At 51.6% G+C, this 56656-nt stretch overlaps 4 protein-coding genes and 1 non-coding gene across 12 annotated transcripts; 2 read left to right on the forward strand and 3 right to left on the reverse strand.

Moving 5' to 3' along the window:
- Window positions 1-2906: 2906 nt before the first annotated feature.
- Window positions 2907-9511, reverse strand: Ptges2 (prostaglandin E synthase 2). The gene is made up of 7 exons (XM_085681364.2): window positions 8645-9511; window positions 7648-7845; window positions 5370-5428; window positions 4934-5083; window positions 4417-4617; window positions 3906-4023; window positions 2907-3470 (listed from the first exon to the last, which is right to left on the reverse strand). The coding sequence occupies exons 1-7, from the start codon at window positions 8918-8920 to the stop codon at window positions 3342-3344; spliced, it is 1131 nt and encodes a 376-aa protein (XP_085537490.2). The 5' UTR covers window positions 8921-9511; the 3' UTR covers window positions 2907-3341.
- Window positions 9512-20173: 10662 nt separating this feature from the next.
- Window positions 20174-24825, forward strand: Lcn2 (lipocalin 2). The gene is made up of 7 exons (XM_048432095.3): window positions 20174-20450; window positions 20957-21096; window positions 23108-23187; window positions 23334-23456; window positions 23643-23744; window positions 24433-24459; window positions 24646-24825. The coding sequence occupies exons 1-6, from the start codon at window positions 20313-20315 to the stop codon at window positions 24450-24452; spliced, it is 603 nt and encodes a 200-aa protein (XP_048288052.1). The 5' UTR covers window positions 20174-20312; the 3' UTR covers window positions 24453-24459; window positions 24646-24825.
- Window positions 24826-26910: 2085 nt separating this feature from the next.
- Window positions 26911-29987, forward strand: Bbln (bublin coiled coil protein). The gene is made up of 2 exons (XM_048432094.3): window positions 26911-27109; window positions 29548-29987. The coding sequence occupies exons 1-2, from the start codon at window positions 27031-27033 to the stop codon at window positions 29718-29720; spliced, it is 252 nt and encodes an 83-aa protein (XP_048288051.1). The 5' UTR covers window positions 26911-27030; the 3' UTR covers window positions 29721-29987.
- An 873-nt stretch (window positions 29988-30860) lies between these two features.
- Window positions 30861-46154, reverse strand: Ciz1 (CDKN1A interacting zinc finger protein 1). 8 transcript variants are annotated; one of them, XM_087899763.1, is made up of 18 exons: window positions 46014-46154; window positions 45184-45346; window positions 44898-45013; window positions 43302-43373; window positions 41692-41918; window positions 38796-38874; window positions 38602-38698; window positions 37865-38108; window positions 37572-37743; window positions 37284-37405; window positions 36182-36379; window positions 34790-34914; window positions 33686-33773; window positions 33133-33246; window positions 32851-33000; window positions 31802-31871; window positions 31531-31652; window positions 30861-31226 (listed from the first exon to the last, which is right to left on the reverse strand). In XM_087899763.1, exons 2-18 carry the CDS (start codon window positions 45339-45341, stop codon window positions 30999-31001), a joined length of 2382 nt encoding a protein of 793 aa, XP_087755889.1. In that variant the 5' UTR covers window positions 45342-45346; window positions 46014-46154; the 3' UTR covers window positions 30861-30998. The 8 variants fall into 8 exon arrangements, with proteins under 8 accessions (XP_087755889.1, XP_087755887.1, XP_087755888.1 ...); XM_087899761.1 differs by having other exon boundaries at window positions 33632-33773; XM_087899762.1 differs by having other exon boundaries at window positions 38796-38889.
- On the reverse strand, window positions 35440-35546 carry LOC125399073 (U6 spliceosomal RNA). The gene has a single exon (XR_007231601.3). It is a non-coding gene; the product is annotated as a U6 spliceosomal RNA (small nuclear RNA).
- Window positions 46155-56656: the final 10502 nt, after the last annotated feature.

Below are 56656 nucleotides of genomic sequence, written 5' to 3' on the forward strand. Positions count from 1 at the left end.
CGGCATTAGGAGCATTGCAGGCTTTGGAGGCCCTCTAGTGCCTCCTGGTGGCTGTGGGAAGCACATTGAAAGAAGTATTGTAGGAAGAAAGCTGGGCCTAGGTGTTGTTTGTGGCAGCTTCAGTCATTCTCCAGGTAGTCACAGGAAGCCAGTTTGGCTAGCACCATCTGTGGAGTGCCTATCACCTGCTCAGTCAGTGTAGACTTCTCTCTACTTACAGCATCCCCTGGGGAAAATCCTCAGGATCACTCCACAGTCCCCAGTGCCTCTGCCAGCCCTGCCGTGCTCTCTGTGGAAGAAAGCATGAACAACATGCCTATGTCTGACAGCTGAGACACAACCTGCCTGTCCCACCTCCTAAGTCAGATGACCTTCAGGGGGCACTAAGGCTAGACACAACCGAGGGGCAGTGCCGGACCAGTGAGAACACAGGCTACCGGCAGCTGGATTCTCTGGGCTATGGTATCCTAGTGAGAAGTATGGGTAGGTAGATCAGTGGCTTCCTTTGGGGAGACAGAGACTGAGAAGTGAGTCCATTTCCTTGGGAGATACCAAGGAAGAACAGTGGGGCATCCTGAGAAGGGAACATGGGAGGTTGGAAGCAGGGATACAGGGTGGAGAGATGAAGGCACAGAGAAATAGATGCTGGGATGGAGAGAGAAAGGCATGAAGAGGTACGAGGCATGCAGGGATAAGGGGATGGAGGGATGAAGGCATAGATGGTTGGGGACCCCTTGCCTGCCGGAGTAAGCAACTTGTTGTGTTTGCAGCTGCTCTGAGCATGAGACAGGGGAGTGGCTTCTGGTGGCTTGCAGTGGCCATTGGTCAAGGAGAGCCTATATAAGCTGCCCTGTAACACAATAAAGTGGGCATTCTTGGGGTTCTCGTTTCAAGGATGACCCATGTCTCCGTCTCTGTGTTTCAATCTCCAGGCCCCTTGCCCAACCGTCCCAGTAAGCTACAGGCATAGTACCGTAGCACACGTAGTACAGGCAGTACAGGACCATAGAACACGTAGTAGCACGGACGTTACAGTAGATGATGGGTCGGAGGATGGAGAGCTGCAGCAATGGGAAGATGGAGGACAGAGGGGTGAAAGACCTTCACATTCCTGTCATCCACGGCAATGTTCGCTAAGTTTCTGTTTGCTGTAGGTGCTCAGGGGTTCTCAAGGTATAATCTGGACCAAGGTCCCTCAGACTTCAGGTGTGTCCAGTAACTGGAAACAGCTGTGGTTCTGGGGTCTCCACCACATTCGGAGATGACCTCCATGTCACCTTGTGCCAGGAACATTGCCTCAAGCCCAAGTCCTCACTTCTTCCCACAGCCCCAAATGCTGAGACCTGATATCCCAAAGGGCAAATGGTAGTAAGTGGGCCGTGGCATATCTGAACAGGTGCCCTGCAGAGGAACCAGTGTGGCAGAGGGCACAGAGGCAGAATAGCCTGGAAGCTCTTCCACACAGCTGGACAGGCCAGTGCCTCACCTCAGGTACTTACCTACACGATGTTGTTGACAGCATGGATTGGGGGACTACAGATGAGAGGCCCCAGGTTCCCAGCACTCACGCTGGGTGCTCACAACCATCTGCAGCTTCACTCCCAGCGGGTCCATTGCCCTCTTCTGGCCTCTGCAAGCACTAGGCATGCATATGGTGCAGACAGCAGGCAAGCAAAACATTCACACACATTAAAAAATACATTAAGCTGGGTGGTAGTAGTACATGCCTTTAATCCCAGCACTTGGGAGGCAGAAGCAGGCAGATTTCTGTTTGAAGCCAGCCTGGTGTACTGAGTGAATTTCAGGACAGCCAGAGCTACACGGAGAAGCCTTGCCTCAAAACAAACAAACAAACAAACAAAATAAATAAAAAAAGGAAACAAACAAAAGCAAACAAATGATGTGATTCCCCTCCGTATGCTGTGATTACCATTAATGAATAAAGAAAACTGGCTTGGCCTGATAGGGTAGAACAGAGCTGGGGGTGGGGGGTACTAAACTGAATGTTGGGAGAAAGAAGGCGGAGTATAGAGAAGTCATGGAGCCATCACTACAGACAGACATGCCAAAACTTTGCTGGTAAGCCACTGCCACGTGGCTGATACACAGATTAATGGGGATGGGTTACATTACTATGTAAGAGTTAGCTAATAAGAAACTAGAGATAATGGGCCAAGCAGTGATTTAATTTAGTTTCTGTGTGATTATTTTGGGGCTGAACAGTCGGGAACCAACAAGTGACCTTCACACAACAAATAAACGAAACAAATTAAAACAAGCAGAAGCCTATAGACTCTGTCCTAGCCTTGTCAAGCTTGGCATCCTGATGTGCGCCTGACTGCTCCAGTCCCCCACCTCCTCATCCCATGGCAACTTCGTTGGCTTTGGTTTTATTTTGAGGCTGTCTCATATAACCCGGGCAGGTCTCAAGCTCGCTGTATATAAACAGACTTTGAACGGACCTCCCGGTCGCCCACCACACCCTGCCTATGTGGTAACACAGATGGAACCCAGGGATCTGTACGTGTTGAGTGAGTATTCTACAAATACAGCTGCATCTCCTCACCCAGCCTTTCTTTCCTTGGAGTCGCCCGGGCCTCACCGCGCAGTCCAGGCTAAACTCTCGGTGCTCCATCCTCAGCCTTTGGTTGGCTGGGATTACAGGTGTGCGCTACCAAACCCAATCTGCCCACAACTTTCTCAGAAGTAGGACTACGAATTTGCCCATCTGATAGGTGGAGGCTTGGAGAGGAGTGTCACCACCCTAAGCTCTGTTCATGTTCAAGATTCTGGTGACATTCAAGGGGAATCACTAGCACAGCAGAGGCACCAGGGTTAAGGCAACCTGCCCTGGCTTTCCTTGATTGACAGCCCCTCCCACACAGACCAGGTCTCAGCACAGTGGCTGCCTGAGCGGAGCTGCAGAATCTCCTTTATTGGAAATACAGTAATAGTCCCAGGGGTACCCGGGAAGAACTGGAACTAGGAAAGGGGCTTTCCCTAATGCGACTGCCCTCCCCTGGTCCAGGGTGGGAGCCAGTCTGATCCTTGCTAACAGGGAGCCAATGAGCCCTGAGAGAGCTGAAAAGGAATCCCTGCTGGGAGAGCAGGCCCCTGGAACTGGGGCTGGAAGGCAGTCCTTTGCAACCCCTGACCTCATGACCCTCAGAATAGCTGTGAGCCTGGGCTTGTCTCCAGCGGCAAGGTCCCTAGTAATGTCCGGTAGAGGGCCAGGGGCTGAATGGACCAGAGACAAAATGACTCTGCTCCCTACAGCATGGCCAGGGGCTGGTCAGGAGATCTTGACTCCTCAGCAGTAGTCTCTGCAGCTAGGGGGGGACTCAGTGCATTGATGGGGCTTCCTCAATGGCCCGCTCCATCCGCAGGTACCAAGGTTGGATGTGTGAGTGTCGCATCAGGTCATCGAAGGCCTCCAGACCCTCCATCACTCGCAGGACACCATACACTGCCTAGGGAAGGAGCAAGAACAGCCATCGCACTGGGCCCACAGAGGCATCCAAATGGCCCGTCTGCTGCTAGCTGTGTAAGATTTGAGGCGCTATCTCAGGACCTGGTCAGACCCAGGCTATCTGGTTACAGGACTGCACAAGGACAGAGCTGAAAGCCAGGGCAGCGAGACTGCCGGGTGGAAACCTGGAGCCATGCAGGCCACAACCGAGCCAGGAAACTAGACGGAGAGCTGAGGCCCTGCCCCTGCCACTCAGGCCCCTGGATCCTGCACAGCCTGCAACGAGCCCCTTCCTGAGCCTTTCAGGTAGGAGGGCAAAAACAGACATAATTACTCCAGGGAGAAGGAAGCTACAAAAGGCAGGCCTTGCCTGAGCTTTCCCTCCCGAGATCCCACTCCAAGGGGAGGTCACTCTATCTACCACCATCATGCTCACCAGGTCAGCAAGATTAGGCTTCTGGCCCCCCATGAATGGCCGGTCTTTGCCCACAGCGGTCACCCACTTGTTGGCTGCCTCGTAGAGGTCTGCACGGACGTCGTCCTGCAGGTGGTGCCTGGGGAGACACAGGGAGGCTGGTCAGGGAACTTCTGCCCATCTATGTGAACACAGCTTCAGGAAGGCTGGGTGACTGGGGTGGTCCTAGGTGAGGGATGGTACCCACATCACGGAGCATCTGCCCCCAGTGAGTGATGCTGTGTGGCTCAAGACGAGGACGGGACCCTGACAAGGAGGCAGAAGTAAAGGGCAGAAGGTAGGACCATGACTTCTGACCCCAAAGCCTGAGATAGGGACTCATCGCACGCGCTGGGTCCCAGGCCTGGCTTGCCTTCTCTAGGCCTCAGTTTCTCTCTTCCCTCCCGAAGGACATTCCATAGACCGCTATGCCCAGACTGGGGGACAGCAGAACCCTGTTCCCTCGTGGGCGTAGACTTGCACGAGCCTTCACCTGCTTTTGAGGCGCTTGCTGATGAGGTACATGGCAGCTGCACCCACATACTTGGCCATGGTGGCCTCCACAGCCCCAAACTTTCCCTCACGGACAATGTAGTCGAAGGAAGCCAGGGCTTCGGTGGGCGTCCGGTAGACGTTGGGGGAGATGAGGTGTACCAGCCAGTCGTCTGCCCACTGCCGCCACTTCATCTCCTCCCTGCAGACACGGGACACACGGGGTGTTGCAACAGCGCGGGCCCCCACACTCATCTCCCACAAGACTCCCCAGAGCAGTGGTCCTCAACACTCCTGATGCTGTGGTGACCCCAACCATAAAATTACTTCATTGCTACTTCCTATCTGTAGTTTTGCTACTGTTACGAATCATAATGCAAATATCTGTATTTGTATTATGTAGGACGTTTGAGCCCCAAAAGGGTCACGACCCACAGGTTGAGAACCCACTGGCCCAGAGCATCGGGCTTAACCTGGTCCTTACCACCCTGCCCCTCCTGCACCACAGGGCCACTCACGTCCTGGCTTCCTTCCCGCTATACATCCGCTGGGCCTCCTTCTCATCCAACATGAGCCAGTACTTGTTGCAGAACTCAGTCACCTCCTTGCCCTGGTCATTCATGGCCTTCATGGGTGGGTAATAGGTGATGACCTCTTCCAGGGACTGCCTTCAGGGGAAGGCCAGAGCGTCAGCCTGACTCAGTCCTCATGTCCCCTTGGCCTACCAACCTGGACCATCCCAGCCTGACTCAGCCACTCAGTGACCCAGCCCTGGGCTAGAGCCATGACCCAACCTAGGAAGGGTCACTTACTTGCAGCAAAAGGGATTAGGTTAGACACGAGGAACGCTTTCCTGATAGGAGGAGGAAAGCAGGCCTTGGTCTATTCTAGAAGTGCCTACTGCAGCCCCACTCTTAGTTAAGGCCCTGCTGGGCGTCCCAGGGAGCGCCTTACCCTGAAACCAGGTGGGTCTTGAGGGCGCTGATGATGACGGAGGAGTCGTTCAGCTGTTGCTGGAAGGGAAGAAACAACTGTCTTGTGTTGTTGTGAATCCAGGGCCTCGGGCGTGAGGGGCAAGAGCTGTGTTACTGAGCCATGCCCCTTGCCCCAGAGACAGGTTTTGATCAGAGGCTCTGGCTGGCAGTTGGCAGGATCGGGCCCCTTAAACAGCAGCATCGTCAAAAACAAGCGACAAAAAATAACAGGAGCGCCCAAGGTCCTTGAAACTGGGCCCTGCTGAGAGCCAGCACAGCTCCCCCCAAAACCCTGGCCCGAGCTCACTGTCACTCACCCTTGGGCCCTCCTTCTGAGTAAGGGTGACCAGATATGGCTGTTGGGGAAATATGACTGGAAGAGCCACAGCTTCTTGGCTCCAGGGGCAGGACAGGACCCAGAGGCTACATACAGGGTACCTGCCTAGTGGCAGGATTTTATCCTTACCGTCCCTACAGCCCAGGGTCTGAGCTCCTGGAGACTAATCAAGAAGTTAGCCCAAAGCCTCGCGTGGTCTCTAGCTCACATCTGTAATTCCAGCACATGGAAAGACGGCTAGTTCTAGGCCAGTCAGCACTACAGAATAAGACCTTGCCTCAAAAACAAAACACTACCACCACCAACAAAAGCCCTCTACAACACCTGCACACACACACTAAATAAGTAAATAAAAAAATGTAATTAAAAAAAAAAATCTGGGGGTTAGAGTCTCACTACACAGCCCAGGATGGCCGGGACTCACAGAGATCTGCCACTTCTGTCATTTGAGAAGCAGAGAGTCAAGGTGTGCACCACCAAGCCTGGCGGGGGTTTGGTTCTCTCTCTCTCTCTCTCTCTCTCTCTCTCTCTCTCTCTCTCTCATTTGTAGACAGGATTTCTCTGTGTAGGTGCCCTGGTCTTGACCTGGAACTAGTGTAGACCAGAACGGCCTCTGATCCAACTCAGAGATCCACCTGCCTCTGCTTCCTGAGTGTGGGGATTAAGGGTGTGTGCAAACACGCCCAGCTGCCGTTTTTGTTTTTTGTTGTTGTTGTTGTTTTGTTTTGTTTTGTTTTTTTGTGACCGCAGCTTGCAGGAATTGTTCTCCCCCTTGAGTTCTGGGGACCAAACTCAGGTTGTCAGGTTTGGCAGCCAGCACCTTTACCTAAAGCCATCTCAACCACCCTTAAGTAAAAAATTTTAACAGGAGCTAGAGAGATGGCTCAGCGGTTCAGAGCACTGCCTGCTCTTCCAGAGGTCCTGAGTTCAACTCCCAGCAACCACATGGTGGCTCACAACCATCTGTAATGAGATCTGGTGCCCTCTCTGGCATTCAAGCATACATGCAGAGAGAACACTATACATCACAAATTTAACAAAATAAAACTTATTTATTTTGTTAAATAAAAAAATTTAACGCCGGGCGGTGGTGGTGCATGCCTTTAATTCCAGCACTCGGGAGGCAGAGGCAGGTGGATCTCTGTGAGTTCATAGGCCAACCAGTTCTACAGCATGAGATCCAGGACAGGCTCCAAAAAGCTACAGAGAAACCATATCTCAAAAAACAAACAAACAAACAAACAAACAAAAAGATCCAGCTGTAAGGCATTTTCTTATTAGTGACTGACGGCGGAGGGTTTAGTCCGTTGTGGGCAGGGCCATCCCTAGGCTCGTGGTGCTGGGTTCTCCAAGAAAACAGGTTGAGCAAGCCATGAGGAACAAGCTAGAAAGCAGCATTCCTCCTTGGCCTCTGCATCCACTCCTGCCTCCAGGTTCCCGTCCTGTTTGAGCTCCTGCCCTCATTGCTTCTGATGGTATGGAACAGTGAGTAACATAACCCTTTCCTTTCCAACTTGCTTTTTGGTCATGGTGGTGTTTCATCGCAGCAATAGAAACCAAGTGGAAGAGCCGCACCTCAGACCCAGACCACCCCAGCTGCAAACCAGTTTGTGCAACTGTAAATGCAGTCCCACCCGGTCCCCCAAGACCTGGCTAACGGGAAAGAAAAGGCTCTACGCTGCCTTGAGTTTTGTTGTTGTGACTACATCCTGCTCTGTTACCCAGACCAGCCTCAAGGACTCAGGGATCTGTCGGAGCAGCCACCACTACAGGCATGCACCACCCAGGCCACACTTACGGACCCTTTCTCTACCCCAGCTCTTTTCCCTATGCTCAGCGGAGACCAGGGAGTTCTTGTAGATTTAGGGAGACTCCTAGACAGCCCGGGACATAAAAGAGGCATGGGATCCCCAAGGCTCACCGAGCAGTCTCCTTCCTGGGCTACCAGGATGGGCACCTTCCTGTAGGAGGAGAACTTGATCTCAGTCCTTCTGACAGGGTTCACCTCCACTACCTGATAGGGCAGGGAGTGGAAGTCGAGGAAGGCACGGACTTTGCTGCAGAAGGGACATGTCTTGTACTGGTACAGGGTCAGCTGCAGGTGGCTGGACGGGGACAGCTGGGGGAGAGAAAAAAGACTGGTAACACCTGGAGTCCCAGAGCTCCGCGTCCCCAAACAAACCTTTCTCCACGGAGTCCCCTTCTAAGGTGACCCTGAAAATACACGAATGGGGAAAGCAGAGAGAATGGACTGCGTGGGCAAGCTCAGGGCCCGACTGGTATACCACAGGGCCAGGACTAAGGTTCACCCCGACTCCTCCAGTCTCTCTAGGTAAGGGGCAGAGCTGACCAAGCAGTTACACTGGCCTGAAGCGAGGTCTACCTCGGATCTACAGAAGTGGAGGGAGACTATATGCGGCTCCTCCACAGTGAAGCCTTTGGGCATACTTGCTACAGTTGCAGCCCACCCGCCTCAATTTCAAATGGAGATCGGATGGACAGAGGAGAGAGCTGCGAGCCAACAAGGACTCCACTCCCTTTCCAGTTCCAGCGTCGAGGAATAGGCCATGGGAGGTAGGATGGAGACTCTGCAACTCAAAATGTCCACAGGGGCGGCTGAGCCACCGCAGCCGGGGACACACCTCCAGTTCTGGGTCTGGAGTCCAGCTCACTCGGTCCACAGAGACTACTCGCGGCACCGCGCACTCAATTAAAACACAGTAGGGACCACATGAGAGACATACAGCTCTAGGTAATGGGCATCAGTACGAACTTCCTCGAACTCCCAGGGCCAAGACACTCGTCCAAGGTCACGAGCGGGCGAAAGAGGCCACTCCTGACCCTGAGGCTTCTCAAGAGTCCCTAGTTCGGGGCTGACCTCGGTTCCCCGTCCGTAGCCCGTGCCAGCCAAGCCTTACCTGTGCGGCCGAGCGCTCGGCGCGGAGGTCCTGGGAGCGCAGGTGCCACCGCACGGTGTGGTACAGCCCCAGCGCGCCGCCCAGGGCCAGCGCCGCCGCCCCCAGCAACCGCGGGCTCCCCTTGCGGACCGCGGGGCCGGGGCTTCCAGCCGCCGCCCTGGTGAAGCCGGCCCACCTCTGCGCCGAGATTGGCGGCCAGGGTCGTGTACGCGACCCCTCCGCTAGGGCGCACCGGCTCAAGCCAAGAACCCACGCAGCGCGCGCTGCCCGGGCCATGGTCGCTCTGCCGGCGCTGCGGGCGGGCGCGCGAAACCAAAACGACTAAGGCTCTAGGGTGTCTTAAAGGGACAGGACTCCTGGCCGGGAGTGTTGCCGATGGTGACGATGACGCCGAGCAGGGACTAGAGGCTGTGCGGGTACTGGGAGCACACTCCCGTCTGAGAGCCAGAAGCACACCCCAGGAGCTTTAGAAGTGGCTCGACATTTCTGTCTTTTGGGAGTGCAGCGGTGACATGAGATTTGCAGTCGGTTGTTTCCACACCGTGCATCTATTCGAAAGAGTCTCACGGGAAACGCCGGTCTTCCGACGCATGCTCGCTCTGGAGGAGGAGGCCAGATGTTGTGGGTGGCTGCAGCATCTAGGATTCTTTCTGCCCTCCCGCAATGCTATACCCTTCTGCTGTGATCCGAACCATAAACTTTTCTCGGTCCCGGCGGGGGCCTTGGAAACCACGTGCCTCGGAAATGGCCCACGCTGCGGGGCCGGTTCACCCACCCGAAGGCCTCCGAGCATTGACTAGGACCGAGTGAAGGTGTCAGGACGCCCCAGGCCTTTGTCGAGCTCGCTGGTTCTAACCGAGCCCCAGATCTCCACCGCCAGGGCTTCTCCGCGGGCAGCCCCGAAGTGGCCCCGCCCCGAGGCCGAAAGAAGGCGGGGCTCCAAAGTGGGTGCGGCATCTGGAGGCGGGGTTCGTTGGTAGGCAGAGTAATGGAGATGCGAGGGCTCCTGGGGCGTCCTTGGTTTGGTCCGGTATCGCCGGAGCCCACGATACCCAGCAGAACCAGGCGAACGAAAAAGGCCCAGTGGCTCCAACGTGCTTTGTCTTTCTGTGACTATCTAGCTGGGAAGAGAATAATGGCCTTAAAAGGCACCGAGGTCCCCGGCTCAAACCCTGCCACTGACTGGGGCTGGAGTTGTCCCGGAGCAGTCCCAGGACCAAACAGAAGGGCATCACTGAACAAATCCCTGGAAACTGCTCTGGAGAACTGTGGCTACCCCTTTTGTTTTACAGTTGGGGAAAATGAGGCAGCTTCAAGGAGTGTTGCCCATGTTGCTTTAGACCCCGAAGGGCAATTTGGGGAAGTTTGAAGGGAGTTTGGTGGTTTAATTGAACAGTAGGGACTGAGGACTGCCCACCACCAATCAACACCATCTGCCTCTGCTGCTGCTACTGTCTTGATGCCACCTGTTTACAATGCAAATCAGGGTCGGGGGCTGGAGAACCAACATCCGTAGGCTCTCCTGTTGCTTTGATGAACCCCAGTTTGCCCACCTGTGATACAAGAGTTAATGATTGGCATCTCCTGCAGACCCTACCACCCCCACACTCTGACTTGTGTTGGAATGAGAGCCTTTAATCCCAGTCCTCAGGAGGCTGAGCTAGGTATGAGTTCAAGGCCAGCCTGGTCGACATAGCAAGCTCCTTATCTCCTTCTCATCATCATAATAAATAAATAAATTGAGATATGAATGGAGAGAGACTGAGAAGTCAATGTGGCTGGTTCCTGGGTGGGCCCCTAATTTTACCTAATAGGCAGCTGTGCCATCATAGCACAACATGATTCAGCCTTTGCCAAGGAAATCCATACTTGGCGCTCTCAGTGGAGACACTTGGCAGGGTTCTTTTATTCTCATGGCATATTGTCCAGTTCTCATCTTGCCATCCCACCCTTGAAGGTACTTCTGTGCTGCCTCTTCATTCTAGCTATAGACTTCAAACTGTAGCCAGCACAGGGCACAGTCCTGCTTGGTGCCAGTGCACATGGGCTGAGGAATCAGCTTTGGACTCACTTGGTGTGGGAAATCCTTCTGTATATGTGTTGCTTTTATTGATTAAAGAATAAAGAAACTGCTTGGGCCTGTGCCAGGGCAGAATAGAGGTAGGCAGAAAACTAAACTGAATGCTGGGAGAAAGTAGGCAGAGTCAGAGAGACACCATGTAGCCACAGAAGGAGGCAGATGCCCAGAAACCTTACCAGTAAACCATGAGCCTCATGGTAAAATATAAAAATAATGGATTGATTTAAGATATAAGAGCTAGCTAGAAATACACCTAAGCAATTGGCCAAGCAGTGTTGTGATCAGTATAGTTTCTGTATCATTATTTCCGGTCCAGGCTGCTGAGAACATACAAGCTGTCTCCACCTGCACTCACTCATTCAGCCAAATGCAGCCTTAGAAGCCCCAAACTGATGAAATTTCAGGACATATTATAGAAAGGGGGTCTTCAGCCTAGGCTTAGAGATACTCTTTCTGTCCACCTCTAGGCCCCAAATGATCTCTGGTAAGAGCCCGGCCCTCCGCTCTCCTCTTTCTCTCTAGTCTCGCCCTGACTTCTGGCCCTAGTGTGATCTCATCTCAGGACTCAGCAAGTAAGCACAGCTTATTCCCTTACGGTCACATGAAACCCATCCCAGATATGGTTTGGATGTCTGTGTCCCTCCCAAGTCTGTAAACTGCTGCTGAAGACAAGTGTGGTCGGAATCGGATCAATCGTTTAGAGAGCGATTAATCAGTTTTCAGGAGTGGATCAGTGCTTTAACTACAGGGCCCCAGAGAACAAGCTAAACCGTTTGCTCTTCTCTGTTTTCTTCCCACACAAGGACACCGGGAGGAGACCAACCCAACATGCAAGGACACCGGGAGGATGCCAACTGGAAGGGACTGGCTGGACACCAAATCTGTTGGCTAGCTTGCCCTTGAACTTTCCAGCCTCCAGAGCTGTAAGAAACAATCTCTTGTCATTTATCTAGCCGTCTGTCCCTGCCGTTATGTTAGGGTAGCAGGAATGGATGAAGTTGTGACTTCAGGCCAGCTCCACCCTGATTCCAGGCCTGGGTTTAAATCTGCCGTTTCCACAATTGAAACATTGCCCAGAGCCTACCACCCACCTCAGTGTAGAAGCCCCCACGGTGCCACCCTCCTTCCTGGTCACTTTCTCATCTTCTCCCTCTGCCTTGGTAGCCAAGTAGGAGCCCAGGAGTCTTGCTGTTCACTCCAGGCTCTCCACCCCCACTCTGTGTCTCCCAAAACTGTCACCCCCAGACTCCATAGGGCCGAACTGATTCTCCCACACAGCACCTGCCTGACAGCAGCTGTGCTACAGAGTGAGGCTGAGAGGAGCCAAGCTATTTCGTCACTCAGGAGGCAGAGACCAATGGATCTGTGAATTTGGATCTAGTCTGGTCTACATAGTGAATTCTATGGTAGCCAGGGCTACATAGTGAGCCCCTGTACTGAGGACCAGCCTCAACAAAATTACCTCTTATCAGGGTACAGTCATGGGTGTAATGGATTAAGCAAAATGCTGCAGGACCCTGAGTGGCTGCAGTGGGCCATGAGACTACTGCCTGTCCCCAAGAGCAACCAGTCCCAGGCAGGGACAACGCACGCACAAGACCACAGGTCTCTGCAAGGTCTCTGAAGGTGACTGGTCCCGGGCAGGGAGCCACATGGTGGGTAAGAGACAGACAGACAGACAGATAGACAGGCCATGCAGAGTGAGGGTGGATATTTATTTCGTGGGTTATGGAGGGGAAAAGGAGAAGGGAAGAAGAGCAGAGAGGCGGGAGGGTGGGGGAGAGAAGGCAGAGATGGAAGCTGCCTCTTTGAGAGGGAGCTGGAAAAGAAAGAGACTCAGGCTGGAAGCTGAAGATCAGCTTGCCTTGGCAAACAGAGGTGGGGGGTGGGGGGGAGGGGGTGGCTTGTCTTTTAAAGAGACAGGACAGATCATTACAGTGGGGATTTAGAAATATAGTAAAGAATATGAAGTTGCAAATGTGAAAATAGTGAAACAGAGAAACATATAGGATAGTATGGGAGGGAATTCCAGTGAGTACTGAAATCTGCCCATGTTTAATTTCCGATTGCTTTAAATACCCCTGACCCCCCCCACCAAAGGTAGGAGTAAGACAAAAGACTGCATTAACATGATACAAGGAAATGAATATACCAGTTGAAGGTTGTGGACTACATCCATTCTGTTGCTAGAATAAGACAAGTCAGCAAGTCACGCTCATGCCCTAGACCAAAACACTCTGTAGGCAAACCACTCCCTGGGTGGAATCCTATATTCTCTCCATAAAGGAATTGGACCCTTAGTCGGATTCCTAAACTTTTGTTTGAGGTAGGAACACACCTGCTTCCCTATTCCTGAAATACAAGGTCTGGATATTAGCTATACCTGTTGACAATAACCTTGAGAGAGCAGAACTCTCTGAGCTAAATCTAGGTGGGATTTTTGAGATAGAAACATAATAACCTTGAAGGAACTAGAGGCAGTTCCAACTCTCTGACCTTTGTTCAACGTGGAAGTAGGCTCACATTTTCCGTCCTACTCACCCCAGCCTAAAAAAAAGAATACAAATAAAGAAAAATAAAGAAAAGAAAGAATCCACGCTATAAAAACTATTTACTGCATGCTTCCATTTCACTAAAGATCTATACATTTTTATTTTGTGTATATGTGTAGTTTTGCCAGCACGAAGGCTGTGTACCATGTATCTGCGGCACCTGCAGAGGCCAGAAGAAGCAATCAGGGAAACTGAGTCACCAGTTGTGAAATGGCTAGCCATCGTGCTGGTGCTAGGAATCCCTCTGGATCCTCTGCAAAAGTAACAAGTGTTCTCAACTACCGAGCCACCTCTCCAGCTCCTATTTTTGTTTAAATCATATGTATGTGTGTGCCTGAGTGTGTTACGTGTACCACGCGCCTGCAGGTGCCCGAGGAGGCCAGAAGAGCCCATCAGATCTCTCGGAACAAACTTACAGACAGTTGCAAACTGCTGTGTGGGTGCTGGGAACCAAATCCAGTCCTTTGCAAGGGTAGCTAGTGACCTTACCCACTGAACCGTCTCTCCAGCCTTTGCTTATTTTGTTTTTGGACAGGATCTCACTTTGTAGCCCAGGGTGGCCTGAATCTGATTTGCAGGCCTTCTGAAGCAAGCTTTTCATATGTACACAGTTAAGATCAAAACTGTCCCTATGGATTGTGAGTCCCACGATCCACCTGGGTTGGTGTGCCCAGGGGACAAAGAGGCCCTAAAAGTGCAGTCTGCTGTTCAGCATGAACTGCTTTTCTTTTCTTTTAAGATTTATTTATTTATTATGTATACAGTATTCTCAGTATTCTGCTGGCATGTGTGCCTGCAGGGCAGAAGAGGGCACCAGATCTCATTACAGATGACTGTGAGCCACCATGCAGTTGCTGGGAATTGAACTCAGGACCTTTGGAAGAGCAGGCAGTGCTCTTAACCGCTGAGCCATCTCTCCAGCCCCCTGAACTGCATTTCAGGTGGATCCTCCTCAAGGTCCACTGGCTGCAGGAGATGGACACCCAACCTAACCAAGGGTCACTGTCTGATTCTGGCCTACACCGCTTAGGCATAAGAGAACTGTAGAGGCAGGTAGGGAGGCCCTCCTCCAGACCCTCCCTGGGAGAGACTAGTTTATAGCTAGCAACTCGGGTGGGGAAAAGAAGGGCCCTTGGAGCTCCAAGTAGCCGGCCAAGCCCTCTGGGTGGCTCCTGTGCTCAGCACAGGACTCCTACTTGAGAAGAGGCTAACCTGTGACATTGGAGCTGTGGGCTAGAGTCAGACAGATACTCAGAAAATGTCCAAGGCAACCCTGGGGAGTTTACACCTAGTCCCTGGTTCCCCTGGTGCTCTCTGCCTCAGACTGCTGTGAATCACACAGCCTCCAGTCCTCATCCTGGTTCCTCTGAGCTATGCAGTCACACCTTCCCTGCCATGGTGGACACGAGGAGCCTTGCCCTCCTCAAGCGGTCAGATATTTTGGTAATAGAAATGGAATATAGCTGGTCTAGGGAGATTGGTTACACCTAGAGAAGATGATGAATGGGGACCCAGGCAATGGCTTGGGGTAATGGAAGGGGAAAGTCCTGGCCACATCTTGAGTCTGCACAGAGTAAATGTAATCTTTTTAAAAGTATTTATATACGGGACTGGAGAGATGGCTCAGCGTTTAAGAGCACTGACTGCTCTTCCAGAGGTTCCTTCCTGAGTTCAATTTCAAGCAACCAAGTTGTGACTCACAACCATCTATAATGAGATCTGGTGCCCTCTTCTGGCCTGCAGGCAGACATGCTGGCAGAACACTGTATATATAATAAATAAATCTGTGTGTGTGTGTGTGTGTGTGTGTGTGTGTGTGTGGTGGTTTTTCGAAACAGGGTTTCTCTGTAGCTTTAGAGCCTGTCCTGGAACTAGCTCTTGTAGACAAGGCTGGCCTCGAACTCACAGAGATCCACCTGCCTCTGTCTCCCGAGTGCTGGGATTAAAGGCATGCGCCACCACCGCCCAGCATAAATAAATCTTAAATTTTTTTAAATTTACTTATTTATTTGGTGTGTGTGTGTGTGTGTGTGTGTGTGTGTGTGTGTGTGTTTGTAACTTTTGGGAGTCAGTTCTCTCCTCTACCACGAAGGTAACTTGGGATATCAGGCTTGGTGGGAAGCAGAAGACCACCTTGTCAGACTTCTCTTTCTTTTTTTTAAAGACAGGGTCTTACGCTATAACCCACACCGTGTTGGAATTTACTGTATACCCCAGGTTGACCTCCAATTCATGGCCATCTTCTTGCCTCAGCCTGCCAAATGCTGAGATTAAAAGTGTGACCTACTAACACTTGGTTACAGAGTGGACTATTATTTTATTTTTGTTTGTGTGCGAATGTGTGTGTGTTTTGGGGGGGGTATGTGTATGAAAATGTCAACAGGGACAACCTGGGGGCAGTCGTCACGTACCATCTTGTTTGAGATGTCCTCTTCTTTGTTGTACATTCCAGGCTAGCTGGCCCATGAGCATTCGAGGTTTCTCCGATGCCCATCTCACCACAGCAGCAGTAAGACTGCAGACATATGATACCACACCTAACTCTTCTGTGGCTTCTAGAGATTCAGATTTGGATCTTCATAATTACACAGACAGCACTTTACTCCCCGAACCATCTCCCTAGCCCCCACGCACAATGCTTTTCTGATTTCGGACTTCTGGATTTTAGAAGACGTGATTCTAAGGCACCAAACGTGGTAACTTGTCGCAATTTGATGATTTGGGAAACTCACCCTTTCCCAATCGCAGAAGCCGTTGGCAGGAAATACACTGTTTTGAAAAGTTTGCTCTTGAGAGAAGGCTGAGTGTGACTAGCATTAGATCCATGGTTGTAGAAAAAGGTGGGCCAACACGGGAGGTCGTAAGAAGTGAGAAGGAAGTGAACTTAATCTACGGGACCCAGAGCATGGAATAGGGAGACACAGTGGTGTCTGGAGGGTGACCTAGGGGTGAAGTAGACACCAAGGAGCCATGCGCTGCCTCCGGATGACGAAGGCCAAGCTCCTTCAGAACAGCACCGGGAACTGTAGTCTCCCATCCCAAGACCTGAGGGACCCTGGGTCCTATGTCCTCTGTCTGCCCATCACACCAACACAGAAAGTTACACCCTGAAACCCGAAGGGGATGGTAGTCGCTCTGGCCTGAGCCCTGTCCCCAGGAACTCACTCGTCACTCCACTCCCCTGGGACGGTTTCCTGAAAAGGACTCCAAGAAGGGCAGTAGCCGGGCCAAGGCCGAGATCTCAGTGGCCATTGTCAGCATGGCTCTTACCTGTTCCTGCTGCCACCTTCCCTGGTCATTGCCCATCTCTCCTGGCTCAGGTCAGCCCCACCCCCTTGTAAAGCAGTCAACACTGACCCTGTGGAGCCCCCCCCCCATCCTTGCTGCCTGTCACAGCCTCACCCATCCCTCTTACTTGGGGGCAAGGCTCAGCCACTGAGACCACGGGACAAACGGGGTGGTACAGAATGGTGTTGCTTGTCTCAGAGAACCCAAGGGTCTCCCAGGAAGGGTGCCCTGGTTCTGGAGTTGGAGACACCCTTGTAGACACCTAGTCTAACCATACCAGCACCCAGGTGGTGCACTTTTCTGACCTGTCCTGGGATCTCGGGGCACAAGAAAAAGGCAGCCTTTTAGGAGGCGCAGCCTGTCCTTTCGCAAAGCATCCTTTGAGTGTATCCATTAGAGACCCAGGTCAGCTAAGGCCTGGGAAGCAGGGAACCAGAGCACGGGGCCGAGGAATGGCTGCCGTGGGCATGTCCCTTCCTTGGGCAACTTGGGGTGCCAGGGGCAGGTGTCTTGTCTAGTACCAGCATCATGCCAGGCAGAATCACCCTGCTCAGGTGAGCCCAGTAGCCACCCACTGCCTCCTGGATAGCTGGTGCCTGCCGCAGAACCTACCCAGAGCTGTGGCCTCCAGTCCCCTGCACCTATGGTCATGTTGGCCCTCTCACCTACATAGGCATCCATGCTCCGGAACAAAACACACGGTTACAGAGGAATGAGCTCATGAGGCCCCACCTCTCCTTAAGGTTCTATGGGCAGTTGATGGTTGTTGAGTTCCTTTTCTTTTTTGACAGGGTCTTGCTATATAGACTAGGCTAGCCTCGAACTCACTGAGTTTAGCTTGCTTCTGTCTCCCAAATACTGGGTTTAAAGGTGTTCATTATTACACCCAGTTTAAGAGGTGTTTATAGACCAGGTGGTGGTGGCACATGCCTTTTTCCCAGCACTCAGGCAGCAGAAACAGGCAGGTCTCTGTGAGTTCAAGGCCAGCCTGGTCTACAGAGTGTGTTCTAATCTAAGGGTGGAGCCCTGGGCGCACTAGGCAAGTGTTCTGCCACTGAGTGGCATCCCTAAGCCCTCTCCAGGCTCTCTTGCCTCAGGTCTTCTCCCAGGCAGCCCTGGCTTCTGAGAAGCTGACTTGGTAGTCCTGCATCCTTCAAGCTGGTCTGCAGTCAGGGCTGGAGGGCAGGGCTGAGTTATCCCCAGCCCCTCATGGACACCATGGTATTCAGTTTCTGGACACCAGATCATGATGTCCCTGAGCTACAACAATCTAGGAACACATCAAGTGGATTAGACCCACTAATCTCAGCACTTGGTGAGCTGGGCAGGGGAATGGGTCACAAACTTGAAGCTAGTCTGGGCTGCCTACTAAAGTTAGTGTCAGCCTAAATTACACTTTGAGTACTGATATCAAACTATATAATTAAAAGAATCAGATGGTGTGGTTGGTGGTGCATGCCAACACTCCAGATAGAGGCAGAGGTGGGAGGAAAACGAGAAAGACAGACTGGGTGAGAGACGGAGGCTGAGGATGAGAAGCTCAAAATCGCCTTTGGCTACATAGGGAATTCGAGGCCAGCCTGAGCTATATGAGATCCTAGCAGAGTCCTGGGGGAATTACACACAGCAGGAACCAACAGACAGGCAGGAGGTGGTTGTGGGTCTTGTACCTGGAGTGGCCAGCCTTTGAAACTGGCCGAGGGTCCTGAGCTAGGCCATCTCCCCTTTACTCTTAATTCTGACCCAGAACTCTGCCCCAGCTCATACTCTAGAGTTCCACTGGTCAGGCAGTACCCTGATTTTCAGAGTCTAGAATATTCTACCTAACTCCTCTGAGATTCTAGGATTAGTCTTTCCTGACTGAAAATTCTTGGGGGCTCTGTCCACACCCGTTTTCCTGACACCCAGTTGTCACCTTGTCACCAAAGACTTTAGGGTACCTTTTTTTACATATATTATAAAAAATATATATGTTTGTTTGTTTTAAGACAAAAGTCTTGAAATGTAGCCTTGTGTAGACTTGGCTTGCTTCAAACTCCTTTGTAGACTAGGCTGACTCAGCCTTGAACTCATAGAAGTCCCACTGCCTCTGCCCCCAATGTTGGGCTTAAAGGCATGAGTCACTACACCTGGCTTTCAAGGATACCTTTTAAACTAAAATGCTTAGTAAATTGAAAAGTTTGTTTGTTTGTTTGTTTTTGTGCTGGGATAGAACCTGGGGCCTCCCTAGGCAAACCCTCCGCCACTGAGCTGCATCCCAGCTCATAGATACCTTTTAAGGTCAAAGAAGCTAGAAGGGGTGGATCCCCTAGGGCTGAGATTGAAGGGACTGGAAGGGTGGGGAGGCCACTGCACCTCAAGAGCAACAGGATCTGATGGCCACATAGTCCCCACAGCTTGGCTCAGCTTCGCTTCCTCCCTTTCACCATCTTGGGACTTGAGGGGACAGACCTAGTGGTGGAGCTCTCTGACATGGGGTCAGGGGTCAGGCTGCACCCTACTTCTCAGTTTAGGATCCCTTCCTAGGGCTCTCCCTTCCCCAAGGGCTAAAGGTTGGGGGTGGAGGCCAGTGGGTGGTCAGTGAGCCCTTTCAGTCCTGTGCAGGGCCAGGGGACTTCAGCCTCAGGTCAGACGTCCAGATGCAGCTCTTAAGTGAGCCATCTCGGGGTAGGGGTGGGGGACAGTACAGCCCCTGAACTTCATCACTGCTGTCCATGGAAGCTGGCCAGTCCTCCCATGAGAACATGGCTTCCCTCAGGACTAGGCCTCAATCAGCTCGGGAGGGGCTAAGACCCCTGACGCCAGGCCACTGGGTTTCATTACTCAGAGGGATCTTCTCAATGCCCTCTCAAGGACAATCTAGCCTTCTCATCCGAAGTAGCCGTTCCTCCCTCCCACACCCACTTTCCCAAGTTCACCTCCCGAGATCTCCTTATCCTCTGAAGCGAGCTGACACTGTGGTTGCAGCCCTCGCTTGGAATACAGCCACATCTAAGGACTGTGTGGCACAGGAAGGGGGCAGCCCCTGAGAGTTCAGCTGCTGCTCTGTCTGATCCCGTAAATGGTGTGGGGTCACATGGGAAAGTGAAGGGTTTCAAGGTATTGGGCACTCCCAGACTAGTCTTTTGGATACCTCACACCATGTGCCAAGGCCAAGTGTGAGCTTGGCAGGCTCAGGACAGGTTTTCCCATTCTTCTCTGTCTAGAGCGTTCACGCTCGGCTGCCCCACTCTTCCCCAAACAAGGAAACTGCACAGGAACTGGCAGCGTGGAGCATTTCTGGTTTTAGCAGGTGTGGGCGCAGGGAGAGGCCTTCCCCACACACACCATCTTGAGTTTCTGATGTCCTAGAGCTCCTGCGGGCTGTGGGGCTGGGAGACTGCCCAGATCTGAGCTGTTGACCCAGTCAGGGCCAGCTAGACAAAGGGGTACAGACAGTGCCCTCCTGCCTGCCAGACTCCAGAGCTCTGTCATTGTCCCTCCTGTCCCCCTCCCCTGCAGTCCTTCCTGTCACTCAACCTTGCACAACCCTGACCTTGGGGAGAAAGAGACAGAAATCTTGCCAAGTATTTCTACAGGACATGCTGGCAATTGCCTCAAGCTTCCTGGACTTGGTAAAGGATGGATTTCCCCAGTGACCTCCCATAACAGGGGGCTGGCAGCCTGGTGGCCCATAAAAAGTGTCCCTGGGGAGTTCTCCTCAATCTCTTCCTGCTCTTACCTACTGGACCCAGAAACTGCTGAAACCATGGCCCTGGGTGTCTTGTGTCTGGGCCTTACCCTGCTTGGGGTTCTGCAGAGCCGGGCCCAGGACTCAACTCAGAACTTGATCCCCGCCCCATCTCTGCTCAAGGTTCCCCTGCAGCCAGGCTTCCAGAAGGATAAGGTAGGGACCTGGTAGGGCAGCTGCAGGAGGGAGCAGGGGGAAACGGGGAGTTGATGGGAAGAGAAGCCAAAGACTTCACGGACAACACTGGGTAGGATGGATAAAACTCTGGGAGACCAGGATCGGGGTTCTCTCACGATCACCCCACCTTCCAGTGGAAGCCACACCTCATTCTGCTCTGACAGTCAGTCTGGCAGAACTTCACTGGTCTATACCTCCTCTTCTGTAACCTCCATTGTCCGTGTAAGATGGGCGATCTTTTTAGTCAGCTTTGCCCGAGGAGGAAGCAGAAGCCCAACAGCCCCTTGCCCAGGACCACCCCATCCTCCAACTCAGGCCAACTCCACCTAGGGTCTTATATAGCCTTGGAGAAGTCCCACTCATGCCTGTGTCTGTAGACAGACCCTGCTACTCTCCAGCCTGCCTGAAGGCACCAGCAGAACCAGTGTAGGAGGAGCAGCCATGTGTGGCCATCCCTGGCTCCATCTGTCATTAACCCCTTGCAGTTTCAGGGGAGGTGGTATGTTGTGGGCCTGGCAGGCAATGCGGTCCAGAAAGAAGACGAAGGCCGCTTTACCATGTACAGCACCATCTATGAGCTGCAAGAGGACGACAAGAGCTACAATGTCACCTCCATCCTGCCCAGGTGAAGCCCTGTCACCCCATGTCACGGCCCATTTCCTGCTCTTTCCTTCCCTTCATTCCTGTCTTCTCTCAGATGAAGATGGACACACAATCCACAGAAGGCAAGAGGGAGAGAGCTGGGGAGACAGCTCTGCCCATAGAGTGCGTGCCACGTAAGCCTGAGATTCTGAGTCCAATCCGCCCAAGTCAACGTAAAGAAGCTGAGTGTGACATCTTAGCCTGGTGTATGTGTGTGTGTGTGTGTGTGTGTGTGTGTGTGTGTGCGTGCGCACAGGATCCCTTAATCCAGTCAGCGAACTCCAGGTTTAATGAGAGACCTTGTCTCAAAAGTAAGGTGGAGGGACTGCGGAGATTGCTCAGTGGTTAAGAGCACTGGCTGTGTTTGCAGAGGACCTGGGTTTGATTCCCAGCATCTACATGGCAGCTCACAACTGTCTGTAACTCCAGTTCTAAGGGATCCAACACCCCCTTTTTTGTTTTTTCTTTCTTTTTTGTTTTTTCGAGACAGGGTTTCTCTGTGTAGCTTTTGGAGCCTGTCCTGGAACTTGATTTGTAGACCAGGCCGGCCTCGAACTCACAGAGATCCGCCTACATCTGCCTCCTGAGTGCTGGGGTTAAAGGCCTGTGCCACCACCACCCATTTGATTTGTTTTTTGGGGGACAGGATTTCGCTATATAGTTCTGACTGTCCTTCCTGCAATTTGCTCTGTAGACATGGCTGGCTTGAACTCACAGAGATCTGCCTGCCTCTGCCTCCTGACGGCTGGGATTAAAGGCTTGTACTACCACTGCCCAGACCAACATCCTCTTCTGACCTCCACGGCACCTGTGTATGAACATTGCATAGACATACATGCTGGCAACACTCATAATAACCATACACATAACTGGACCAAACCCAGGACTTTGCACTTGCAAGGCAAACACTCTACCTCTGAGCTAAATCCCTAATCTCAATAATAATTTTTAATAAAAAAAATAAGGTGGCACGTGATGGAGGAAGCCTGCATATGCACACACAGACACACACACACACACACACATGCACACACACACATGCACACACAGACACACACAGACACACATCAAAAAGAGAATGAGAGGGAGAAGGGGCATTGAATCCAGTCTTCAACCCTATCAGTGGCCTCTATCCAGGGCCTCTGGGGAGGTGACCTTGAAGGAGACAGAAGTATGCACAGTAGGAGCTGGTGGGCACTGTGTCAGATGCTGTGCCTTTAAGATGCAGTCAGCCATTGGTATGGTCACCCGAGGAAGTGTTGATGGGAAACGGGGAGTGTGATAGTCTCTGGGGTGCTACACCTTGTGCCAGGGCTTGATTTGGGGCTCCTGCAAGGGCTGTCCTGGCTTAGCTGGGGCACGGGAGAATGGGGAAGAGTGCCACCAGAGTGGGAAGAACAGGGAGAGTAAGGTCAGGAGGTCCGCTGGGGAGATGACAGCGGTGGGGCCAAGGCTTGGAGAGGGCAGCCGGGTCTGGTCTCACCACCTGCAGAGCTGGGTAGCTGAGGAGCAAAGGTAGATGAAAGGCGGGTTTGGGGAGCTCAGCTGTGGAGGACAGGGGATTGAGTGGGATTGGAGGAAAAGCCGAATGTGGCCTAAGGGCTGGGAATGTGATGCTTAGCTTGGAACAGGTTAGCAGTTCAGAAATGACTGGCAAGGGAGGCGGCAGAGAGGGAGCAGGGAAAAATGTAGGGATACTTACATGGGGCCTGGATTGTGTGTGGGGAGGGGAGGTCACCCCACAAAGGCACCAGGAAGAGGATTTGTGCATTCTGGGGGAAGGGTCTCAGTGGGATCAGGCAGGGAAGACCCAGAAGGGGAAGGCCCAAGTGCATCTAAGATGGGTGAGTGGGGCCTCATGCCAGGTTTGGGGACAGGCTATTACTGGTTAGATGAATAGGGGTGGAGGACACCAGAATTCTAACCCCACTGCCCCAATCCAAGGGGCATTCCAGCCTGTGCCACACTCCTGTTCACTCCCGGTTCTCCCACAGGGACCAGGGCTGTGACTACTGGATCAGAACTTTTGTTCCGAGCTCCAGGGCTGGCCGGTTCACCTTGGGAAACATTCGCAGTGAGTCCTGAGAGGAGTGGGGCCCTTGTCCCTCTACCCAGACTCTGTAATGGGGAGAGGCACTCTGGAAGTCGGGTAGAAAGTACACAACACCCGCCTTCCTCTTCTCCAGGGCAGAACCCATCCCCTGTCCTTCTCGCCCGCAGGTTATCCTCGGCTACGGAGCTACAATGTACAAGTGGCCACTACTGACTACGACCAGTTCGCCATGGTGTTTTTCAAGAAGAAGACTTCTGGAAACAAACAGTACTTCAAGGTCACCCTGTATGGTGAGTTCTTGACTGACTCTTCGGGACTCAACTTCCGGTTACACTCAAGGTTGGGATCCCACAGTCTCAGCCCAGGGAGGGGTCTCTCTGCAGACCTCCACGGTTAACAAGTCTGAGACCTCACTTGATAGTTCAGTGATACGTATGGAGTGTCCCGTGATCACTCTCTGCTGATCTTGGTTGCAGGAAGAACCAAGGAACTGCCTGATGAACTAAAGGAGCAATTTGTCCGCTTTGCCAAGTCTTTGGGCCTAACAGATAACCACATCATCTTCTCTGTCCCCACCGGTAATGGCCAGCTGGGGACAGGGGAAAGGGATGTGGGGATGTGGGAACTGTCCAGGCTGATACCTGCCCACCAGAGAAAGGGAAGACACGGTCCCTTGCTCTAGCCACTAGGATCTACCTTGAGGTCTGGAAGACACCCTGGGGTCTGTGGAGTCCTTAGGGATCCCAGCCCTAAGTTTTCCTTCTGCCAGTTGACCCAGAACATTCCCAGATGAGGGAACCAGGTCTGTGTCCAAACACCCTCAGCAGTGCTGCCCAAACCACTTCTGCCTACAGCTGGAATCTTGAACAAACAAGCCTACAAACCCTGAACCTTGCTGTCTGGGGCCTCTCCCCGTCCCATGACTTGGGAGACATCTTGTTTTCAAGCAGCCTGGGCAGGAGGCTCCAGTCAGGTCACTAAGAGCCACCAGCTGAGATGCTACCAGGGCCCAGCAGATAAACAGGCAGAAAGCCTGGGCACACGGTCCGCTAAGTACCTCCCACCCCTGCGCTTTGACAGTCCTTTGGGGCTTTCTCTCATGTCGTCTGTTCCACATGGGTCCTATTGCTGTCCCAATCCTGAAAGAAGTCCCAGATCTTTTGTAGTTGGGTTAGTCTGGACCTGAGGAAGCACAGGTTCCCAGTGGCCAAACATCACAAACGCGTGCCCCCTGTACTCTGTTCTGACACACTTTCTCTCCTACAGACCAATGCATTGACAACTGAACAGGCGGTGAGTGTGGCTGGGATGGGCAGGGGCCCGGTGGGAGACCGGGGCATAGGGGACGGGGCCTCCAGCCTGTGGCTGGCTGGGATGACCAGCGACCCGGTGGGAGGTCAGGGCATAGGGGACGGGGACGGGGGTCTCCAGCTTGTCTTTGTTCTTCCCCTGAACTGTGGTGTTCTGATTCTGCTACAGTTTCTCAGGTGCTTCCTGTCTGTCCCCAGTCCCATCTGTCCTGTTGCAAGAGAGCCACCTGGTTACCCCACCAGCCACAATACCAATGAGTAGCAGATGACTCCTCTTATCTGGGCAGCACTGCCCAGCCACCTGCCCCAATGGCACCCCCTTGTCTGCTAAATAAACGCATATCCCAAATTCTCTGAGTCTGTGCTGCTTAACCCCATAACGATAAGGGGAGGGGCAGAGGGTGGGTTCACCAGTGTTAGTCCAGCGTGATGGTAGGGCTGTAGAAAGAAGGCTCAGGGAAAAGAAGGCTCCAGAACTCCAGCCTCGCCCCAACTTCCACCATCGTGACCACTAACTGCCCCAAGTCCCTCCTATACAGAACAATATTACACTTGCTGCTGTTTTGGCTTGGTGCCCCCAGCGAGGGCAACACCAGCTTCTCCGTGCCTTGTCTCCAATGGGCATCTTGCACCTGGCCACCTGTCACAGGTGCCAAAGGGCAGCCCCTCTGGAACTTGGAAGTTGGGAGAGCCTGGAGGGGTATGAGGTACAGATACCCCACATTCATCCGGACCCTGTGATTGCTAGGAGTCTGCAGCCATTTCTCTTCCCCCTTCCCAGAATGCGTGAGGTTCCAAATGAACCCCTTTCCCATCTCATGCACAAACGCTGCCCTTTTCACCTTGACTGAAAAGAGAAGTGTGTCAAGTGGCGATCAGCCACACCCACAGTCCTGCAGGGGGCAGCACAGACCTGAGACCCAGCTCAGCTTAAAGGGTTGAAATCTGGGCTGGATTTAAGGAAGAGATCTGACTGACACAGGCTGAGCAGCCAGGGAGGGATAGAGGCAATGCTCAAGTCCAGGAAGGTTCCAGATGGAGAGGTACAGCTAAGACGTACTGGTTAAAGCCTTGATGACTAGCCAGGAAAGGAAGCTACACCCCACATACTTCACTCCTGGGCTCCAATTTGAACACAGATCTAATTTCTTTCATTCTTTTGGATCAGAGTCTTACTATGTATCCCTGGCTGGTCTGGAACTCTATGAAGAGCAGACTGGCCTTGACCTCATAGAGCTCTGCCTGCTTCTGCTTCCAAAGGGCTGGGATTAAAGGCATGCATCACTATGCCCAGATTATTTATGTATGTTTATTTATTTATGTATATTTATTTATGTTTTGCCTACCTATACGGACGTGAACCACATACATGCCATAGTTCTCATAGAGGCCAGAAGGAGGAGGCGGATCTCCTGGAGCTGAAGTTACAGAGAGTCATAAGCCACCATGTTGGGTGCTGGGAATTGAACCCAAGTCCTTCAGAACAGACAGGGGTTTTTGATTTTTCAAGACAGGGTTTCTCTGTGTAACAGTCCTGATTGTCCTAGAACACGCTCTGTAGACTAGGCTGGTCTTGAACTCACAAAGATCCGCTGCCTCTACCTCCCAAGTGCCAGGATTAAAGGTGTGCACTACCACTGCCCAGTTTATTTTTTACTTTTAATGAGTGTGTGTGTGTGTATCTGTCTGTCTGTGGTGCACACTGAGTGCAAGTGCTTGAGGAAGCCAGAGGCATTGAATTTCCCTGGAGCTGGCATTACAGGTGGATGCCAACCACCTGCTTCATGCCCTATTTATTGGCATTGATCAAACGGACTGGATCTACATCTATTGTCCAGGCTGGAGTCTGGTCTGATTTCTAGCCATAAGTGTAGTCTTTGAGAGCCCGAAGAGAAGGGATAAGGCCAAGATAGGACGCGGTTGTAGGTCATCTCTGCTGCACCTGGGGGAGATGAGAAGAATGCGGATTCCTCGTGACTGGGAATAAAGTTCTCGAAGCTATATAAAGCCGGGGGCCGGGCGGTGGTGGCGCATGCCTTTATTTCCAGCACTCGGGATGCAGAAGCAGGAGGATCTTTGAGTTCGAGGCCAGCCTGGTCTACAGAACTAGTTCCAGGACAGGTTCCAAAGCTACGGAGAAACCCTGTCTCGAAAAAAAAGAAAAAGAAAAGAAAAAAAAAGGGACGAAAGCAGCAGGACGGAGCCTAGTAGAAGTCTCAAGCTCTAGCGGGCCAGGGTTTCTACTGCCTGGCTTTCAGTGAGTGCGCTGGCTCTGAGGACCGCGGGGCTCAGTGGCCGAGAGACTAGGGCCACACGGAAGTGAGAGGAGGAGCCCGAGAGAGGACGGGGGCGGAGCCCCGCCTGAGGGCGTGGCTTGCGAGGTCTGGGGCAGGGCTCTGGGCGGGGCTCAGGGCGGGCCGGGGTGCGCCGCTGCATTCCACCCTTCCGGCCCGGCGTTCCATCAGCTGCTTGCACCTTCCGCCCAGCATCGGCTTTCCGCGCGACGGTCGCCAAGTTCCATTTTCGCGTGGCCTCTGCGGTGCCCGAGCCCGCAATGTCGGGCCCCAACGGGGACCTAAGCATGCCAGTGGATGCGGGCGCGGAAGGCGAGAATGACAGCTTCGGGGAAGCAGGTGACTGGGGCGGGGGCGTGCTGCCGAGGCTACCTTTGCTTTGCAGGTGGTGCCGTCCTGGGATCTGGAATGGGACCGGGTTGGGGGTGTGTGTGAGGGACTGAAGAGCTCCTGGGTGGCTCTGGAGTTGTCCCCACAGCCGCCTCGGAGGCAGTGGCGAGCGAGCACTAGCGAACGGATCCCTGGACGCAGCAGTACCGGGGAACTGTCGCTAACCAGCCATGGTTACATAGGGGAAACTGAGGCAGCTTCAGAGAAGCTTGTCGATTTGAGATTTGCTTCAGTCACTTTATTCACCGAAGGGGGGCGGGTCCTGCTTGGCTCTCTGCAGGAGGGGTTGGCTCGGTGGGCGCCCCACTGTGCTGAGTCAGCACCCCAACCTCCTGGCTTTGCTGGTGTGACCTGCTTACCAAGCACTATGTTGGGTGCACAGCACTGCGGAAGCACCTCAGGGGAAGCATCAGCCCACAGACTCCTTTTGCACATCTGGGTACCTCAGTTTTCCCATCTGCAATACTGGGCACATTGGTGTCTCCTGTATTGAGATGTGTGGGGATTAACGGGCAGAATGGAATGGAAAATGGTTAGACTCTAAGCTTCCAGCGTACAAGTTCCTTCTGAAAGTGGATAGTGCTTTTATTTTTTTTTCTTATCATAGTCAAGCCTGGTGCCTTACCGAGAGAGCAGGACTTGTGCAGTAAGGATGGGGTATGCTTTTGCTTTGTTATAAAAGCTTTATTGAGCTGTAAGTCACACAATAGATTTTTACCACATAAACCGTACAGTTCCGCAGGCTTTCACTGAATTCCCAGCATATCCATTGACACAACAGTTTTAGAATATTTTCACTACCCGGGTTCTGCTGGAGGCAGGTGCTGTGCAGTGACTGCTGGCAGCCATGGTGGAAACATCATAAGGGGACTCGGTGAGGGTGCGGTGTGACCCCGAGTGGACACTGAGATAGTGGGGTACAGGCTATCTGACCCAGGACAGGAGCAGCAGCTAGGAAGCACCCCTGACATCGGTGAAGGCACCACCTCTCCTCACCCCTCAGCTAGCCTGCCATCAAATGGGAAGGATGGGTCTTAACAGCTGTCCATTAAGTTCTTGCTGTGGCCAGACCCCAACTGAGCTCTTGCTGTACTGGAACCTCAGTGTCCCCCACTCCAATAAGGAGATGCTGGGGTACAGACCTTCAGGGTCTCTGACCTTCAGGTCTGAGTCTTGGTCCTGTCACCAAGTAGCTATGGGAAGCTGTTCTGGTTCCTTCCTTTTTAGGCCTCAGTTTCCCCATGTGTACCATGAGGGGTGGACTTTAAGATCCAGCAGCCTTCAGAGGCTCTATCCTCTGTAAGGGATGCCCTTTCTGGGAACCATCCCCCAAAGGCATATCCCAGACACCCTCCCTGGGCCTTTTTCTTAAATCCACCAGCTACTTCCCCTTTGGTCCCATGCTGGCAGCTGAGTGTTTCTGAGTCATGGCTGGCTCAGAACTGGGTCCCACAGTGAGCACAGACCCAGACGTTGGGTCCTGAGGGACATAGGATTGCCAAGAGGCAGGTCAGAAGTCGCTGTAGAGGAAGACGGAGAAGACTCCGAGGAGGAGGTGTTTTGAGCTGGTCCTGAAGGGCTGCTGTGGCCGATGAATTCTAGATGGTAGGCAGCTGAGCAAGAGCAGAGACTGGAAAGTCAGGGCTGCATTCATTCATTCACTCATTCATTCAGTAAGTGCTTACTTGTGTCGTCGAGAGCACTGGGGAAACAGCAGAGAACACAAGACCTGTCACCTCTCCCAGACCTTTATAAGGGAGTGTGAGGTGGGGTCCAGACTATCATCCAGCTCGTCTGCGGGGAAAGCTGTGGAAGGTGGAGGCTAGAGGCTCAGGGCAAAGGCCTGGTCCAGTGTGGGACACCGGGAGGGCTCCCTTTGGTGATAGCCATACCGAGACTTAAGATAAGTGGTATCCATCCCAGAGGGAAAGACAGGGCCACCCAAGGCATTCCAGGCAGAGGGCTTAAGGCGGGCTAAGCCAGTGTGAGGGGAGAAGGGTCTAAAGGGGAAATGGGCTGGGTCTGTCCCAGGGTCTGGAACCTGCAGGACACTACTGTTTAGGCAGAGAGAGCCGCAGAAGGGGCTGGAGGTCAGGCCATGCCTAGACTGGAGCTTTTGATTGCCCAGCTTTGGAACATGGACGTCTAGGGAGCTATGGAAGGAAATGCAGAGGAAGCTTGGCACTGATAGGGCCACCAGCCAGGACACTGCAGATTGCGCCAGGACCACACCGACCCTACAAGGAAGGTGTGCTATGGATGGTTTCTGTGACACTTGTGGCACCTATCCATTTTCTGCACAGTGACACTGGGAATCAGATTGATACTTTCTCTATCAGTCCTGAGGAGACATGGGACCTTCCCTCTGTCTTTTCCCTTCCTCCCAGAGTATGCTGCCATCAACTCCATGTTGGATCAGATCAACTCTTGTCTGGACCACCTGGAGGAGAAGAACGACCACCTCCATGCCCGCCTCCAGGAGCTGCTGGAGTCCAATCGGCAGACACGCCTGGAATTCCAGCAACAACTCGGGGAGGCCCCTAGTGATGCCAGCCCCTAGGTGCCTGCAGCCCCAAACTGGGCCCCGGCCTCGCCTCTCTAGGCCATGTTCTGGCCTGGGTAGATACTACTTGGCTTAGACACCATCTCAGGTACTGGCCTTCGGATCCCCCAGTGGGTCTACCCGCCTGGACCAAGCCCCACTGCCCCATCATCCCTTCTGGAGCCAGGTGTGGTCCTACAACTCACTCACTTATCCGCCTGCCCAGCTCCAGTCTCTCTCCCCTCCACCCTGGATTGAGTGTCCATATTAAAGAGATCTCCCACACCATTGCCCCTCTTGCCTCTTTGTGTCAGGGTAGGGGCCCCAGTAGCCACTGGGGGCAGATGGAGCGAACTGTGGCTCATGGGCCATGTCATGGGACTGGGGTTCTTAGCCACTTTTCATTTCTAATGCAGAGGATCCAGGCAAGGTCAGGGCTTCCTCCCTACCTGATGTGCTGCCTGCTAGCAGCTGCTCCCCAGCCTGGCAGAGACAGACATGCTGTGTGACTGAGCTCATTCAGCCTCTGGGCACTAGGGCCTTTCACCACGAAAACCGTCCCAAGATCTGACGGTAAGCCTTGGTGCCTTCCACTCAAGCCTTAGTCTTCCCAGCTGGCACTAACAGCCAGACCATTTTAGCTCTAAAGGTCATTTCGCTATAAATGAGGAAACAACAGAGCTAAGGCTGGGTCCCTTCACTGCTCCTCTCTCTTTGGTTAGGAGGTTTGTGCCCTCTTGGCCAATCAAGAGCTGAACCTCAGCAGCAGGGGGACCCACCCCCCAATCCCAAATCTTAACTCCATCTCTGCTCTAGCTTCTGTGAGATGCAGCTGGATAGAGGCCAACACACGGGCCAAGAATTTACACCTAGGGTTAAGTCCTGGCCAGGCTGACTTTTGGCAAGTCACATGACCCTGCTAAGGTCTGTTTGTTTATCTGCAACTTGGGGGTAGGAGCAAGACCATCTGCTAGGGTCACCAGCCACAAGAATTTTCTCTCAAGTTGCCTTTCTATCCCTGATACACTATGAGGGAAGTGCCTTGCAGTCCTGTCCCAGAGACCCTGCATTTGGGAAGCCTGACTTCGGTTTCCTGGTCCTTCACCACACTGTGTCCAGAGAGTAGGTGCCCCTCCCTGTATCCACCCGACACAGTGCTGGTGGGGACTGCAAAGCGAAGCAACTCTTTATTGGATTTTGAGTAACAACATCAACCACGTGAACATTTCCACGCAGTACCTAGAAAACATGAGCAGACTGGGCCCTAGTCAGGCTGGCTGGCCGGAGCTCCCTCTCTCAGGTTTTGAGGCGAGCTGAGCGCCGAAGGGAAGGAGGGAGCTTGGGGGATCCAGGCTTCACCTTGCTGGCTATTTTTGCTGTGTCCTGGTGGCTGGGCTGGCTGGGCGGGCGGCCATTGCTGCTGCTGGAGGTGAACAGTGCAGTCAAGGCATTGCGGGCGTTGATTGCGCACCTGCGGCTCACGGGCCGGCTGGCAGGGCTGGGGTTCTTGGCTGCTTTGTATTTCTGGATACAAAAGTTTTCAAGTTAGTTGCAGTGTATGGCACGCCTGGCCAGCAGCTGCTTCCCAACTTGGGCCTAAACAGTAATGATCTGTTGTGTGATCCTCTCTAGGCTCTGGGGTCACCCTCACCCCCACCTGGACCTGCAACACACACAAGCACATAACACAAAGAGCCAAGCCTGAGTTCCTCTCTGCTGCGGGAGTATGCTTGGGCACTGCCTTGGTACAGCAGCAAACAGCTGCTGGTCATGCCCACCAATTTGAACAGGTCGTGCCCCCGGGCAGGGCAGTCAGATGGCCACTCACCTGCAGGTTCTCAAAGTGGGCCAGGGACTTGCAGTGGGAGAGCCGCAATCCTGAGTTACTGTCGTAGAACTTGTGACAGACGCGGCAGACATAGCCCATCGCGGGCACCAGGAAGTCCACACCTGGGGACAGACAGCAGGGGCTGCATACCCAGGTCCCTCCCACCAGCTGAGTGTCCCGCCTGCTCTAGGTGAGAGACGAGAAGAGCACCAGAGGGTGGGCTGCTAGACTGGAGTGCTGTGGCAGCTGGGGGCTTAGCTTGGCGTCTTACCGTATGCCGTGTTGGGGCTGTAAGTCTCTGAGCCTTTCCATTCCTCTAAGGATGTATCTCCTGACCTCACCTGGAGAGGGAGCGAGGGCTCAGATGTGGTGCCTCAGGCCCCACCTGGACACAGGTCAGGGGCCTGCAGTGCACACATGGTCTCCAGAGAGCCAACCATGCCCTCGGCTTACAGCCTGTTCAGGGTGGCCTCCTCTGAGCCACGGCACATGCCGATCCTGCCTCCCAGGTGTCCTGATGACTGTGTTGTGGGTTCCAGTTAGCCCCGTCCTCCAAGCCAGAATAAACACATCCTTTCTGAGGTTGCTTTTTCAGCACATTTGAGTGTGTGCACGCGTGGGTACCTGAGGCTAGCGTCTGTCAAATCTCCAGAACTCTGGAGGCACAGGCAGTCAGGAGCGACCTGACATGGTGTAAGGAACTGAATCCAGGTCCTCTGGGGGCAGCACAGCTTCTCACCACCTACTCAGCTCTCCATCCTTTTTCTTTCTTTCCTTCTTTCCTTCCTTCTTTCTTTCTTTCTTTCTTTTTGAGAGACAGGGTCTTGGTATATGATGGAGCTCTCAACCCTCTGCTTCATCCTCCTTCGTGCTGGAGCCTGTATGACTTTCCTCCCCCAGTACTAGGGGGATGAATCTTAGGGCTTTGCCTGTGCTAGGCAAGCACTCTACCACTGGGCTATAGTTCCTAGTCCACTGCCTTCCCCTCCCCACCCCAATCCACCTGCGTTTCTTTTACTTTGTACAAAAATAGCATGGAAATCTTACACAAAGCCTCTCAGGACTGCTGTAGCGTGCCTTCTGTGCCTTGCTAAATGCTGTTCCCTTTGCCCTCCCTTGCCCCACACGGTATCTCAGCCTTTAAGGCCCTTGCATATGTCACCTGTCACTCATTGTCACTCGGTCTTCATGCCTAGTTCCATGGCCATGTGACACAGCCCATAACTGCGTGCCTACAAATGCCAGCACAGTGTCTGGGTCCCTCAAGGAGCAGGATAGCCCCTGGGGCTCCAATAGCCTCTAACGGCTCACCCCACATACCTGCTTGCAGAATTCCTCCTCAGCCTCAATCTCTTCCTCTTCCTCATCATCCTCGTCCTCTTCTTGATCACTCTCGAAGCAGCCAACGGCGTCCACCGTGATGAAGTGGTCCTCCTCTGGGTTCACTGTCTCCTTTTCAAGTGTCTTCAGCTGCCCAAGGCATGGGCGAGGGACTTAAGTCAGCGATGGGCAGCTAAGGTACCACACACTTCTGAGGGTTCTAGGCCTTGCTCTATGATCTTGGGGAACGGATTCATGCTGTACTCAGGCAGTGGGGGTTACCTCCTTGGCCTTGTCTTTGTGTCCCTGGGACTTCACATGTTCCACAAACTTTCGAGGGGTCTTGAAATAACGGTTGCAGATGGTGCAGAAGGGCCTCAGGGATTGTTTGGCGATCTGGGGAAAGGAAGGCAGGCCATGTGGTGCATTGTAGCATTCCTAGGTACAAGCCACCCTATCAGTGGCCCGATGAGACCTCACCTGTCAAGCTTGCGGGCTCAACTCAGCTCTGACCCTACAATGGGACATGCAAAATCAGTTCTCTTCACTATGTGGGATGGTAGGTGGCAACAGAGACAGGCTAGGAGGGAGGACAGCCACCAAAGACACCTCGGTAGGGTAGAGGCTGAATAGCAGGGTGAGCTGGTGCCTACACTGAACAGATGGGCAAAGTAAAAGCCCAAAGAGAACATGACTGACTCACCAGAAGTCACGGGAGTGATAGTCACATGAAGACGAAAATAGACTTTACATCCCACTCCCACCCAGACCCCTCCCCCACCTGGTCTGGCTGTGGCACACACGGGGGCCTTCGAAGCATGAGCGGCTCTCGCACCTTGTGCTCCTGTGTCCTGCGGTGCTGGATCAGGTCTCCGGTGTAGTACACCTGGCAGGTGTTGCACCAGCGTTTTGGTGGAGGATCTCTGAACGGCACAATAAAAACAAAGCAGGGCATGATTCTCCTAGAGTGCTCTGGAAGCACATGTGGTTCAGAAGCCAGGGTGGGGGTCAGCCTACGGTGCCTCCTTGGGGGACCAGGAGTCTAGTACCAAAAAAGCAAGGAAAGAGCAGCAGCTCCTGACCCCGAGAGCTAACAGACGTGAGTTCTCTGTCCGCCAGGCAACAAGCAGAGCGGACACGAGTCTGCAGGCTCCTTGTCCTCAGTAGAACCCCCAACCGTCGACACAGACAACTGTCCAGTCTGAGAAAGGCTTTCCTTTGTCTCCAACAGGGTTTACTGTAATCCTGAATAAGTCAACTCTGAGATCTCATTAAGCAGTTGGCTTTAAAGTCTTGATTTATGCCGGGCAGTGCTGGCACAGACCTTTAATCTCAACACTTGGGAGGCAGAGGCAGGCAGATCTCTGTGAGTTCCAGGACAGCCAGGGCTACAAAGAGAAACCCTGTCTCAAAAAAAAAACCAAAAAAACCCAGAAACAAGAACCTCTTGATCTTTCTGCCTTAGCCTCCTGAGTGTTGGGATCACAGGGCGAGTCACCATAGCTGGCTTTGTTGTTGACACTCTGAAACTGTGAGGCTTCAAAAGTTATTCAGGTTCCTGAGTCTCCTGAAATGCTGGGCTCTCTGGACACAGCCCTTATCTTCCAGTTCCCAAGTCTATGTGGTTCAGCTGTGACAGCACACCGGGCCTGGCAGCTCCTAGAGCTTCCCACCCAGCCTTGTCACCTCAAGTGCTAGTCCCAGACTTGAGGGAGGACATTTCAGACTAAGCACATCCTGACAGTGGAAGGACCCCTAGGACACTGTCACTACACCCCTCATCAGGCTGTTTTATAGACAGGGAAACTGAGGCCCGAGGTTATAGTTAATCAATGCAGAGCAATAATTAATCCCCAGGCAGATGGCAGGAGAGTATACTCAGGGCCTGGCCTGTGAGGCTTCCTGCTCACAACACGAGCCTCTGCCAGCCTTTACTCACTCTGCCTCTCTCTCCAGGATGTCCCGAGGCATGGGCAGCAGGGATAGCAGGCAGGTCTGGCTGGAATGCTGCATTTCCCCAAGCCGCTGCTGGTGCTGCGCCTCTGACAGGTGGTCCTGGAACTCCTGCAGCAGGAAGGAAGCAGAGGTGGCCATGAGCCACAGCCACAGGGAGGGCAGCTCCAAGCCCCATGCCACCCTGCATCTCTGAACCTTCTGCCTCCGTTTCTTCCACCTGTCACACCTGCGTGTGTCCCCACAGTGGCATTATTTCACACAGCTCAACACAGCCCAGGACAAGGATGGTAAACACCCATTTCTAGGAGCGCTGCAGTGAAGGAACATGGCTCTAAATGGTCCTGCTCACACAAGGACCACAGTCACAGGTAATAATAGTCGCTGGAGATAAGTAAGAGCATTAAAAAAACAAAACAAAACAAAACTGGGGGGAGCTGCAGAGATGGCTCAGAGGTTAAGAGCCCTGGCTGCTCTTCTTGAGGACCTGGGTTTGGCTCCCAGCACCCACATGGTGGCTCACAACCATCTGTAACTCAAGTTGCAGGGGACCCATGTGGCACATAGACAGACATATGTCAAAATACTCATACACATAAATAAAAATAAACAAGTCTTTTTTAAATTTGATTTTTAAAAAATATGGAATGCTTCATGAATTTGCATGTCATCCTTGCGCAGGGGCCATGCTAATCTTCTCCGTGTCGTTCCAATTCTAGCATATGTGCTGCCGAAGCGAGCACCAAGTCTCAAGTTTGTCTTTTTAAAGATAGATATTGAGTTCTAGCTATATTGCCCATTTGATCTGAAACTCACGTGCTTCCGTGTCCTGTTCCAATCTTCCAGGCAGCTAGGACGGCTGCAGGAAGCCCACACACGCCCAGCCAGGAATACCACGCATTTACTTATCCTGTTCATCACATGTTATATCTTGGTTGTACTTTTTAAATGTTTTATTTTGAGACAGGCTCTCTCTCACTAAGCTGACCAGGTTTCTGTTAAACTCATGATCCCCCGCCTCAGCTTCCCAAGAGACTAGAATCAACCCAATTGAGACTACCATTATTATTAATACTGTACTCGCTTGGGCTAGACCTGGGTCCAGAACTTCAAATGTCAAGAGCTGAGGCCCTAAGACGCACAGTGAGGTCGGTTCTTGGCTTTACTCACTAAACACAGAGGAAAATACACAAAAGTGGAATTTACTTCTGGAGGCCTTGTTGACCGGTCCAGACCAGCTTTTCCCTGACCCCAAAAACCCGCTCTACCAGCTGATCAGGAAATATCTAAGCAGATGGGCAGCCCCTGGGCAGTGTAGAGAAAGTAAGCCCACAGGCCTAGCGGGCCTGAGCCCCCCACCCCCACCAGCCCTGGGTACCTGCTGGCTGTTGCAGTTGGCCTTGCAGATATAGCAGAAGAATTGGAGGGTCTGCTTGGAGGGTATGCTGGGAAGGACAGGGGCGCCAGATGTGGAGTCCCCAGGGCGAAGTCCAGATGTGAGGGATGTGGTGTTGAAAGCCCGGCTGTCACTGCTCTGCAGGATGGTGACCTTCAGGGAGCCCCCAGCCCCCCACATCTACAGTAGATTCAGAGACAAGAGTTTCCACCATCTGGTGTTGATGGTGTTCCAGCCCCGACAAGAACACCTGCCAGCATTGTTTCCTCAAAGTTTCCTGAGAGGGAACCTGAGGTTACATTCTTATGTGACTGCCCAAAACTACACAGAGACTATGATAGCCAGGATTTGAACCTAGTTACGTGTGTATGTGTGTGTGTCACCATGTAGATCAGGCTGGCCTGAAAGTCACAGAGATCAGCCTGCCTCTGCCTCCATAGGGTTGGATTAAAGATTTGTTATAAGGTAGAGTTGGAGCCTGGGTCCCACAAGGAGGTTTTTTGCTAAGGTACTCTTTGCACTAAGATGACATCACCACACGAAGGACTGGCAGCTACAGTGTGGAGTGGCCAGACCAGAAGTACATCCAGATCTTAAGAAAAAAGACACAAGAGCAGAGAAAGCCCTGGGTGGCTCATTCATGCAGCCAGGCACAAGGTCACTGTCCTTTCCACACACGGGGAAACACAAAGAATCCTTAGGTAGCCTGGGGGCAAACAGATGCCAGGCCACCACCAGAGTCTCAGGCCTTCTAGTGGCTGTATGCAGGCTTACACACACACACACACACACAGCATCTAGTGGCTGTATGCAGGCTTACACACACACACACACACACAGCATCTAGTGACTGTATGCAGGCTTACACACACACACACACACACACACACACAGCATCTAGTGGCTGTATGCAGGCTTACACACACACACACAGCATCTAGTGACTGTATGCAGGCTTACACACACACACACACACACAGCATCTAGTGGCTGTATGCAGGCTTACACACACACACACACACACACACACACACACACACACACACACACAGCATCTAGTGGCTGTATGCAGGCTTCTACGCACCCCAAGCATCTCTTTTGCTCTTTTTTCACACTCTCCCACATCCAGGTCACCAGTTGATGCCTCCTGGCTCGTGTCTTCACTGTCCTGGGTACCTGCTGGTTCTGGCAAGGCTTCCTCTGTGCCTGAAACAACAGATATGTTCCCTTCCCACAGTGTGTCTACCATTTGGTGTCCAAGATCTAGATTTAAGAGCTGGCTTCTCTGCCCACAGTCAAGACCCTGAAGTCCAAAATGGGGATGGTCCCAGGTCTGGACTCCAGGCCTGACCCTCGGTCCCCAGTCACTCACCTCCCCTAGCTTCTGTAGCGCCAGATGATGGCTGCGGTTCTGTGGCACAAGCCAGGACTGACACTTGCGCTGGTGGGGGTGCTGACCCCTGTGGCTGGTCCTGGGTCTTCTCTGATGTCTGCTCCTGCATCTGTCCCAAAGGCTGCTCCTGCGGCTGTGCTTGGGCGGATACCTGTGGATATGTCTGTGTCTGGGCCTGCGCCTGCAGCTGTACCTGCCACAGGGACTGAGGCTGGGTCTGTTTCCTGCAGCTGCCCCTGCCATGGGGGCTGGGAATGTACCCGTGGCTGTACCTGGTTCTGCTGTGGTGCTAAGTGCTCTGGAGAGGTCTGGGTCTGCGCCTGCTTCTGCAGCCTTGGCTGCACCTGGGCCTGATGCTGCAGAACCTGGGGCTGCAAATGTGTCAGGAGTTGGGCTCCTGGTGGCTCAGGCAGCCGATCTGGGGTCTGTGTCTGCTTCGGTGCTGTCATCTGGGTCTGAGGCTGGACCTTTGCTTGTGGCTGCCCTTTAGGCCCTTTCTCTGTGGCCTCCTCTGAGCTAGGAAAGATCCAAAGATAATCAGAAAGCCAGGTGGTGGTGTCCACACCTTTGCTCCTAGCCCTAGGGAGGCGAAGACAGGAAAATCTCTTTAGAGTTGGAGAGCAGCCTGGTCTACATAGTGAGTTTGGGTCAGCCAAGGTTGTCTCAAAAAACCAAACAGGAAAATTAAAGAAGATCAAAACTGTATCTTTCGAGAGGCCTATGACCCAGGTCCTAACTCGTTCTTACAGTGGGGGATGGAGGAAGCTCTAAAGCTGCCCAGGCCTGTTTCACCTAAACTCAGGGCACCGACTCTCCACCTTGTAACATGTCTTGAATTAATCCTCCAAACCTAGCAGCACCCATGCACTCTGCAAGGACCCCCTTGCTTCTAGCTGCCCGGCCTGGCCTCCAGGTGGCTCACACCCAGGTAGACACAGGGCTGAATCTGACCCTCCCCCCAAGCCAGAGGCCTAACTTCAGAGCCCCAGCATGTGGCAGCAGCACTTACCTCTTTGTCCTCTTGGCTGGTGGTTCTGATGCCTCAAAGGGCTCAGGGTCAAGCTCTGGGGTCTCCATGTCATCTGTGCAGATCAGCGAATCTTGGTCTGCAATTGAGGCAGGCGAGGCAACACAGCTCCAGGAGATGGCCCTAGTCACTTGCCACCAGGATCCTCCCTGCCCTGATGTCCCTGTGTCTCTCACCTTCAGGTGTGTCCATCTGGAGCTCCACGGCCTCTTCAGACCCCTCTGTGGGGTCCTCCCTGTCTCCCAGAGGCACTGTCTGGGAAGAAGAATCCTGCTTCCTTTTAGAATCCATTTTTTAACCTCCCCCTCACTTGCCAACACCCCCTGACCGAGGGACTGAAGGGTAGATGACCTGAAACATCTCAGGAGTCATTGTCTCAGGTGCCCATCTAGCTGCCTGCCATTCGAATCTGGGTTGGATACCCACAAAATCTCTTGGCTCCCTTGGTCATCTAGACTTCCCACTTCCTGTTCCCTAAGGAGCCCCAAGAGCCTTTGACCTAAACCCTCAAAGGCTTTCTAGTCCTGGGAGTCTCCTAATCTCAAGCCAGGAACTGTCCACTCCTCCCTTCTGCACCCCCCACCAGCCTTCCTTCTACCAGGAGCCTGACTCTGTGCATCCTCACTGGCCTTTCTCTGGTCAAACCCCCAGCCTTCAGAGCTTCTTGTGGGGAGCTCCTAACCATAGGCTAGGTCCAGACCCTTTTAGTGGGCTTCCCGATTTTTGTTACTGCCATCTATCTGAGACAGGGTCTCCCTAGTTCCAGTCTTAACTGCTTTGTCTTCACACACTCAGGACCCACAGAAAGACCAGGACAGATGCCACATCTGCACTGCTGACCAACCACACAGCTTTCCTCCCTGCTCCCAAGGCCTTCTGCCCTGGTGAACACATGTGTAACCCACACCAGAACTCTTGGCTCTTTACAAACTACTCAGCTCTTGCCCTGGGAGACGCATGGAGTCAGTTGTAGTCTTCCTACATGTAAAACAGGAGTGCAGATAAGCCAAGACTCTGGTGTGCCAGGCCTAACCCCAAGGATACAGGCTGAGCCCTTCTCTGTAGGAAAATGCCTTCCTACAGATGTGGAGGACGAAAGCAATTAAGTAGGGAGCATTGTTCATGCCCAGCATACACCTGGGAGTGGACCTTGTACAAAGAGCTGCAAGAACATGCAGGGACATTGTGTGAGTGTGTGTATGTCTGTCCAGGAACATTTTGTGTGTGTATCTGTCTGTCTGTCTGTGTTTTCTTCTGTGAATCTAAGTCTTCTGCATGTGGTAAGATGAACCACTGAAGCCATTGGACCCACCAGACAGCAGCTGGGGACGTTAGATGTGGCTGTGTGAATACCATGCCTTCCCAGGACTCTATGTATGAGGATTACACATTTTTGGAACTTTTAGGCAGTGATAAAATTCTTTCTTATCCAACACCCCAAGCCTGTGCTCTACCACTGAGCCACACCCTCGCACTGTAAAGGTGACATTCAGAGTTGCCTGTCCCACACAGTGGCCGGCAGCCTCAGGGAGACACCTGAGATGCGGACTCTCAACTAAGGCGGGAAGCTTAATGACACAACAGATAGTGGACATTTAGTGGTTTGGGCAAAATGGGGCATGGAGAAATATACTGGTAGTTTTATGAATTTGGGAGGCTGAGGCAGGAGGATCAGTTGCTTAAGCCAAGATGTTTGAGTTCAGGCTGGGCAACATAGGGGGCACAAAAGCATTTGAAGTTTAGGAGGTAAGATCTTGTTTCTTCAAACAAACAAGCAAACAAACAAACAATCATCAATCAATCAGCAAGAATTCTTATTTTATTTATTTATTTATGTTTTTATTTATTTATTTATGTTTTGTTGGTTTTTTTTTTCTTTTTTGGGACTGGGCTTCTCTGTGTAGACCTGGCTGTCCTAGAACCTGCTGTGTAGACCAGGCTGGTCTTAAACTGGGACATCCACCTGCCCCTGCCTCCCAAGGGCTGGGATTAAAGGCATGTGCCACTACCACCCAACTAATTTATTTATTTTTAATATAGGTCAAATGGTATCTTTTAAAAAATATTAGATTAACTAAAATGTTAGTAAATTTTACTGTATTTTATTCATTTTTGTTTGATTGTTTTGGGATAGCTGGCCTAGAACTCACTATGTAGCTGAGGATGACTCCGGAACCTTTGGTGCCATCTCCAGAGTGCCGGGATTTTCAGTGTACATTACTACACTTGGCGGTATAATTAACTTTATCTGTTCCTTTGAATTTATTTAAATTTTTAAGGTCTTTCTCCATTGCTCAGATGGCTGGAATGTGCAGCCATTTTCTAACCCCGCCTCCCAAGTGTTGGGGTTAGGGTATCAGTTATCATACCTTGGCCTTTCAGTCTTATTAATGTGGTTATTAAATCTTTAAAATCATATACATGACTCAAGCTTTATTCCACTAGCCATTGCTGATGTAAAGAGCAGTGAGGTGATTCAGCAGGTAAAGGCATCTGGCACCAAAACCGATAGCCGGAGTTCCGGTCCTAGGACCAAACAGTAGAAGAAGAAAACAGACCCACACAAGGTGTTCTCTGACCTCCGCATGCCCACCTTGGCACATGGAAAATAAATGATAATGATGAAGTAAGAAAGATTAGCTGGGTGGTAGTGGCATACTTTTTTAATCTCAGCCCTTGGGAGGCAGAGACAGGCAGGTCTCTGAATTCCAGGCCAGCCTGGCTTACAGAGAGAGTTCCAGGACAACCAAGGCAAAGAAACCCTCTTTCAAAAAAACCAAACAAATGAACAAATAAACACCAACAAAAAAAAAATTTAAAGAGAGAAATAGTACATAGATAATAATAAAGTGGTATTTGGGTATGGCTAAAGTCCCATTAGGGGCACAGAGGTATTTGAAGTTTGGGAGATACTAGACACCGCCACCTTCATCTTACAGACAAGGACACTGAGGCACAATGAGGGAGCACGAGCTGCCCAAAGGCCAGGTGAGCCCAAACATATGGAGTCAAGCTGACACTGGGGCGCCCTTCACCGACTCCTGCCCTGGCTCTACCCAAAGCGCGACTCACCTTGTGATTGGGGGTGGCGGAAGGAGTTCTTGCCTGTTTCTGGGAGTTTCTCCCTGAGTGGCTGAGCTGAGAAGGGTTCATTGGGACCCCAACAGGAGGAGGGCCCAGCAGTGACTGGCGTGTGGCCTGCGGAAAGAACTGTTGCAGATTTGGGGTAACCATCTGGGGAGGGGTAAGGCTGGGTGCTGCTAGGCTTGGGGCCGGCATGTTGTAAGCACGGAGGTTGCCTGTGGGGAAGAAAAGGCGAGAGGAGTCACACCATGGCCCCTCAAAGGATCATCGGAACATCAGAGACAGTGTCCGAGGGCAGCAGAGGGAAAGTGAAGCCAAGCTGAGGCCCGCTGTGGGCACTAACGAGAAAGGGCTTCCAGCTGTGTGTGTGTGAGACCTGCCCCAGCTAGCCCTCAGAAATGCTGCTGGAAGGCCCTTTGAGGGACCCAGCACATGCCCAGAGAGCAAGCTGTTGTTCCACACTTTGGCCCCCACCAGCTTCTCTTTATCAATGAGAGGGAAGCTCCTCATTGGGAGTTATAGGCAAGGCATTCTTGTCACTACAGCCCTCTAGCCGGCCAGGTACCAGGGCAGATGTGGCTCTTTCTATAGATGACAAACATAGATCTCTGAGGGACACCTGTTAGCTGTCGCTCCTCCTCACCCTACCTTCCACACCCAAGACCTCTATCACACACGTGCCTTGTGACCAGGCTTCCCATCTCCTGAAGACACTTCATCCCTCCCCGGAACTGCACAAACAAGATCTCTCTAGAGCTACACTCTGACCTCATCCCCTGCCCAAAGCCTTCTACAGTTCCCTGTTCGGTAACGAAGTCTGCTCACAGCAGGGTCTGGCCCTGCCGCCCCTCACAGGCTTCACACTGAGCTCTAGGAACATAGCCTTGTGCAGTCCCTCAGCCACCCTGCCTCTGGGCCTCGGGGCATGCTGCCCCCCCATGTGGAAGCTGCTGTGCTCCACCGACTCCCAGTATCCTTCAGACTTCCCTTTATGTCAGGAGGCCTCCTGTGATATCTGTTTCCCTGAAGACCTCTATCCTAGGTCCAACCACCTTATTTCCTGTGACATCTCCTCTGACTCAGCTTTTTACCCAGGGACGGCCCCAAGTGTGGAAGAGAGCTGCCATCCAGGCTGAGGTTCAGGGGCTGTGCAGGGGAGGGCAGTGCAGGTTAAAGGCACAGATCAGCTGTATTGAAAGCTGAGATCAAGTCCAGACTCTACGGCACAACCTCTGGGACCTGGAGCAAACCATTTCCCCCTCCTCTTATCTGTCGAACGAGGCTTCAAAGTTATGAACTAGTGTATCTGATAGACAGGTATAACAAAGACATACACAGTCGCAGAGATCCACCAGCTCCCATACACAACAAGATGAAAGACAGAATGCTCTCAAACAGAAATGGACAAAGGACATGGACAAGTCACAAAATGAAATGCAAATGTTTAATGGATAAGTGTAAAAATATTTTGGCTGCACTCACACAATAAAGTGTAAATTAAGACATTCAAGACACAGCCTTAGCCTTTGCAAACCAACTTAGTAAATTATATGTACATATACAGTTATACAAGTTATATATAAGAAAGCATAGAATACCCAATGCTGCCGTGGGCATGGTGAGGCCGGCACTGTCATACGCGGCTGGTGGCATTGCAAACTGGTCCAATCCTTAGGAAAGTAATTTGGCAACACTTATCAAAAGTCATCAAACATCCATCCCCCGACTCAGTCATTCTATGTTGGGAATCTAATATGAAAAAAGAGTCTCAAATGTCATGTTCATCCCAATGGTATTTAGGATAGAAAAGAGACAACGAGAAGCGGGGCAGGCAGATAATTGAGGTTTCCATAAGGGCACATTCCTCTAGTAAAAAATTAAACCTACCACAATATCCTGATTGAACCAAAATTCTGCTCATACCTATAATCCCAGGTGTTGGAGGATGAGGTAGGAAGACTCTTGTGAGTTCAAGATCACCCTAGCTTACATAATAAGTTCCAGGACAGCAAGAGACAGAGGCAGGCAATCTCTGTGAGTTTGAGGCCAGCCTGGTCTACATAGTGAGTTACAGGACAGCTAGGGCTACAGAGTAAGACCTTGTCTCAAACAAATAAACAAAAAACCAATCCTAACACAGGAAAATAAAAAAGAAACATGACATAGATCCTTTCTTGTATTAATCATAATAATCATATCCAAGCTCCTTCCCAGAGAAAACAACAGAAAGACCTATACCAAAATATTGGCTGGTGACTCTCCCGGGGATGAGTGACTGCTTTCCTATTGCTGGGGTTATTGTTGTTTTCAAAGGCTTTATTTTTCAGTATTTATTTTAAATTTTAATTTATGTGTGTGTGTGTGTTTAGGTACCATTATGTTGTATATGGGAGAATGGCCCCCGAGGCCAGATAAAGATGACAGATCCCCTGGAGCTGGAGTTATAGGCATTGTGAGTTGCCCCATGTATAGAGTATTGGATTCTAACTTGGGTCCTCTGAAAGAACAGCAAGGTCTCCCAACCACTGAGCCATCTCTCGATCCCCTTTGGGTTTTGTTGTTTTCCTGTTTTAACACATTATTTTCATTATGAGAAGCATGACTTTTTAAATGAGAAAAGAAAAGATGGCATCTATATGTACACATTGTGACCCACGATGGGATTTTTCTCTCCCCAGCTATCCATGTGTCATCTGACAGTCAGCTCAGCGGACTGTCCACACTGTGGTCTTGTAGGGCTGCCAAGTGACGGCCATCTAACCAGCTTCCACCTGTGTTGTACTACGGGCAAGGGACTCAGGTTGCCATTGTTTTCATTTGTAGAGGGGGTTTTGGGTGTACCTCCCATTACAGCTATCAATAGAATCAGAAGGAAGGGCTAAGATTCCTCCCCACATAAGGAAACTGAGGCAAGGGCACAGGCTTCACACTCAAGACCTGAGACAGGGATTCATGGAGGCAGGGCTCAGGTCTGGCAGGATGCCGAGTGACCCAGGACAAATACCATGTAATCTTGATGACAGCGGGTTACGCTGAGCACTGCCCCCAAAAAAGGCCAACACTGTTTGATAACTGCACTTAGCAGAGAAGCCTGCGGACTTTGTGTCCTCTCCGTAAGGATGCTCAGGGTCACTGTGTGAGCTGGGAAAACTGAGTGGGAAACTGAGGAAACGGGACGCTGAGAACTACCGTACCTTGCAGCTGCTGAAGTAGCAACGCTCTCTGCAGCATGGAGCCATTGAGCAGGGAGGCGGAGTGGGTGCCCTGGAGATTCAGAAGCTGTTGCGGGGACGACTGCTGAGGGAGGCCCCTGTGTGGTGGAACGGGAGGGTCAGAGGGTTGGTGGGAAAGCCGTCCACCTGGAGACCCCTCCGAGGTGGAAACTGACGACACTTAACACTCAAACAAGGATGCCCCTGGGGCCGCAAAACAGGGGTCTGAGTGCGACCACAGCCTCCGCTCTTCCAGTGGGCAACTCACCGGCTGACAGGCATGGGCAAGGGGGCCTGCGGTGGGGACTGCTGCAGCAACTGCTGGAGCTGCAGTAACTGCTGCTGCTGTTGCAACTGCTGCTGCTGGAGCTGCTGCTGCTGCAGCTGCTGCAACTGTTGCTGCTGCTGGAATTGTTGGTTGAACATGGTTGCTGAGGGAAGGTGGGTAAGGTCAGGTCACCATTCTAGGTCAATCGAGCCCCTCCCCTCCCAAAGCACCCACCCTAGCCCACAGACGCATACTGTAGGCTAGGCTGTACACTCCCAGCCCTGTCAAGAATGACACTTTTGGACCCCGGCGCTTTCAGTTCTGATCAGCTGCCGAGAACAATGCTCTTGCCTGTAGACCTCTCTTCACTCCCATCTCTTCAACCCTGACGGTTCCACCCTTCCAACCCAAGAACACCTTCCCACCGCCCCACAGCCCCCACCTTTTGTCTCTCTCTCCCGTACTCAGCACTTTTTGGCGCCAGCACCTCTCCAGACACACCCCCCGGTTTGGGGTTCAGCTGCCCTATCCCTATGTGGTGTCAATTACACCAGCACCCACGCCCAGCCTTCCACTTAAATTAGTGAACCCCGGACAGGAAAAGCTTCCCTCCACTACAATACACCCCTACGTCCCTCCACTGCCCCTCATTCCTCCACCCCCTTTCCCCGCAGATATATTCAACACCAGGCATCTGATCCCGTGGCCTCGCCTGTCCACAAAGCCTGCAGCCTCCATACAGGTAGCCACTACCCCTGCAGTCCACTCTACCCGGGTGCCCAGCCCTCCACAGAGGCTTCCAGGGCGAGCACCACGCAGGTTCCCCTCACCTCTCAGCAATCCACGAAGGCGGAAGACGAGAAAGTCACCCGCGGAATTGACGGCGCGGACTCGCCGGTTCGCGGGCTCCTCGGGACTCCGCAGTGGCTTGGCCACTCGGAAGGCCCGGCGGCTGGCCAGTCCTGCGCGGAGCGCCCTCTAGAGGACCGGAGGGCTCACCGCGGCCGCCGCCGCCGTGGGAACCTGCTTCGCGCGGGTCAAGTCCCGGGGGCTGCGTCCGCTCATCAGTCGCTGGAGCCACGGTGGCTACCAGATGCCAGGATGCGCAGGGCAGCGCAGACTCTGGGTTCCCAGGCCCCGGAATCGGGAAGGGGCGATTCTGAGCTCCCAGGCTCGTCTGTTTATCCGGCAGGAGCATGGCGGAGGACTTCTAGGAGGGTCAATTCGCAGCCTACCTCCCGAGGTCACTACTGTCCGTCCGGTGATCCTGAGCCCTTGTGGGGCTGGGACAGGAGCGAGCTGGCGTGATGAGTGTTATGCCCAGATCGCGGAGTCCCCCCAAAACCAACTAGGAGACCGAGTCCTATATACAAAAGCAAAGAGCCTTTATTCTTACACAAGGTTGCAAACTCGGGCTCTCCACGTGTCCAACGTCTTGTAATGATCGGAGAGCCCCAGCTCAGAGTTGGGTTTTTGTAGTAGCAAAGGTGGGGGTGAGGGATTTCTAAGGTTCAGGACCCCTGATTGGCTGACAATTGTCTAGGGGTGTCCTGGTGAAAAGCGATGGGTGTGTGCTGGCAGGTGACCCTATCTACAACGATTGGAACGTTAGGAATTTCCTTTGGATGATCTGCTCCTGGGTGGTGCCTGGATAGTCTCAGTTTGTGGTCTTTCTTGCAACCAGGTATCGCCTTAGGGAAAACTACTGAGACTCAGGCCTCTTTTGAGCTTGTCATGGCTGAGTCCTACAAAGGGAGTGAGGTGTGTGTGTGTGTGTGTGTGTGTGTGTGTGTGTGTGTGTGTGAATTCAGTTTTTCTTTTATAGTCTTGTTTTTTAAAGAGTTTTGTGTGTGTTTTGTTTGTATGTATATCTATATATCATGTACGTCCTGAAACTAGAGGTACGAACATTTGAGAACCATCTTGTGGGTACTAGGGATTGAACCCAGGTCCTCTGCAAGAACGAGTACACTTAACCATCTCTCCACCCCTCCCCCATTTTATTTAGGTTTATTTTTATTTCATGTTTCCTGCATATGAATGTTTTGCCTGTATGTACGTGCATGTACTGTGTTTGTGTGTGTACTGAATACGTGTATGTGGGGGGGGGTGCCTAGTGCCCACGGAAATCTAAAGAGGACATCTGTTCCTCTAGGAAGTGGAGTTTATTGGTGGTTGTGAGCTATCAAATGGGTGCTGGAAACCGAACCTGGGTCCTCTGGAAGAGCAACAAATGTTCTTAACCACTGAACAAGCTCTCCAGCTCCTGATTTTCCTTTCTGTTTCATTATGTAAACGTGGCTGGCCTGGAACTCACTTTGTAGACCAGACTGTTCTCGAACTCACAGAGATCCGCCTGCCTCTGCAATCAGTACTGGCCCAGTTATAATTTTGTTTAATGACTCTCTCATCCTACACCTAGAACTCCCTCATCCCAAATAGTTTTGGCAATGTCATTTTCCTTGTCTGTTCCCTGGCTCAGGGTCATTCCCACACTTTGCACCAGCGCACACCTTGAGGACTGGCCACACGGTGGCGCTAGGTACATCAGACACCAAATCCCGATCGCTGCAGTCAGGTGACTGCTCTGTCTGCTAAGCTCTGGACTGGTCTTCGTGCCACTGGCACAGGTGCCAGGTCTTCTCACTCCACCTGGGCCTGTTGAGCCCTGGGCCTGTTGGGGTTAATTGCGCCAAAGTGTTCAACCTGGCGTTAGGCTAGGATAGCCGCGGCTGGGAGATGCGTGTTTAGGAAGCCTGGGTGGTGAGGCTGAAAACGGCGAGCTGAGAGGATGGGCTTCATCCTTGAGGGACAGGGGTATTTAGGAAGGGAGCAAGTGACAGGAGTAAGTCCATAGGTCGGAAAATGCCCGTCAACCCAGCACAGCACATGGGAGGCAGAAGCTGGAAGATTGCTAGCTCCAGGCTACCTGGGACTGCACAGTAAGATCTTAGGTCAAAATAACATCATGATTTTAAAGCAAAAGAAAACGCACTCTGGTTTGGTCGGGCATACTGGCCACTGCCTATAAGCTTCTTGCAAGAGGGACAGAGTGGTATAATCGCGAATCCAAAGCCAGCCTGGACTAGTGAGACGCTGTGGCAAACAAACAAACAAATGCTTCAGCCTGGTGGGAACCCAGGCGCAGGGAATGAAGAAGTCAGGGTTTTGTTTGTTTTTGTTTTTGCTTTTTTTCCTTCTGGTTCTGCGACCCTGAGGGACTGAAGGAGTCTTCTCCGCTGGTTTCTTGATTTACAAAATAAGTGTCCCCTCCTGTAGGTGTTTGTGAAGATGACATTACATAATGCTTAGCACTGACGCCGGCACACGGCGAGCTTAGCTAGTTGCTAAAGTGAAAACACTAAAAATAATGCTGGTGCTGGCGAAGATGGGAAGCCAGCGCGAGCTGAGTGCGCACGCGCATCTTTCAGGCCCGACTCTGCAAAGTGTTTATCAAAGCTCTAGCACCCTTTGCCCTTTGCCCGACTAACCCCCTTGTAGGAATGTAGCCCAGGAAAATGGTCAGAAAAGACTTTAAAACCAACAGGTTTGTCCCTGGAAACGTTATGTATATTAACAGCCTGGAAAACAGTCAACTTCGGAGGGAAAAACTAAATAAGCCATAGTGTCTGCCTCTCAAATAGGAAGCACACAGCCATCAGAAATTATTTTCAAATGTTATTAAACATTCACAATACGACATGGTGTGAACTCAGCAGCTCTCAAACTCCATATCCATTATGAGCTGAGCTTTGTGGGGCAGGGAATAACAGTGTGTAGCCGGCTAGAGGAGAGTTTCACTCCCCGGCCCCCTCTCTCGCCCCAGTTTGCAATGGTTGGTTTGGTTGGTTTGGATGACTTTGATCATGAGAAGAAAGGCTTTCTTTTCCTTTCCTTTTTTTTTTTTTTTTCTACTTTAATACGTGCGATCTCAAGCCTTGAAGACCAGCTGGGGCCATGGGTTGGAGGGCTTTGGGTCTACTTTTGGGGGCTAATTATCTTTGTTCAACCTCAGGCAGAATTCCCCCTCCCAATATATATGTGTATGTACACATGTGTACATGTATGTATGTATGTGTATATATATATATATATGCATATATGTATTTGGAAAGAAAAGACCTTCCCTGTGGAAGCTGAAAAAAAAACCTGTTGAAATTTCTTTCTTGCCGCTTAACTTTTACTTTTATTACTAGTGTGCTGTGTGTACAGTGTTGTGAGTATATATGTGTGTGTGTATTATATGCAGGTATGTGTGTCATAGTGTAGAGTCAGCTCTCTCTCTCCATCTCTACATGGGTTCTGTGGATCCGACTCAGGTCACCCACTGTTGCAGCAAGCATTATTGCCCAGTGAGGCACCCTGGGCCCTTGCAACTGAGTTTTGAAAAGTCTCTTTATCACGGAATTCCCATACTCAGTGGATCTATGTCAACACCAGCTCCTTCTGGTTATGTCCAATGTACTATGAAATCAGAAAGTAAATACAACTCGCCAATTCTGGGTCCTGTATTTTTTTTCAAATGGAATATAGAATTTTGTTAAACCTCTTGCTGCCTTTAAAATCCAACCAGAAGTTTGACTGATATTGTATCAAATGTGCTTTACTTGGAGATAAACTGTTATTTTTACTCCAAGTTTTAAAAAGTTTTAGATTTATGCTATATGTTTTCCTCACATGTATGTCTGTGCGCCACATGCACACCTTGTGCCAACAGAAGCCAGAAGAAGGTGTTGGATCCCCTGGAACTGCAGTTATGGGCAGTTGTGATCTGCCGTGTGGGTGCTGGGGATCGAACCTGGGTCCTCTAGCAAGAAGAGATGCTTCAACTGCTGAGCCATCTCTCCAGGCTTATCCTGAGTTTTCAGGTTAACAATGAGGTCAAACCAGGCGGTCTCATGCCTGTAATCCTAGCACTCAGGAGGCAGAAGCCCAAGGATTGATGTAAATTCAGAGCCAGATTGGTTTATATAGAGCAGTGGCTCTCAATCTTCCTGATGGTGCAACCTTTTAATACAGTTCTTCATGTTGCGGTGACCCCTGACCGTAAAATCATTTCTTTGCTACTTCATAGTGGTAATTTTGCTACTGTTATAAATCATAATGTAAATATCTGATATACAAGATATCTGATATGAGACCCCTGTGAAGGGGTCATTTGACCTGAAAAGCGGTCTCAACCCACAGGTTGAGAGCCACTGATTTAGTGAGTTCTAGGTCAGGCAGGGCTACATAAACAGACCTTGTTTATTGTGGTTGTGGTGGTTGATATTGATGATAATGATGATGCACTAAGGACATAATTCAACGAGTAGGATGCTTGTCTAGTGTGGCCCAAAGCCCTGGATTTGATTCCAGCACGGCAGAAAAGCAGGTACTGTGGTATATGCTTGTGACCCCAGCTCTAGGGAAGTGGAGGGAGACAAATCCGAACTCAGTTATCCTCAGTTAGAGTTTGAGGCCAGCCTGGGCTACAGGAGACCCTTTCTCAAAACAGTGCTGATGGTGGTGATGCTAGCAATAATAATGATGGTGTTCTGTTGCTGAAGCCTTGCAGTGTCTTAGCCTTGCAGGCTCCCACACCAGCACCTGTGCCACATTTACAGTCGCTTCCGTCACTGTTTTCTGGGTGGTCATCGACCCCAAACGGCATCTTCGTTTGTAACCTGCTACCGCCTCAGCTCACACTATTTCTAGCCCCAGTGATGTCATGTGCCTCCAGATGGCAAAAGAAGCTGCTGAATTGCTCCCACGTCCTTGAGATCCCGCTCACCCTTGCTCATCACACTTCTCTGGCGAAAATCAATGAAATGGATGAATGAATGGACGATTCCAGTGCATGAATTCAAGAGCCCCCCTCCGTTCCCGGGGCTGATGGTCCTCAGGCAGCTCTTCCTTGATTGACATCCACACCCATCCTCCTACAGAGGAGATCCCAGCCAGGCATCCAGCAGGGCACACTGACAAGACAGCAAGGAGGGCCTGCTACCTTCCAGCCCCGTTCAGAATTCCTGGGCACCGGCCATGCTCAGCAGAAGCTCCGCATTGGGCAGGAGGCAGAGTGAATGTGAGAACGTGTGTTTCCCACGTGGCCTTGCCAATGGTTGCTGCCCACCTGTGCCCCTTCCTATAAATACACACGGTGGGGGGGGGGACAGAGGTGGGGGCAAGCTGGATGTGCGCAGACTTGAGTCCATCCCTACCTTCTGGAGCAAGCATCCTTCTGATTAGGAGCCTTAATTTGGTCATTTCTGCTGGACAGAACTGACTTGTGGGTGACAGCCTCCCCCTTCCACACACCTTGTCATTACACCTAGCCACACCTTCTTATATCTTCCTAAGACACAAGGATCCCTTTAGAGGGTACAGTGTGTGTGTGTGTGTGTGTGTGTGTGTGTGTGTTATTGCTTACAGCTATGTTAATTGTTTCATTGATTCTCTACCCAAATTTGCTTCATCAATTCCGGATCCTGAAACTCAGAGATTTTATTATCCATCCCCTTTTACAAAAAGTTAGAGCTGAAGCTCCCAGAGGTGAAGTGGCTGGCTCTAAGTCATCAGGCGGCAAAGCAGTATGTAGAGAAGGGACATGAACACCAGACTATTGGCTTCATGCGTCAGCAGGGCAGAACCAGCAGTAATGTCAGGCCCTCTTCCAGGCTCATGGAGAGTACTCGCCATGGAATGGGACAGGGCAAATGCAGACACCTAGACCAGCAACTCCCCAAACTCCGGGAATGCCATTGTCCCCAGCCTCCCAGCCTTGACGAGGAGGGCACTGTGCGTGCCTCAGCCTGGCTCAGGGGCTTCCCCTACAGTGCCCCTGCCCTGGGTGTCTGTCTGTCTTAGGGTTTCCCTTGCTGTGAAGAGATACTATGACCATAACAACCCTTTTATTGGTTTTCTAAGACAGGGTTTCTCTGTGTGAGAGTCTTAGCTGTCCTGGAACTCACTTTGCAGATCAAGCTGGCCTTGAACTCACAGAGATCCGCCTGCCTCTGCCTCCTGAGTGCTTGGATTAAAGGCGTGTGCCACCACTTCCTGGCACAACCTGGCAACTCTTATAAAAGAAAATATTTAATTGAGGCCAGCTTACAGAAAGGGTTTTAGTTCATTGCTGTCATGGTGGGAAGCATAGTGGCATACAATCAGACACAGTGCTAGGGAAGGAGCTGAGAGTTCTACATCTGGATCAGAGGCAACAGGAAGAGAGAGACACTGGGCCGGGCTTGAGTATTTGAAACCCCAAAGCCCACTCCTAGTGACACATTTCCTCCTAGAAGGCCACACCTACTCCAACAAGGACACACCTCCTAATCCCTGTCAAGTATCACTACTCCCTAATGACCAAGCACCCAAATATATGAGCCTATGGGGGCCTTGCAAATCAAAGTACCACAGTGCTCTTGCTCCATGTGCCCGATCTGCTGGGCACAACCAGTTCTCCTCTGTGAATCCCTGCTGCAATAGGATGATCCTTGTATATTTTTTTAAACTTTATTTTATTTGATTGGGATGAAGGTGTCAGATCCCCTGCAACTGGATCTTCAGACAGTTGTGAGCTGCCATGTGGTTGCTGGGAATTGAACTCAGGACCTCCGGAAGAGCAGTCAGTGCTCTTAACCACTGAGCCATCTCTCCAGCCCCTCCTTGTATCTTATTAACCCCTTCACAGACCTGTGTCTTGCACGAGTTCTGCCACCAAATAGACACTGATTGCTGTGTGTTGAAGAAAACACAATGAATGATAGATCCAAAACGCCAGGCCCAGAGAAAAACTGAATGGCTAAATATAAGGGCTTGCTCTAGGGGCTTTTATCTGAAGATCAAATCAAATGTTCCAATCAGCTGATGTGGTTTCCTTCATTGTTATTGCTTTATTTGTGTGAGGGGTGTGTGTGTGTCCACAAGTTTGTGTCAAGGTCGGAGGACAACCTGAGGGAGTCAGCTCTCCTTCTCTACCAAACTCAGATAGGCAGGCTTGGTGGAAAGTCCTTCACGTGCTGAACCATCTCTCTGGCCTCAAGTGATTTTTTTTTTTTAAGCATCTGCTGTGCACACGTAACAGGAGGCTACTGTATGGTTTTATATGCACTCAAAATACAAAGCTCAGTTGATAAAGTGCTGGCCTTGTAAGCTTAAAGATGGAAACTGGAAGCCCAGTCAGTCATGGAGGAACATGCTCGCAACTCCAGTGCAGGAAGGACGATGGGGCAAGGTAGTCAGTTACCATCGACTTGATGAGTCCAAGGCCGATGAGAGATCCAGTCTCAAAAAACAAGGTGGGTGGCAGATGAGGACACCATTTGAGTTTCTCCTCTAGCCTTAGTACACACGTACACACGTGTGTGCACGCACACACACACACACACAAGTACACACGCGCGCACACACACACACTTCACAGACTTCCAGTGCAGACAATACTGTGAGCCACACCCCTCTACTGACAGTTTGACTCTGTCATTTCTTTTTTTAATTAATTAATTAATTTGTTATGTATACAGTGTTCTGTCTGCATGTGTGCACACTAGGCGCCAGATCTCATCACAGATGGTCGTGAGCCACCATGTGGTTGCTGGGAAATGAACTCAGGACCTCTGGAAGAGCAGGCAAGTGCTCTTAACCGCTGAGCCTTCTCTCCAGTCTCCAACTCTGCTTGGCCTTGTGACCTTGGACACATTCCTCAGTAGTATCTCTGCACCTCATTTCCCTCATCTGTCACAGCAAGCTACTAGAAGTTCTGAGACGGTGCCAGAGGAGTCACCAAGCATAGTGACTGGCTGGAGGAACCACTTATGGAGTGTTTCTATTAATAACTGAGCTCCATGACAGTCCAACTTTGGGAGCTCAGCAAAGCATCCTCCCTTCCCAAAATTCAAAGCAGAGGGCCAAAATGTTTAATGATTTAGGGGACTCTGATTCGATGGATGTATTGTCCCTCAGAGTGCCCAGCTTCTTTGAGCCTGGGGGCCTCTCTGCAGCAGCTCTCCTTTGACCTCTTCAAAACCATGCAGAGAGCACAAGGGCAGAGTGTGTGTTCACTTTCTGTACGAGGGCAGCGTGCGTGTCAGGGCATGTTCACTTTCTGCACAAGGGCAGGGTGCATGTCCGGGCGTGTTTACTTTCTGCACGAGGGCAGGGTGTGTGTCAGGGTGTGTTCACTTTCTGCACAAGGGCAGAGTGCGTGTCGAGGAGTGTTCACTTTCTGCACGAGGGCAGAATATGTGTCGGGGAGTGTTCACTTTTTGAATTCACACTTGCATGGAACTTCATTTATGCAGAGCATCACCCTCCACACACCCACTCCTTTGCACAGCAGCTTCCTGCAGGCCTTGGTCCTCGTTACACTCAAGTTGTGACCCAGAACGTCCTGGGTGAGGCCTGGAGTTCTGCATTTCTAAGCAACTCCCTACCAGGTCCTAGTGGCTCAGGAATCAATTATTGCCAGGCATTTAGCATGATTCAGTTTTGTAAAGATAAAAGACATGCCACAGCTGGCATCTTTAATCCGAGCACTTGGGAGGCAGAGGCAGGCGGATCTCTGTGAGTTCGGGGCCAGCCTGGTCTACAGAGTGAGCTCCAGGACAGCCAAGACTGTTACAGAAAGAAGCCCCGTCTCAAAAAACAAAACAAAACAAAACAAGCTACGGTGCAGATAAACTCTCAGCTGTGGTGCTGATCCATGAGTGGAAAGACAGCCTGCGGCTTCCAAATACCTCTGGAGCGTCTGGTCCTCTCACAGCAGGCTTCACTTTCATGTTTAGGAAAAAGGTTATCATTCTTACCTGGCAGGAAGGATGCCAAGATCAAGAAGGAGGTTTTCACAGGCTGAGGTTCATCCACTTGTACTGATCCCACGATTTCCCCAAATATGGGAAACATTAACTGCATAATTTGTGGTAGTGAAAACTACATTCACACTTTCCCCTTAAAAAAAGAAAAAAAAGACAGACTCAGAAAAAAAATAACAAAATTCCAGTTGCAATGGTCCAAACAGACATTTTCAGACTGTACTCCAGCCTAAATTGATGGTGCTGGTCATCTTGGCACATATCCCTGCCCTCTCTGGTCCTTAACAGGTTGGCTAAGGATGGTTGCTCTGGATGGAGGATGCTGGGACTGGTGCTTCAGTTACCTGGACTTCTGACGCGGTTGGCATGGTTACTGAGGACCAGTGAGCACCAGGCTTTCTGTTCTGTCACTGTGCCCACTCTCCAGATTATATAACTAGGACCCAGAAATGTCGAAGGATCCATATATATGTCGGTAGGGCCCAGGGGCTTTTCCACCAACCTGAAAATCCCTTCTCACTTGGCTCATTGTCCACCTTCTTTTAGTCTCTGTTCCGGAGTCACCTGTCGTTATAGTCTCCGATCACCCTGTAGACATTCACAACACAATTCCTGTCCCAGCCCCGCTCCCTGCTCATCGCCATCCGACAGTCATGGTTATTGGCTTAGTTGCCTATAGCTCCTCCTTTTCCCACTCGACTGTCAGTCCTGTGTAGGTAAGGGCCATTCTTCGCACTGCTTTGTCTCTGGGGACTAGCATGGTGCCTGACTCGGGAACCATGATTCAGTGGGTGAAAAATTAGTAGTCTCCAACTCCCAGGACCCTACTGTAGTCTCCGCATGTAGAAGCAGACCTGCTGACCCTCCCTTTCTTGGCTTCCTTGTGGGAAGTCCTACTTACGTCCCTCTTGGTGCAAAACGGGTAGCTGGGCTCGGTGTCTCGCGGCCTCTCTGGGGGAAAGGCACGGGCAGGCAAGTGGAGTTGTAAGAGCCCTTGGCTTGCATCTTGCTACCTGGCAGTCTCCGCTCGCTCTGGGCCTGGCTCCCACCCTTTTAGAGCCCTAGAGTTTAAGACAAGAGCTTTCATCTCTCCCTGAAGGCCTTCCTCCTACCAGGGAGCTTTCCCCTTATCTACCTGTGGCTCCTTCTTATCATTTAGGCCCTTTTTCAAAGGTCATTTCTTCAGAAAATCTTTGACTCCTGCCGGCTAACGTGGCGTTCCATTCCCTGTTGGGTTCTTCCATGTCTTCTAGCCCAGACGACTTCCCATTTCAGCCTCTGGCTATTTGTATCCTGTCTGTCCCACCACCTGTAAGATCTGAGCGTGAAGATCACAGCTGTTTTGCTGTTTTGTTGTGTTATATTTGTGAGTTTAGGATGGGGCCCGGCTTATCATAGGTTCCGCGTAATTCGTTGAATTAATGGTCCTTTCTTTCTCCTAGAAACAGAAACACTGAGGCCCCAAAATAGAAAGGAATATACTAAAGATTATTAATTAGTGTCAAAACCTAGAATAGAAAGCATTCAAGGTTAAATAGACTAGAGCTTATTTTTGTCAGCTGATTACAATCTTGAGGCTCTAAGGCCTCAGTTTCTCTATTGGAAATGAATCCTAGAATGAAGTAATCATGGCCACCATATAATAACCAACTTCTAGAGTTAGCATCTCTCTCGTCGCT

The sequence above is a fragment of the Myodes glareolus genome, chromosome 21 (assembly GCF_982192425.1).
Source record: "Myodes glareolus chromosome 21, mMyoGla1.1, whole genome shotgun sequence".
Taxonomy (NCBI): Eukaryota; Metazoa; Chordata; class Mammalia; order Rodentia; family Cricetidae; genus Myodes; species Myodes glareolus.

Bases quoted from the DNA above. Each gene is read 5' to 3' on its own strand.
- Ptges2 (XM_085681364.2), bottom strand. From the start codon at position 8,920: ATGGCCCGGGCAGCGCGCGCTGCGTGGGTTCTTGGCTTGAGCCGGTGC. The intron at 7,846-8,644 runs GTAAGGCTTGGC...TCTCTCCCCCAG, and splicing joins CCGAGCGCTCGGCCGCACAG to CTGTCCCCGTCCAGCCACCT. The intron at 5,084-5,369 runs GTAAGGCGCTCC...CTTCCCCTGAAG, and splicing joins AAGACCCACCTGGTTTCAGG to GCAGTCCCTGGAAGAGGTCA.
- Lcn2 (XM_048432095.3), top strand. From the start codon at position 20,313: ATGGCCCTGGGTGTCTTGTGTCTGGGCCTTACCCTGCTTGGGGTTCTG. The intron at 21,097-23,107 runs GTGAAGCCCTGT...GTTCTCCCACAG, and splicing joins GTCACCTCCATCCTGCCCAG to GGACCAGGGCTGTGACTACT. The intron at 23,457-23,642 runs GTGAGTTCTTGA...TCTTGGTTGCAG, and splicing joins CTTCAAGGTCACCCTGTATG to GAAGAACCAAGGAACTGCCT.
- Bbln (XM_048432094.3), top strand. From the start codon at position 27,031: ATGTCGGGCCCCAACGGGGACCTAAGCATGCCAGTGGATGCGGGCGCG. The intron at 27,110-29,547 runs GTGACTGGGGCG...CCTTCCTCCCAG, and splicing joins TGACAGCTTCGGGGAAGCAG to AGTATGCTGCCATCAACTCC.
- Ciz1 (XM_087899760.1), bottom strand. From the start codon at position 45,341: ATGTTCAACCAACAATTCCAGCAGCAGCAACAGTTGCAGCAGCTGCAG. The intron at 37,744-37,864 runs GTACAGCCACGG...ACATATCCACAG, and splicing joins TAGCACCACAGCAGAACCAG to GTATCCGCCCAAGCACAGCC. The intron at 31,653-31,801 runs GTAAGACGCCAA...GTCTGTCCCCAG, and splicing joins CAGCCCCAACACGGCATACG to GTGTGGACTTCCTGGTGCCC.